General features: G+C 31.0%; 9 protein-coding genes and 1 pseudogene across 15 annotated transcripts in view; 6 read left to right on the plus strand and 4 right to left on the minus strand.

The window, feature by feature from the left end:
• Positions 1–1,436: 1,436 nt before the first annotated feature.
• LOC100814800 (class 2 transcription repressor NC2 alpha 1) lies at positions 1,437–5,313 on the plus strand. The gene is made up of 6 exons (XM_003518426.5): positions 1,437–1,774; positions 3,515–3,587; positions 3,736–3,829; positions 4,113–4,229; positions 4,305–4,362; positions 4,647–5,313. Exons 1-6 carry the CDS (start codon positions 1,742–1,744, stop codon positions 5,109–5,111), a joined length of 840 nt encoding a protein of 279 aa, XP_003518474.1. The 5' UTR covers positions 1,437–1,741; the 3' UTR covers positions 5,112–5,313.
• On the minus strand, positions 4,824–12,091 carry LOC100815325 (uncharacterized). Of its 3 annotated transcripts, XM_006575551.4 has the most exons (9): positions 11,628–12,091; positions 11,129–11,486; positions 9,896–10,142; positions 9,656–9,780; positions 8,874–8,990; positions 8,306–8,554; positions 8,064–8,215; positions 5,767–6,341; positions 4,824–4,962 (listed from the first exon to the last, which is right to left on the minus strand). In XM_006575551.4, exons 2-9 carry the CDS (start codon positions 11,319–11,321, stop codon positions 4,959–4,961), a joined length of 1,662 nt encoding a protein of 553 aa, XP_006575614.1. In that variant the 5' UTR covers positions 11,322–11,486; positions 11,628–12,091; the 3' UTR covers positions 4,824–4,958. The 3 variants fall into 3 exon arrangements, with proteins under 3 accessions (XP_006575614.1, XP_003518475.2, XP_014625759.1); XM_003518427.5 differs by lacking the exon at positions 4,824–4,962 and having other exon boundaries at positions 5,535–6,341; positions 11,129–11,489; positions 11,628–12,089; XM_014770273.2 differs by lacking the exons at positions 4,824–4,962; positions 11,628–12,091 and having other exon boundaries at positions 5,535–6,341; positions 9,896–10,153; positions 11,129–11,244.
• A 4,740-nt stretch (positions 12,092–16,831) lies between these two features.
• On the plus strand, positions 16,832–24,340 carry LOC100799669 (protein DGS1, mitochondrial). 2 transcript variants are annotated; one of them, XM_003519455.5, is made up of 14 exons: positions 16,832–17,152; positions 17,307–17,421; positions 17,760–17,963; positions 18,580–18,717; positions 18,880–19,041; positions 19,943–20,137; positions 20,676–20,776; positions 21,315–21,404; positions 22,550–22,622; positions 22,703–22,731; positions 22,807–22,930; positions 23,742–23,852; positions 23,936–24,036; positions 24,185–24,340. In XM_003519455.5, exons 1-14 carry the CDS (start codon positions 16,944–16,946, stop codon positions 24,300–24,302), a joined length of 1,770 nt encoding a protein of 589 aa, XP_003519503.1. In that variant the 5' UTR covers positions 16,832–16,943; the 3' UTR covers positions 24,303–24,340. The 2 variants fall into 2 exon arrangements, with proteins under 2 accessions (XP_003519503.1, XP_006575615.1); XM_006575552.4 differs by having other exon boundaries at positions 16,839–17,152; positions 23,742–23,848.
• A 3,446-nt stretch (positions 24,341–27,786) lies between these two features.
• LOC100800203 (putative late embryogenesis abundant protein) lies at positions 27,787–30,307 on the minus strand. Of its 3 annotated transcripts, none has more exons than XM_041006254.1 (3): positions 30,163–30,307; positions 28,723–29,680; positions 27,787–28,065 (listed from the first exon to the last, which is right to left on the minus strand). In XM_041006254.1, exons 2-3 carry the CDS (start codon positions 29,676–29,678, stop codon positions 28,062–28,064), a joined length of 960 nt encoding a protein of 319 aa, XP_040862188.1. In that variant the 5' UTR covers positions 29,679–29,680; positions 30,163–30,307; the 3' UTR covers positions 27,787–28,061. The 3 variants fall into 3 exon arrangements, with proteins under 3 accessions (XP_040862188.1, XP_006574437.1, NP_001242703.2); XM_006574374.4 differs by having other exon boundaries at positions 27,787–28,061; positions 28,722–29,680; NM_001255774.3 differs by having other exon boundaries at positions 27,787–28,058; positions 28,722–29,680; positions 30,163–30,284.
• Positions 30,308–31,799: 1,492 nt separating this feature from the next.
• Positions 31,800–37,953, minus strand: LOC100800736 (stomatal closure-related actin-binding protein 1). 2 transcript variants are annotated; one of them, XM_006575553.4, is made up of 13 exons: positions 37,670–37,953; positions 37,073–37,375; positions 36,749–36,877; positions 36,305–36,397; positions 36,004–36,144; positions 35,271–35,339; positions 34,975–35,058; positions 34,074–34,254; positions 33,468–33,584; positions 33,234–33,292; positions 32,872–33,006; positions 32,427–32,576; positions 31,800–32,324 (listed from the first exon to the last, which is right to left on the minus strand). In XM_006575553.4, the coding sequence occupies exons 2-13, from the start codon at positions 37,352–37,354 to the stop codon at positions 32,280–32,282; spliced, it is 1,485 nt and encodes a 494-aa protein (XP_006575616.1). In that variant the 5' UTR covers positions 37,355–37,375; positions 37,670–37,953; the 3' UTR covers positions 31,800–32,279. The 2 variants fall into 2 exon arrangements, with proteins under 2 accessions (XP_006575616.1, XP_003519505.1); XM_003519457.5 differs by lacking the exon at positions 37,670–37,953 and adding an exon at positions 37,505–37,646.
• Positions 37,954–44,709: 6,756 nt separating this feature from the next.
• LOC100816922 (transcription initiation factor TFIID subunit 9) lies at positions 44,710–46,815 on the plus strand. Its single transcript, XM_003518429.5, has 3 exons — positions 44,710–44,817; positions 45,356–45,627; positions 46,267–46,815. The coding sequence occupies exons 2-3, from the start codon at positions 45,364–45,366 to the stop codon at positions 46,543–46,545; spliced, it is 543 nt and encodes a 180-aa protein (XP_003518477.1). The 5' UTR covers positions 44,710–44,817; positions 45,356–45,363; the 3' UTR covers positions 46,546–46,815.
• Positions 46,816–48,023: 1,208 nt separating this feature from the next.
• LOC100801274 (G2/mitotic-specific cyclin S13-7) lies at positions 48,024–50,678 on the minus strand. Its single transcript, XM_003519458.5, has 9 exons — positions 50,389–50,678; positions 50,096–50,225; positions 49,965–50,010; positions 49,578–49,820; positions 49,370–49,486; positions 49,027–49,275; positions 48,770–48,931; positions 48,490–48,671; positions 48,024–48,382 (listed from the first exon to the last, which is right to left on the minus strand). Exons 1-9 carry the CDS (start codon positions 50,435–50,437, stop codon positions 48,238–48,240), a joined length of 1,323 nt encoding a protein of 440 aa, XP_003519506.1. The 5' UTR covers positions 50,438–50,678; the 3' UTR covers positions 48,024–48,237.
• A 9,405-nt stretch (positions 50,679–60,083) lies between these two features.
• On the plus strand, positions 60,084–62,442 carry LOC100499721 (uncharacterized). Its single transcript, NM_001248153.2, is given in 2 exon segments — positions 60,084–60,391; positions 61,949–62,442. Coding segments are annotated over 2 exon segments (705 nt in total). The 5' UTR covers positions 60,084–60,177; the 3' UTR covers positions 62,440–62,442.
• Positions 62,443–65,610: 3,168 nt separating this feature from the next.
• Positions 65,611–66,788, plus strand: LOC102666067 (uncharacterized; annotated as a pseudogene).
• A 1,192-nt stretch (positions 66,789–67,980) lies between these two features.
• LOC100527775 (uncharacterized) overlaps positions 67,981–70,198 on the plus strand; it is a 3,372-nt gene continuing 1,154 nt past the window's right edge. Inside the window, 4 exon segments of the mRNA NM_001250280.2 lie at positions 67,981–68,126; positions 69,677–69,727; positions 69,811–69,880; positions 70,054–70,094. Coding sequence (NP_001237209.1) covers positions 68,061–68,126; positions 69,677–69,727; positions 69,811–69,880; positions 70,054–70,094 — 228 coding nt within the window. The 5' untranslated portion in view covers positions 67,981–68,060.

Genomic DNA, 70,198 nt, shown 5'->3' on the forward strand with positions numbered 1-70,198 from the left:
AAAATATTTTTTTAAAAAAATGTTCTTATTTTTTAAGGAAAAATAAATCTTTTTAAATATTTTATATAAAAAAATTTAAAATTATTTCTTTAAGTTTAAACAAACTCATATTATTTCTTTTATTTTTATTCACTTAAAAAAAGTCAAATCCAAATTTTTTGTATGTTAGTATTTTAGTTTGTAATATATAAGATAATTATAATTATTCAATTTTACATATTTAAGTTTAAAATAAATAAATATTTTTATTCCCATAAATAATCATTTATTTATTCCAAACTTTAATAATATATATATTATTGAAATTTGGAATAAATAAATATTTAAAATATTTAAATTAGATTTTTAAATTGTAATAAATGTATTATTATGAATAATATTATTTTTTTACTATTGAAAAAGTATTTAGAAATAAATTTGAACTTAATTTAAAAAAAATATGAATATAATACATAATATATTAAAAGTACAAAATTTTAAAGAATTAAATATACAAATAAAAACAATGTAGAACTTATTTGAAATAGTGGAGAATTTTTTATTTTTTTTGAATGAGATGTTATATTACATTATATAATTAAATTTGATTTGATATTAAAATAAAAAATATACAATTGTTGTAGCTTGATGTGCATTCTACATAATAAATGTTTAGTTTATACGACTAAAATTTATAATAAATAAATACTTCTAAACATGTAAATTATATTATGATTAAAATACATAATAAATAAATATTTTTGAACATATCAAAATTATATTTTACATTTATGATATATTTTTTAGAGATAATGTATCATCTATTTAGAGATAGATTTTAAATTGATTTTAACTGATTATAATAAAATACTAGTATTTTCATATATAATTAATGATTATATAAATTCTTTCATAAAATTTTACTAGCCATAATAATAATAATAAAAATATTATTATGAAAGACATATTATTTATTGTATATAATAATTTTGAAATATTATTAAACTTGTACACGACAGAAAATTACACCTGATAAAGGAATTGACAATAGTAGATTGCTACCTTTATTCTTTTACTTTTTTTATATCTGATATTGTTTTAAAAATTAAAATTTGTAAATACAAAAAATAAATACATAATAACCAATAAATTAATGCCCAAATTTGAATACATACTCAATAATAACATTATTAAAATCCATTATTCATCCATCTATATTTACTAATAAAAAATAATAAATGTCACTGAGTAGACTAATTAATACAATTTATGAAAAAAAATAACTAAAATAAGAATTCTTCAAAATTTCCTTTTCTATTATACAAAAGATAACTAAGAGGAGAAAAGAAAGATAAATATAAAATACAATAAATAATGTGATAAAGAAATAAAAATATATATTATTATATGACTGTAGATTTGTAGTAGTATGAATGAAATAGTGGAATAACTGATCATCCATATTACGAGGAGGAAGAAAATTGGTTTTGGATTTTGGAGAAGAAAAGAAAGTAGCGGTGATCATGTGAAACGTTTTGAAACACAAAGTGTGCCGTAGGAGCCTCCTAAATTAGCGCTTTCGTGGGAGGGAGGGGAAGACACACACGCACACTTCAAACACACCACAAAACAAAAATAAAAACAAAAACTTTCCCACTTTGCTTCTTCAACGTTAATCTTGTTTTCTTCCCCTTTATAAAAACCAAACTGGGTTTTCACCTTCTTCTCCAGCCGTTTTTGCCTTTTTTTTTTTTTTTACAACATGAGGAAGAAGCTAGATACTCGTTTCCCTGCGGTAACTTCTCTCTTTCCCGTTGCTTTTGTTTTCTTTTTTCATGTAGAAAATTCTGTTCCTTGTTGTTTTGCATTCTATTCATTGTTTGTTGTTTATGTTTGCTATTTTTTTTGTGTCATTGGGCTTCTTGTTTTTTGTTTTCCTTGTGTAAATTGATGTTTCTGGCTAACATGGGAGATGGGTTTCTCTAGATTTTGGAATCCCTGTTGGTTATGTTTTAATGTGTAAACGTGGTTAACGTGCTTTGTATTAACATGTGAGGCTTTGGAATTGTTGTTATGATAATTTTTGCCCATGAATTTGCTGACTTTGGTATTGAATTAGATGTTAATCAATATTATTTGAAGAACTATTCCCATAGGATGTTGTTATTTTGGATGAAATAGGTTTTCTTTCTGAAAGAGAAAGAGGAATGGGGAGAGCTTGATGTTGAATTTTGATGTAGTGCAGCATATTTAATCAGAAAGGAAAAGAATGTTTTGAAGTTGTGATTGGTGCATATCTTAAATCTTTTTTATTATGTGTATGGTCTTAACTGGGATATTTTGTTGGTATAATTTCATTTTTCGTTTTTATGTATACTCATTTGGAAATAGTTGTTGTCCTTTTAAAGCATCCGCATGCTTTGGTTTGGCTGTGGAATATCAATTACCGATTCTGAAATGTAAAACATTATCTGTGGTTTGGCACTGCTTTAGGTCATGCTTTTTGTATTGAAAGCTAGGACAGCATGTTGTGTGTAGTAACTGTGGTATGGTGTGAAGGGTATTATATTCCCCTTCTAGCTTTTTCTGAAATTGGTATTTTGTATATATTTCTTTTTAAAAAATTCCCTGATTTTGGTCTCTCCCAAACAATGGTATTTTTTGAGGTGTAGGTTGGCCACTGCCTGTCCTGTAGCTATATTAGAAACGATACTTTAGATAGATGTAAAGTTAAGCAATTTTCTTTATAAGCCATAGGGTTTGCAAAATTACTTCAAATTTTGGATGTTATTCTTTGACCTTCTGAGAAGGGATTGTTTATTCCTTTGTTAAAACTACTGCTTCCAAGTATTTCCATACCATAATTCTGGAGGATATCATATCACACATGCTCAAACAGAATAATACAACATCAACAAAAACAAAAGCTCTTTTCCCACTAGGTGGGGTGGAATATATCGATAAAAAAATGCCACAATGTCCTTATTATAAATCATGTCAATAGGTTAATCATTAAAATATAAATATAGTTTTTATTGGTCTCTCTCTATCTCTAACTATGGGACTACCCATCATCTGTTGTACTTTCTTTATTCAGATTCTATAGCTTTTCTCCGCACATACCTAAACCTTGTTCATGTGGGAAATAGACACAAGGGTCTTCTGTTGCCCAACTTTTATTCTTACACTTTTGACCCCATTGTGCATATCTTTGATTGCTTGAATATAGGAAATATACCTTTCTGTCTCCACAGCCTTGCGCAATACCCACGTATCTTTTATACTTTTATTTAATTATTTATTTTTTGTTGGACGAGAGTGAGTAGTGGAATTTGATCATAGATTACTTATGGTGGAGTAGGACAGACACTCAGTTTTTTCGTTTCAACTATTAGTTGAAAATTTATTTATTTTTCATTCATTGCAGTGGAATTTCCTTAATTGCACCAAATTCGAATCCTCTTCTATCCAACATGATTTAGTTTTAGTCATTTTAGTAATGATTGTGTAATCCTATTGAATTGATTATTGGCAGGCTAGGATTAAGAAAATTATGCAAGCTGACGAGGATGTAGGGAAGATTGCAATGGCCGTGCCTCTTCTAGTTTGTAAGTAGTCTTTCTCTTTCATGCATATTTATAGGGTGTTTTCTCCTTCTCTTGAAAAATGATTATTTTTTTTTACTTTTTTATTGTGCTTTTGGGAATTTCTAGGAATTAGCTCTGATTTATGATGATTTGTGTTTATGTGTTGCAGCTAAAGCACTAGAGCTATTTCTGCAAGATTTGTGTGATCGAACATATGATATAACTTTGAGGAGAGGGGCAAAGACTATGAATGCTTTTCATTTGTAAGTGAAATTTCTATTATTTTCCTGGTTCAAATTTGTGTCTATGTCAAATCTGTACAAGGTGGTTACAAGGGCCCAGGTTTCTTTCTTTTGGTGGGGGGTTATTACATCTTGTGCCTTCTATTTATCACATGCACAAACATGATTAGACATGCAAGTGACATCTGCAGAAGAAAATGTTGGGAAGGTCTTGCTTTTGGAACATGTGCTGTTTGTTTCTAGTGTTTACCTTCACCTTCTAGTATCTAAAATGTCTGAGTTACTTGCAAACTTGCCTTTGCAGAAAACAGTGTGTGCAGACTTTTAATGTCTTTGATTTTCTGAAAGATATTGTCAGCAAGGTTCCTGATTTAGGTGGTTCTGTTGCAACTGGTGATGACCATGCTGTCACTAAGAGGAGGTTTGTGCTCTGGTTAATACTCTTGTTACTTGGAACAAGTTTTCTGTATGCTAAATTTTGTTTATTTTATATTAGGAAAGTTGCTGGAGATGATGATAATGACAGCGATGAGGAGCTCAAGAGAAATAAGAAGGTAATTTATCAACTGTATTCAATTACTTCATCAGTGGTTAGCTTAAATTTTTCTTGTGTGATTAAACCTTTTAGTGAGTAATTATTTCTTGTCCATGCACACTGTGAACCTTTTGCTGGATACAAAAAAAAAAAAAATACTTGAGTCAATTATCTGGTTTTCTGAAAACTTTTGGTGAAAACCATAGAATCAGCACTAAAGAACCTGGCAGCTGCTTGCTTGATGTTAAATAATAAATATTATCTGAATAATGGATTTTCTTTTTTTCTCCATGATTTGCACAGCCAGAGCCTGGACATAGCAGTGGCAGAGGAAGGGGTAGAGGCAGAGGTAGGGGTCTTGGCGGTGGAATTAGAACTGTAGATCAAGAGATGAGTTCACATGCCAAGTGTGAAGATGATTCTGATGTCTTGAAGCAGAATGACAACCACACTCAGAGTAATGAAAGCATGGAAAATGTGCTGGAACCTGAAGAAGTTAAGCAGAGTTTTCCAGTAAGCGAACTGGCCGAAGTGTCTGTTCGAAATTTTGACTTAAATTTGGACCCAGATGAGAATATGGATTCTTTAGACACACCAACTTCTGTCCCAACTAGTTCATCTGCAAAATCAGTGTCAGAAGAGAAGCATGAGGAATACCCTGGATGGTCCTTGTCTGAGATGGAAAAAATGATCATTGATCCCATTCAACTAGCTAACTTAAATGGAAGGATTGATGAAGATGAAGAGGATTATGATGAAGAAATGTAGATGAACCTGTGTTGGTTTATTCTTGATTTCTCATATAGGCCAGTCATTAGAAAGTTCTTATGGAGAATTAGAGTAGATTTTTTAGGAGCAGTGTTAGACAGATCCTTAGTAGTTTAGGAAGATTAGGAGGGTTAGGGCATTGAATACTCTCATTATAACCATTATTATAGGTTAAAAGTGGAGATATAGATTATTTTTCCAATTAGAAATAGCCATATTGTTATTTGAGAAACTTTAATCTCACGTAGGTATTGCCTATGGTAGGCACTACAATCAGAATTTGGAGTGGCAGGTGTAAATTATATTTAATGGTATTTAATGGCAGATACATCAAAGTTATATTAATACTATGGATAAGTCCTAGAAAACACAGAATAGCAAGTGATCAATCTCAAAGTTTTGGATACCTATAATTTCTTATTATAGTGCTGATCAAGATGCTTATTGTAAAGCTTCAATTCAGTTATCGGAAAATACAATATGGGGCTAGTTTTCGAAAAATACAATATGCAGTATAGTCTCATATTAAAGCGGAAACACTAAGATAGAAAATACAGAATAATCTTAAATTCAAACACAAGCTTTTGACCGGCTGACAAGCAACAATCTAGGCAATAATATCTAGACCACAAGCTGTATCTCTGTAATAACTTACTCAAATTTTTCAAATTTGGACAGACGATAATATCTAGACCACAAGCTGTCGTCGAAAAACCTGAATTGAAACAGAATAAACAGCAGTAATGGAAAAAACCCCATTGAAGCAACTGCGTAAGAAACCCACTTGGAGGTGTGATCAAATATCAAAAAGGAGGCTGCTGTAAAAGCCACAACCATAGCAACAACAGAGATAAAAAGTAACACGGGCCCAAAAGTCAAGCTCGGATGTAGTGATTTGACAAATTCGCGTTGTCCGAATCTCAATGAAGTGAAATTTGACAAGAAAGAGAGTATTGACGCTGAAGAAGCAAATAATGCAACTGCATTTGTGAATATGAAGACAACAAACCACGCATTGGTCTTTTCACCTGGAACGGTGAGAGCAGCGGCAAATGCTACCGTGGCCACAAGTATTGCCACAATCATGCCCGAGTTGGCTATTTCTTTGGAATCATCTTTAATCTTGTCAGATAAATCCTCGTGTTGATCATAAAATACCTCCTCTGGTGTCTTGCCTTTGTCGTTCACCATTGTGTTGTAGCTGAATTCATGAAATTTCTTCTCGATTTCCTATGCACACATATACATCAAATTAAAAATATTTAGAAAATAATATTAATATAATTAATTAAACAAAATAAGTATTTTATCGTCTTTTCTATAAATAATTTTACATAAATAATTAGAATAAAAATAATCTGGATATTAAAATCAAATTACAAAAAAAATTATGTAAATAATTTAAATATTTATGAAATTTAATTATAAATTGGTAGAATAAAAATAAAATATCTAAATTATTCAAAATAAAAACATATAAAATAATATAAAATAAAATTTAAAATATTTATATATTCAATATTTTTTAATTTATAAATTTTGATAATCTAAAAAAAATAACTATTAACTAATAAATTTTTTTTATTTTTCACTTCATAAGTTCCATATCAACTTCAATTTAGTTGTTAACAACCTAAATAAGTTCCTGTCAACTTCAATATGACAAATCAAAGTGTTGACTGACGAAAATATCAAAATTGCTAATTTTAAAAAATAAGAAAACTAAATGTCTTAATTTAAAAATAAGGAATTAAAATTACAATTTAACCATAAAAAAATCATACATTATAAACTCAATACATGTTCAAGGCATGAGGTATTACCTTATTAATTGATAAATTTAATATAATTAACCAAATTAATCACTTTTCTTAAAGAGTGTGAATTATTTGAAAAGATCTTATATATAGGGATGAAAGTATTATTTTCTAAGAAATACAATTTTAACAAGTTTAAATATATTTTTAATCTCTTAAATTTATTTATTTTTTTGTTTTGATCCCTCAATTAAAAATTTATTTATTTTTTGTTCCGAATCGAATTTGCGAAATGTTGTTTTATTGATTCTCCAAAAGTGAAGTTGAGGGACTAAAAATAATATTTAACGACTTTAAGAGGCTAAAAAGAGTATTTTTTTTAAAAAAATAGGGGACCAAAACCAAAAGTATACTTAAGTCATATTAAAATATTCAAAGTAAATAATTGTTAGAGTACAACATATTTAACGTTTCAAATGCCTCTTAATTAAAAAAAAAGTTACAAATGCATTTCTATTATAATTTTTAATGAATAATTTTAGTTAAAATATAAAAATGTTATTTGGACACTCAAAATGTTAGTGACATTTAGTAGGAGAAGGATAAAAGAGATAAAAACATAAGTATGATATATGATGTAATAGGAGAAAAGCAATAAAAATAAGTCTTGAATGTTAATTAAGTGTAAAAAAATATGGTATTAAAAAATCATTGTTCTTTAGATATTTATATAGTTTAACCATTATTCTAAAAACAATTGATAAAAAAATTTTCAAAATATATTACAATAATGAACAAATATTACATATAATATGATGATTTCTATTTTTAATTAAATTTTACTAGTTTTAACCCCTTAAAATCAGTCTTGTTAACAAAACCCTAAAATTTATGTAATTTTTAAACTAAGATTGCTCCATTTTTTAGTCCACAATTTCTTATATTTTAATTTTTATTCCCTCCATTTTTTTTGATAATTTTTAGTTTTTCATTAATTTTTTGTGAACATTTTTAGTCCCTTATTTTTTTTCTCTTTTTAGTCTTTCATTTTGTATTGCTAAAAATGAATTTTTGTTTTGTTAATTTTTAATCCTTTCTTTACTTTATATTTAAAACTAATTTTGAGTAATAAAAATAATGAGAAACTAAAAATAATTAGAAAATAGAGAGACCAAGAGTTTTGAGGAAAATTCACCTTAAACCATGCGAGATCATTTTGCATTTCCACCTTTGCGTTTCTTAATAGATGTGACGAAGATTGCTGCTTCGCAGCAGCTAAGTGTAGAACGTTGTTACCTTTATTGTCGACCCCTCCCAGTACAAGGTTATCTTCTCTGGATGTGAAACCTAAAATAATGTTTTTATTAATAAATGTGAATTTTTGTCAACATATATAATTTTTTTGCTTTATACTGATGATGAGTCTTGTCTTCATACCTTGTATATAGGAAACAATGCTACGTTGGCGACATAAAGCAGCCTTATGCAGTAGGCTCATTCCATCGCTGTCCTTTATGGTCATGAGCACTTCACTATTATTTCCAATAAGGCGTTTTAAAGCGTCAAGGTTTCCTGATTTCACTAAAGAAAACCACACCGTACAATCCTCCATTTTATTAACGCCCCAATATAATCGCTCAAGCAATTTCAGACCCTCTTGCCCCTCTTCTCTCCTCTCTACTTTGTCTAGCCACAAGCATAACATTTAACATGAAAAAACAATAAAATAAAATTTTTAATCTTATACCAAGCATTCCTTTTTGTTTCCATTTCTATATTTTAATTCCAACATGAGAACATAAAAGTGTAAGATCATCAGGGCAACATTAATTTGTCTTTTTAGACTAACTTAATAACATTTAAAACCATTATTACACTGAGACATCGATAAAGATTTTTTTTTTTTAAACAAGAATCAAAATTGAAATGATGTCAAATATAAAGATCAAAATGTTGGCTCAACACACACACACATGCAAAAAAAATTCAACTTGTGAAATCTTACTTAGAATTACTGAAGGCTTTCGTGCCAGCATCTTCAATGCATTTTGGCAATTACGTTGATCATCTCCTGCAAGGCCCAACTGCGTTGGATATTTTTCTAATAATTTCAATGCCGGACCTGTTATTTGCACAAATCTATTATATTAAATAGCGATAGAAGTTTGGTGTATTGCATATGTGTACAATGCAAGGTATAACTCTAAACTAAATTGAAAAAACGCCTAAGAGTGCTGGTGATGGGTTCTAAATAACATGGGGCCAAGGACAAAGTAGCTTGAAATTTATATCTTGATCCGATCAGGGTTTCTATCAATATTTAATATAGATAATTAATTTGAATCTAGTAGTACTTTTTAGTCTCTTTTCATTTTATGCTATATATTAACTTCCCATTTACTGTGCTAGCTAAGTATAATTGTTAAAAATAAACTTAATTATATAATTCACGTTAATTACTTAACAAAAGCTACACTAGAAAAATTAATTTTAAATATGAAAGCAATGGAAAATTTAGGACCTGCTTGGTTTTTTAAAGGATGACATATATCACAATATTTCAAAAACCTGCCCGTCATAATTCAATTATCTAAACTGATAATTAAATTTGTTATTGAGTTAATGGTCAATTAATTAATTAAACCGATCGAATGACGTTGGAATTTGAAACATATAGCTTACACCTGATAAGTTCAATTGATTTAATTCAGTTTGTAAAACATGGTAATACGTAAAAGAGAACTAGCTAGATAAAAAATAAATAAGGCTGTTTAGTTTTACACTTACCAAATGTGTTTTTTTCTATGGTCGTAAAAAACAGTCGTTCAATATGGTTGTAAGCCATCGAATCATCCATCGATTCATATTCATTCGATTCAGATTCATATTCATTTGATTCATCCATCTTAAACCTGTCCCAGTGGATTCAATTATATAAATATAAATAAAATAAAATATAAAAATATAAAATTTTATTTATAAATTTAATAAGTTTTAAAAAATGAGAAGTGTAAGTGTCACACCAACCAAGGTCCGCCAATGTGCGTATCCATAGGACTAATCCTTGGTATTATCAGGTCTTCTGGGCTCATAAGGCTAACCAACCCTTCCACAAAAGTAGTGCTCCTGCCACTCACTGCTACATTGAGAGCTGTGTCGTCTCTATTAGCAGTCAACGGAATGCGTAACATGTTAGGATTGTTTTGGAAAATGGGTTGTGCTTCTAGCCACATGTCGCGGAGTGCATATACGTACACTTTTCTTTTTAAAGAACCTGCAATAATCCTTTCAAACTTCACATTATAACATGTGCTATATAATAAATCTTAACTATTATTTGCAAATAAAACCTTTTTCTCGATTATCATATATAATCTGTAGAAATTCTTTATATCAGGTGTCTTAATTAAGTTGATAAACTCGTGAACTTGGAAAATGGTTCAATCAATTAGTTTTGAAATCCTATTAATTTCATAATTTGTAAGTCACCCTGTTTTCAGGTAAGAATTAACTAGATATCCCTACTGCTGAAATCTGGCTGGGAAGTTGGAGAATTATGGAGTTCAATTCGAATCATCAAACACCTTTAATTAAGTTCGAAAATTAATTTTCAACATGGTCCAGTAAAATATAAGGATTTTTTTATAAAATAATCTAGTAATTATTTTTTTAGAAAAAAAAACAGAATCTAATTTATGTTTATTTACAATCATAAAATCAAATTTTCTAAATGAAGCAGTTGATTTTATGAAAATTTATTCAAAATAATCTTATTTTTACTTGATTTTGAATATTTTATTTGTTTCTGATTACTTTGAAAAGCTGAAACAAAAATCTAAAAAATTAAAAGTGATTATTTTTTAATTAAAAAGAAGTTATTTTTATGTAAAAAAAAAAAACCTATAGCTTACTCAACTCTCAAGTTATTCTTCAGCAAATGATAGAATGCTATATTGTGATTGATTTGTTTATATTGCTTGTTATAAATATGGTTTTGGCTTCGACATGTAAAAATTTAAAATTTAAGAAACTATCACAGTGGGCAATGCAGAAACACAGTGATAGTACATGGTTTAAAGAACATTATTTTCAGAGGAAAATAGGATCAAATAATAACATAATCAAATGCTATTAACCTCAAGTGGTCTGTAAGTAAAAAAAAACTAGAAACAATAAACATGTAAAATAAACAAACTCTCAAGTGATGTGTATAATGCAGCCCCTTGTCAATGTAATATATAGTTTTCAATTATAACTTACTCAGATCTTCTGGAGTGATTTCATTAACCCCTCCATTTCCATCTAATTGCGGTGAGGCAGCAACTGGAGTTTGCTCATGGCTTTGACTAGGAATATGATCTGATTCTGGTGATATAGTAATCTCAATGTTGGAATCTTCTGAATGGTTGGGAACCACCATCACCACGGGATCATCATCACCGTGAACCTCCATTTAATGTGCTGAAATGGCTTTCGCACTAAAGCAGGAAGTGGTGTCGGTAGGTGTGAGATGAAAAGAGTATCAGGTTCGTTATATATTGAACTGAACCAATGGTTCGTTAGTGGTGCTTGTGTTGCTGCATCTAACCGTTTGCTTTACTGTGCTGTGGGGAAGCCACTGCTAGCAACAGGAAAAAAAATGGAGCTTTGAGGAGGAGAAGAACAACCAGATACAGAACAAAACCGAGACCAAGGCAGATCTCAGATCTCAAATCATGAACAATTAAAAACGGGAACACGAAGAAGAAGAAGATCCAACCTGAGGTTTAGAAAATGGGAGCTTTGATGACGATGATGGAGACGGAAAGATCGCTGTTGAATGGCGAAATCGTTAGAGAGAGAACAAAGATGGATAAATGTAGACATAGGTTTTTCGAGGCTCAAACTGAATTTGACCAGAAACAGAGATCTGAAAATGATAAATAAAACAATGACATAACTTTTATATATAAAAAAATATCAAAAGAGAAAAAGGAAAGAAAAGTAAACTCTAGCTAGTAACGGAAGATAATCATCATCATCATCCAAAACAATTACTGATAATTTTGGACCAAGATTTTTTTAAAATTTAATTTAGAGAATAAAACAAATAATTTTGGAGTGATTTCATTAACCCCTCCTTTCCCATTGAGTTTGCTCATGACTTTGATTAGGAATATGATCTGATTCTGGTGGCATTGTAATCTGAATGCTGGAATGCGGCAAATTGTGACAGGGGAGCTCATTTTGCGAATTGAACCTCACAATTCTTGTCCAAAAAACTTCAAAGGTAAAAAAAAGCATCACATCTAATTAATCACTTTTTTCTTTTAAAAATTTCATTATTTTTATGAATTCATTATAACTATAAAATATAAGTTTTGCTAAAATCTCATTATTATTATTATTATTATTTATCTTTTATTTTATAGCTCAAATCTTATTTTAATAATTTTTGCTCACTTATTTTATAATATATAAAAAACTCTCACATCTTCTCACAATGTTCGGACAAATCTAAACCATTGTCCCAATTTGTATATTGACAAAAGACAAAAAATCAACCGAGAATACAATAATAAGACAACAATTGTTTTGAGCACCCAGTATTTTTGTTGGGACACTCATCAACCAAAGTGAAAGGGTTAAAATGTCCTTTCACCTTTTCACTATAAAAATAAGCAGTGACTTGTTCTTCTTCCTCCATTCGTTCACGCTTCTTCTTCTTGGTTCTTCTTCTTCTTCCCGATTCGTGTTCTTCTTCATGGTTTCTGGTTCACACTTGTTCTTCTTCTTCTTCCGGGTAAGTTATTCTATGTTCCCTATTTTGTTTGATTCGTTGTTTTTGTTGTTGGTTGTTTGAATCACTGTATTGCTTCCATTGGTGTTGTTGTTGGTTTGAATCATTGTATTGTTGTTGTTTGAAGCATTGGCGAAGAAAAAAAATGGAATTTTTCTGGAAAAAAACCATACGGATTTGACCCATACGGATTGCTGATTGTTAGTCGCTATTAATGACTAAGTTTTGTATTGAATATTTGCTCAAGAATAGCGCTTTACCTCCAATTTATGGTTCTTTTTGTAGGAATTATACATATTTTCATTTTTATTGTGATTTTATATAGTGGATACTCCCAATTTTGTGAATTGATGTTCAAGCCACTTCAGTCTCAGGCTAAAAGAATAGAATGTTCAAGTAGGTGGTGTCTCGCTAAGCGAGTGACATCCGCTAAGCGAGGCATACAACTCGCTTAGCATGTTGGAAAATCCTAGTAGAGGATCAGCTAGAGATGTACGCGTCCAGCGTGCCGCCAGCTCGCCCAGCTCACTAAGCCAAAATTCACTTACTCTCGCTAAGCGAGCATTCATAAGTTGAAACGTCCAAGTAACCTTTAAAACACTAAAGTTGGCGGAAACTAAAGGGAAAAAGTCAAAAAACAAAGCCAAGGAAAGAGCTGAAACGACAAAAATTGAGCCACAAAAAGAGTTTAGGTTAGAAGGGTGAGATTAGGGTTTTAGAGGTTGAAGGAGACATCCTCAACCCTTCTTAGCCATTTCCTTCCACTTAACCTCTATTCTTCCTTGTATTGAGAGTTCATTTCTTGTAATGGAAGGCTAAATCTCTCGGTTGAAAAATTCTGCTGAATCCTTGATGTAATACTCTTTCACTATCTATTTAATGTTGTTTTTCTACGTTCATTACTTCTATCTATGCTTATTTTTACATGCTTGTGGCTTATCACTCATTTGTATATATAGTTAGGATTTTTAGCATTGAAAAGTGTTTTAAAGCCTTAGAACTTGGTAGAGCAAGCTAGAAAACTATATATCTAGAAATGAAGTGCAGCGATTTAGTCCATATTATATTGTAGATTTAATGCAACTCTTTTAAGCTACTAACGGAAGATAATAATCATCATCATCCAAAACAATTACTGATAATTTTGGACCACGATTTTTTTAAAATTTAATTTAGAGAATAAAACAAATAATTTTAATTATTGATATAAGATAAGTAATCGTTAGAGAGTAATACTAGTATTTATACATTGAATTTTCAATAATGATTGAATCAGATTATGATTTTTATATGTTTGTCTAAATTATTTTTATTGAAAACTAGGGGAAGAGAAGTATTTAGTGTCTCTTTTAAATTTTTTTAATATTTTTTTTTAATTCTAGTAATTTATTTTAAAAAAATAGTTTTTATTATCAATTAATAATATTAATCAATAACATTAACAATAATATCTACACTTTAGTGACTTATCACAAATCGATAATTATGTATAAAAAATATTTTCATAAATTATGTTTTTAAATTCCTAATCAACTAATCTAAAATTAATCAAACTTGAATGATGAAAGAAATGATGAAACTGTTAAAAATAAGTAAAAATGTGTAGAAAAAATATCTTATTATTTTTAACGAAAATATTTTTATTTGTCAAAGAAAAAAGTATTTCTTACACTTTTTAAATATTTTTAAATGGACAAATAAATCATATAAGCTTATTTATAAAAAGGTAGTGCAGACCTAAAAAATAGATTTGTGACAGATAATAGATCTAAACTTGAATCATAGAAATATTAAAATAGAGTAAACCAAATTTAGGTAGGGTTGGGACCAATCCATTTGAATGAACTATAAGTAATTAATCAGCAATGCCACATACTTTGGAATCTCTCTAGTTGTGAACCTGGAAACTGCTGGAAGATGATTCTGATGTATCGAATCAAGTTGAGAAACACACTAAAATTAAGCAATGAAAGCCTAAAAATTGTTAGAACCTAATTAAAGAAGTTAAGCAAAATGTTCCAGGTAGAAAACCGGCATTGATCAATATACTATCCTTAATTTAGGCTAAATGAATTGATATTAAAATGTTGGATTCCAACTTTCTTACTTCAACTTCAGTCAATGATATTGTTGATTATATATATATATATATATATATATATATATATATATATATTGATTAATGAGACACATTTTCATAAATAACAAACTCATTAACAAGTTTTAAGATATCTCATAAGCCTTGTCAACCGGGTTCTTATGGGTATGGTGCACAAGACAACTGAAGGATCAATGAAAGAGGTTGTAGAACAAATGGGACTGACCTTTTTTTTTTTCTTATCAATAATAATAGCATTTGGGAAATTAATGTAACTATTGTTTTTATTTTTGCCAGCTGCAACAACTCACATATGAAGGAAATTTCAAGGAAGAAGTGAAACATAAATTCGAAAGTGTATGTAAGGTAAAAAAAAAAAAAAGTAAAGGTTCAAGAGCAAGGCTCATCAGGTTATATGGGCTGACAGTGCAGGCAGCCTGTAATCCCTCCACTGTGAAGAGCCAGGGGTGATCGCTGCTCTGTGAAGCCAGCCTCACGCAGTATCCCCTTGTCTAGGAAGGAGGAGACCTGTGTCTTCACTCAGTTCTCATAGTTCAACTCTGAACTTGGAGCGGGCAGGCAGCATGGTGCAGCCACCAACCCAACCTGGCTAAGCCAGAGACTTGTCCCAATACCTCGGTGTCCCCACTTGGGTCACAAGCTGATGTTACTCAACTCGACATGCTCTAGTGTCTGTCAGAAGCTTTATAAAGGCTTCGTTGTCGAATATTCTAATCGACGTGGGACTTGTAAAGGCCAAAATGGATAGTCTATGTTGGAATCTGGGATTTGATTAGATTCTCTCCAGCAATTTTCTCCGTGTTGTATTATAACACTAACCCCAAAATGTTGGGGTAGAATGCAATGGTTTCCGCTTACATGTAAATGCTCTTACTCTATTAACTATGCGACAAAGTGACTTGTGCCTATTAGAAAGTGCAGAAAAAACATAAAGTGCATCCTACAAATTCAAATTTGAAATTGCTGATTATGATAATAGTTGAGTTGGATTCATCGGTGAGTTTAGGTATTCCTAAGACTCAATTAACTTAAAAGTAACAAACTATAGTTAATGGATATGAGCAAGTTATTACTAAAATTCATAAGTATTTAATAAATTACAATTCCTTATTCGAGTCACTATTAAACATCAAAATTAAAACTAACAACTATGTCAAAATTAACGTGAGTAGGCATAGGATGATGAGACTTTATTTATCCCGTGATTCGCACATTGCATAACATGAGAAGGAGAAAAGAAATTGCAATACACTATTTAAGCTGAGGTGAATGAAACAACTCTTTAGATGCTTACAAGTTTTAGTCTCTAAATATGCTTTAGAAGTTGCCTTTGACGATCAAACTAATTTCCTTTTTCTACCAATTTTCTTTTGGTGAATTTTTATTTTCCTACAATGATGCTATGATTTAAGTCATGTTCCTTTATGGAATATATGGCTAAGGACCTCTCTATTCTGACTATAGTTGTAAACTTGTGAGAATAGTCTTTAATTTTTAAGAGAGAAGACACTAGGGGTGGGGGAGGAGAGGGAGGGCAAAGGAGTTGGTGAGGTGCTAACTGAAGATGGCGAGTTATGTCACAACAAACAATCCATTATACCATAAGTCTTGAATTAAGAGTAGATAATTAAGTTTTTAAATATGTTGAAAAGAGTTTGATTCTTTATTATATATATGAAACAAAACTTTTGATTAAATATATAATTTTAGTTTTATATATATGGGTTGTGAATTTTTAATTTGATTTTTATACGTAAAAATTAATCAGGTTTAAATATATATATTGTTTTTAGTAATTTATATTTTTAGTTTTTTAAATTCAATAATGCATTAGATGGCTATCATAATGAGAGATCAAACTAAAAATACTTGCACTATAATTAAGGATTGATTTATTAAAAAGAAATTATATATATATATACTATTACATGTTTGTGGGCATTGTAAGTATGATTTTTATTGTTATTATTTTGGTTTCTATATTTTTTTTTCCATTTGCATCTTCACACATTTAAATATTTTTTTATTACATAAAATCTCATGGATAAAGAAGAATTAAAAGAAAACAATTTTAATTTTAAAAAAAAAACTAGAAACTAGAAAGAACACGATCAATCGGCGTTCAAAAAGTTTCTCTGACTCTTGGCAGCGCGAAGCTTGGAGGAGCACCGTTTGTCATGGCGGTTCCACCATCGGAAACTGAATCCGTTGAGAACAGAACATTCCTTTCACAATTTTACTCTCACTATCTCGGAAACCGAATCCACGCTCTCTATCCCTACTTCTCCACAAATTTCTTGTCCACCTTCGTTCTCCGCTTCAGATCAACGCAGCGTCGGGAATGTCTCCCTCTTCCGCTACCTTCCTCTTCACTCGACGCTCCCTTGTAAGTTCATTCTCGCTTTCACTTCCTCAAATTCAATGTTCGTGTTTGAATATCATTTGTGATTTGATTCTCAGCTCTGTTTCTATTGCTACATTGAACGAATGAATGACTATTAGGGTTTTTGAGTGAGGTCTTGTGTTGTGTTCCCTTGCAGGTTCATGACCAAGAGATCTAGAGTGCATGATGTTTTGGAGGATATATTAGAGCGTGTTTTGATAAATTTGCATAGCGTCCAAAAGAATCTGCAGTTTTGGCAGTCCAGAGCTAAGGTTCTGTTTTGTTTTTGTTATCTGTATATATGAGTCTGTTTGGATAACCTTCTCTATAAGCACTTACAGGAGAAGAAAGAAAATAAGAAGAAAAATCGAAATAAGCTTATGCGTTAGTTAAAAATAAGCTTCTTGGAGAAGCTAATAATATGAGAAAGCTTTTATAAAGTAGCTTATGCAGAAGCTAATTTAAGCTCATGGAGAAACTTGTTTCGTTTTTGCTTCTTATTTCTTCTCTTTTAAGTATTTATGAAAAAAAAATAATCCAAACAGGTAGTTCACATTCACACTATGTCTGTTAGGGAAATAGTTATACTGCTTATTTGTTTATCATTCAGAGGTCAGATTCCGAGAAGGCACGTTTCATGATATTTGAGAGGGGTCCAAGAGCTTTTATTGATGAAACAGTTAAATTGTTGCGTGGACTCACTGCTCAGGGTTCGTCCACACAGAATCTGAGCCAATCTGCATCTGATTATATCGACGAGAGAGTAGGCTTTTTGAGTAGCTTAAGATATTCGCTCGCCACATTTTTGGCTCAGGTTTGCTTTGTTCCTTGTGTTTGAATCACAAAACTCTTTCATAATTAGAATGAGTATAATTTGCTTGTCTCTTGTTGTCAAGCTTACTTAATAGTTAATAATACTTTGTTATTGTATGATTCTGTTACATTGATGTTATTAATCTTCATATATGTAGAAGAGAAAATTTGGAATGACCAAATGATTATGAAGGTGGTGTTGTATCTTGCATGTTTTCTTAGAAGCTTCTGCTTTTCACCCAGTTGACCTAGTTTTGCTCTTGGGTACTTCCCCCCCTTTTTTTCATGCTGTGGCACTGTTATTGATGTCTTTAGGGAATTCCTCTAATGGGCCTTCTGAGGGATTATGAGGATAGGTTTAACAGGATAGTTCAGTCAGCATAGAATTTAAGCTAAATTGTTTACATATAGATGTGGGGTTCGAGTTATTCTGGCATATCACATGATTCAGCGTAGACAAATATTCATGGTGAATAGATGTAATGTACACTTATGAACTCACCTGTAGAAATAGAAAATTATAAATATGGAAGAATTTCTATTCAACTTAACTTTATTAAGTGCCAATATGACATCAATTTTCTGATATTATTTCAAATTTGAAACTTCATACTCAGGTTTATATGGAAGTTGATAAAATTGGAGAGGATTTAGTGGAAGATCCAGAGACTAAGCTGCCCTCGTTGTTGGTTACAATTAGTGTTTTGTTTTCAACATTAGAAGCTTCAATTGGACATCTACATGCAATGCGTCAGGTTTATATAAATAAAGTTTTTTGTTTTTGCCTTTTTCGCCTCTGCTTTCACTTATGTATACTCTTACCCCTTATCTCTATGATCCATGATTTGCCAAAGCAAAACAGAAGCATGTTTGCAGATAAATATTGCTTCTAGAATTGACCTTTTCTATTTATTCAGAGTGATTCTTCTGTTGATGGGAGCTATTCAACCCCTCTGCTGTTTGAGAAGGTGCCAGAAATAAATCAGGAGGGATCTCAGTGGACAGACTGTGAAATAAGAGATGCTATCAATTCAGTTTATCAAAATTTAAACAAGTTGGATTCATATATATCTTTTCTTGTAAGAGCTTCTATCTTATGTTATCTCATTAACTTTTGGAGGCTGTGGCTGTCTAAATTTTTACCTATATGCATATGGTCTAAAATTCATAATATCACTTAGTATGGATGTCCATTTAGTATTAAAGACAGGAATAATACATATTGAAACACCATTTCCAGTGACATAAATTACTTCATTTTTATAACTTTCACTCTTGTGGGAAAAAAATAAAAACCAATCTGAATCCAATCTTCATAATTTAATCCTTCAATTTCTGGCAGCTCACTCTATTAGTATTAGCAATTTAGCATTTTGTTTTAATTTTTGGTGAGAAGCAATGTAGCATTTTTTCTGTGCCTTACTGTTCAGCATTCATGAACCCATCACTTTTTTTATTTCTTAAAACTTACTAACAAAAATGTGGCTGGCCAAAATTAATTGCTTACCTAAATTTCTCTTGTTACTTTGTCCTGTGCCCCCCTCCGGCTTTGATTGGTGATCTGAAATTCCCAAAACAGTAGAAACAGAATAGTAGACCCTACAATTAGACAACACTTAGCCTGACTTTATAATACACCTTATTATATGTTAAACACTACTAGATGCCTATGCTAAAAAAAAGTCACTACTAGAAACCTCTTATGTTCTTCTCTATCTCCTGGCAATCTCTGGGACTTTGTCAATGCCTATTAGAAGTGGACAAAATTATCCTGACTGGAATCAATAACTCGGGCTTCTATTTTTTGACCACCTATATTAGATTTAGTCATTTATGGATGGAGGTTCTGAAATTGAACAATTAATCAACTTGTTTTAATAATACAGATTTGTTTCTAGTTGTCCGGTTTATGTTGGTTGGTTTGTTAAGTGACATCGATAACATTTTAAATTTCAATTTTATGGTTGTAATATGTTTCAGGTCATCAAACATAGAAAGCCAAGGAAAATAACTCAATATTGGATCCGCTATACATGTGGTGCAGTTGGTTTGTCAGTATGCTCCATTTGGCTCTTGCGGCATAGTAGATTGGTGGGGAGTTCTGATCTTGATAATTGGGTTCAGGAAGCTAGGAACTCAACATATAGCTTTTTTAGGAATCACGTAGAGGAACCGGTACATTTCTTCTAGATAATTTACCATGGTTTCATTCTTTTTTCTTTTTTTTCCTCCTCAATATAGGAGAAATCAACTTAACATATCCTTATGAGATAGGTGTGGTCAACATTATTCAATTTTCTTAACCTCATTTCCCTTAAATCTCGATCTATTATAATTAAAATTAACTGTGTACTCTACCTAAAAGTCTGTTCTCCATGAGCAATGAACAAATTTTATTTTCTTCTATCTTCTCACTCTTCATTCACATATTTAAATCTGTTAAAAGTGAACCAAACTGAATGAGTTTTACAAATTGATGTAGGATGGAAGCATGAAATAAGGTTTAATATTGTCTAGAAGCTGATCTAAAGCACACTATGTAATATGTATATAAGGTTGAAACCAAATAAAACCCTTTAAAGTAATCTCTATAAAAATTACATAATAATCGTAAAAATCTTATATACTATTGAGATTGGAGTCCTCTTGCATGTCACTTTGTCCCACGTTATGATTCTAATTTTGTATATATTCTGATGCAATCAATTTTCAGATTTTTTCCATTAGGGATGAACTTTTTGACACATTTAAGAAGAGGCATCAAGGTATTATGGACGTTGAAGAGGTGCAGTTAACTTCCAACTCACTACACAGGTTATTGGTTTTTAAATATGTTGTCCGCCTTTTGTTATTTTTAAATACTAAACCTGTATATAACCTTGATGCTCAGAATGTTTAATTTTTTTTATCATTACAAAATGTTTAATTTAACATAACTATTTACAGTTTTGCAACATATGCTGTTAATTAGGCACCTTAATAATTGCTTGTGAAACTTTTGGGACTTGAAAATTTTAATGAGTTGTGTTGACTCTCTTCCATGGCTTGAATTGAAGCTGATTCTATACGTAGAAGATTTAATTTGAAAAGAAACACAAAAAATCAACTAATGGAAGTTGTGCAGTAAATGCAGGATGTTAATTTTTCTAATCCTGTTGATTCAGTGTAGTCTGGCTAGCTATTATGATCTTTTACAATGTTTTCTAGCATATGTTAATATCATAAGTAGAAGTATAATCCTGTTGATAGTTTGACTGGTAATAGTCATCTACTTGAAATTGAAAGGCATGCTAGTTGCATGAATAATTGGATATTGCTTTTATTGTAACTTTTTCTAAAAATTTCTGTACAGAATGTTGTTGGCTTTCAGTGAGCAGACAAAGGGTCAGAAGTTCCCAGTGAATGCTTCGGATCAGGAAATGATGGAGATAGTCATGGATAGGTGAGTTTGGATATTTCACTTTAGAACCACCTCTAGTTATACTTGTCTAACGGTAGTAAGATACTTGTGGAATTGAATTTGAAATAGATACATGGATTTGTCTGTGAGCCATTTTCCATGATATTATACCTATAGGGTTCATTATATGTTGGTAGTAGCTTGGTTGTTTTCTGGATTTAGTACTAAAATAGTTCTCCATGCCAATGACTTTCTAGGGAATGAAGGCACTGCTCTATAGAGTTTCTAGCTATTCTTCTTGCTTTGATGTTTCATTATGAAGATATGTTAATTTTAATAGAAAGCCATTGTTTTGATATTGACATTAAATGATTGTACTGCCATATCTTTTGACTAAGGGGTTTCTGGCTTATGTTGTGGGTTAACTATTCCAGTTTAACTAGCAGTATCTTTTGGGGTTGGAAATATGTGAGCATTTATAGGCAAATAATATTAAGATAATGGGTTCACTTTTTAAGTTGCCCTTCTGATATTGGATGTCCATGTTAGAATAATCTAAATTCCTTACCTGGATATTCATATAAAATATTTTCAATTTACATCGATTGACAATATTCAAAACTTTACAGAATTAAAAATTGGATTTTGATGGAACAAAAGGACAATAACATACAGAAAGTGATTTTTATATATACTAGTTCTCTCTAAATTATCTAATAGGGACTTGGGTATTATGGGGTGCCTATGTCCCACATCGAGTAGTTTGGATGCTTGGTGGAGAAGTGGTTTGGTTCCCACCCCCCGCTTTAAGAGGGTTCTCCTAGTGCTTGGGTGCTTATCAGTTGGTATCAAAGCTGGCTGTCGATGTCTTGAGAAGGGCTACCTATGGGGATTTCGGCTCTCAAGGGCAGTGCTAAGTTAGGGACCTGGGTATAATGTGGTGCCTAAGTCTCACATTGAGTAGTATAGGATGCTTGGTGTAGTACACATGGGGCTTGGCTTTCCATCCTTGATGGCTAGCTTTTAAGGGAGGGTTCCCCAGGTGCTTAGCTGCTTATCATTTTCTAATACCAAGAAATATTGAATTTAGAATCTTTATTAGTAAAATTCATAAGATCATTTCATTTCTTGTAATATTAGTGTTTATCACAAGTGTTAAGATCTAATTTTTTCAAGTATAAATGTAGGTATGAGAAGGAACTCATGCATCCTATCCAAAACCTTCTCAATGGAGAGCTGGTTCGGGCTATACTTATTCAGGTAATGTAATTCACATGTTATATCTTATGTGTAACATCTGGTTTAGTAGTTTTAATGTAACTTTTTATTCACTATTCCAGGTTCAGAAGCTCAAGCTGGACACTGAGACGTGAGTTTTTTTAATCTGAAAATTTAAGTGAATATTTCACATTGTTTTAATTCCTCAACATTATATTTTGGTCAGGGCAATGCTAGAGCTGAACCAGATTCTACGGGCAAATGAAATCAACTTTGCAGTTCTGACTGCTTTACCTGCATTTTTTCTCTCTCTTTTACTCATGATGTTAGTACGTGGATGGTTCAAACAGGTAATTTCCCTTGTTTGGTTTGCACAAAATGATGAGCTTAAAGAATATAGGACTCCAAATATCATACTATAGTCTGAACTCTTAAGAAAAATTATATCAACTGAGTTGGAGTGTGGATCTTGTTTGGAGTGACACTCTACTCCATGAAGTGATTAAGTGAATATTGGTGACAAGATTGATGGGAGGGGGGAAATATGCTTGCAAGTTACAGTATGTATATCACTTGGTATATTGCTAAATCTTAATCTCTTCTACCTTTCACTCTTGGCTAATTTTTTTAGTGAATGTGTACGGATACTGTTAAAATTTGTTTATATGTTATAGTGGACTAAATATTACATTACCTGTTTCTAGTTACTTATGTCTTAACAAGTGCTTGATTAGGTCGAAAAAGATGTTTTTTGATACCAAGTCTGCTCAATTTCATCCTTTATTTCTTTGTCCACTAATGTTATATACTTGACTGCCCTCATTTTTTTGTATAAAATTTTGTTATTTGCCTCATATTGATTGGTGGATGCTACACAGTATCATGAATTTACCTATTTTCTGTTCTCAATGCATGTTGTTTGTGCTATTCTCCAATTAGAATTGGAGTTTTACCTTGGTAAATTGTGTTATCCTTTAGTGCAAACTTTTATTACGCGGATTACCAAGGTGAATATTTTGAGGTAACTATTTCAAGGCTCATTATTTTTGGACCCAAATGGACAAATTTGTCAACTTGTATCAGTACTGCCTTCTTAATCTCTCTTAAAAATTCTGTTATCCACTACTTACATTGATAAAAAAATAAATCTGTGTACATTAGGATACCAAAGCTGAGGGAAGAGGTAGAGTTGCTCGGATTCAGAGGAGGCTACTTGTTATAGAGGTTAAGAAAAGGATTATGCAGTACCAAAATTATGTTGATCAAGGGTTGGTAAGAAGCTTTCCTTTTTGTTGATTTGAATGAGATGGATGGATAGAGCAAGGATGAAATAATGTGTTACATGTCATCTACAGGAGAGAGATGCAGAATATATGTTTGGACTGGCACTCTATAGCCTGGATCGCCTGTATCACTCTGTCAAGTGGCATGCAGAAGCTACCGGAGAGTGGGAACGGTTAGTTGCACTCTTCTCTCTCAATTCTCAGATATAATTGTTGGGTAGTTACTTTCTGTTTAATGGATTTATATTACTGTTTAAGCACATGAAAGAAATGTGATTTTTATGAATGTTGAGATTGCTAAATCAGTGATATTATGAACAGCTTGCGCGAGGATATAATAGATTTGGCTAAGCCTAGACTACAAACTTCACACAAGGAGTCTGTGATATCACACATGGTTACATTTGACTGCTTGCTTCCCAGTCGGAACCGCCTGTAGCATATTTTAGCTTACTATTCTTCTCATAATTTTTTTAATGATGTTTTTCTTGCTACTTTGAAATCCAATTTTGTCGTGAATGTATGCATTTATTCTTCATACAAGGTTACATTTTATCACCAAAGTATGATGATAATTTTTTTTGACAATTTTGTCAATTGAATACAAATGATTATGAAGGGATGATATATCTTCATTTGCTCGTGAAAGTAAGTACACTAGATAATATTCTCATTTCCGTTTTTGGCTACAAGTGCAAGTCTCAGTGGTCATTTATTATTGGGGTTCAATCCTTTTCCGTCACAAGTAACCTCATTATATTATTTAACGTATTTTTTGTGCCGGTGTTGGAGCTATAAGTGAATGCAATAAAATGTGTTTAATGTTGGACAACAATTGAGTGCATGTTTGGATTCTCGTCCAATTTGCGACGGTGCACGCCTTTGATCTGTTTGCAAAATGCATTTTGGAGGCCAGCCGCTGATACTCAAACATACCCTGAATATGGAAATTAAATTAGAGGACCAAAACACTAATTTAATCATAATTAAATTATTAACTATTTTTTCATAGTGTTTGTTTAGCCATTGGAAGGTTCAAGGAGAGCAAGAGGAGTATGGAAATGGTAATGTTTATTAAGGAATATTGACCCTGAGCGAATACTTTTTTTTTAATATACCCCTAAGCGAATACTTAAAAGTTAAAACACAACTTTCAACTTAGAAAAATAATAGCTGTTCCCTTATAAACCAAGGGTCAAAAGCATCTAACAAGATGTTTAACATGTTCATCAAGTATACATCTTGCACCTAAAGATTGTAATTCAACTATTTTATTTCAAAATGTTTTTTATTTATGTGCACTACATCGGTGGATGATACATCGGAACATTTTGGTTCAACTATTTTTTTTCTTCATTTTTTTAAAAGTTAAGCTCATTGTACATATTCAATCTAACATCTTTCCAAGAGCGTTGTGAACAAAACTTTTACATATTAAAAGGGGGTTAAAAGGGGTGTTGCTCACCCTCTCCCAGTTAATACAACCTAGTAATAATAGCATTCACCACAAAATTTTGGTTCAGAACTACTTCCAACATTCTCTTTGGGTTTGGGGACTTCAACTTTGCTAACTTCACCACTAGCTTTGCTATCAGAAAGTCGTCGTGACCAGAGAGATACATATACATCCACTTTTATCAGAAAGTTAATTATTGTTCTTTTCACACAAAAGATTTGAATGTTGTAGTTCAATTTTGTAATTATCAGGAAAAGAAAATTTCCATACAACACATTCATAAATTTCTTCTGATCATAGTGCATTGTTTCATAAAACACTCTCTGATAGTGATTGATTGGTTTTAATGAGTTGATATTAACCGTAATCATTATTGTGAATTATTCACCCATTTTTATTGACTATTAATTTTGGTTGAAGAATTTAATTGATTATTTTTAATGAATTTTTCTTCTAAATTAATTTTTTTCAGGTCAAGGCTTGTAGTCGATACATTACTTAAGAGGTTTGAGTCTCAAACCAATGACATGTAGGATTTTTTTTTTTTTTAAAAAGAAAACTATAATAAATTAAATTTAAAAAACTAAGTATGAGAGTTCATATTCAATTAAAATATAATTAAGATGGTGTGATAATTAAAAATAGAGTAATGATTTTTGTGCACCTCATTTTTTCATATACTTCATTAAGAATCATTTTTAACGGATTCTAAATGACCTCTTTACTAAATATTATGAATATTTTAATTTTTAAAAATTATTATTTAAAAATATAAATTGTTTTATTATATTTAAAATGTTAACTATTAGTACATTATATAAATTCCTAACATGATATTTATAATTAATTAATTTTAGAATATACATCTATAATAATTAACCCATGGAATTAGAAATAAAATTGGAATATTAATTCTAAATTAAATTTCTAAAATGCCTTTGTATATACTTGTTGAGATGTATACAAGAGGGATAGGTCCCTTTTAAATTGAAATTGTTCAATTTAATCTTCCAAATTTCAATTGAGCAAATTAGGTTATTTTTAATTGAAATTCAATTAATGACGACTAATCAAATCAATTGTAATAGAAGTTTTATTTTTAAATTGAACTAATTAATGACAATGCAAGTTATCCTTTCTAGTAGTAATTGAATTAACTATGATACAAATATGTGGCATAATTAATTCAGTTGCTATTAAAAAGGTAGTTTTTATAATAATTAATATGATACAAATATGCAAGTTATTCTACTTTATTCAATTTCAATTAAAATTAATAATCTATATGATACTTAATTTGGCTACTATAAAAAAATGATAAATTGTATTGTAATTAATTTATTTTCAATTAGAAAAAGATAGTTTATATTACCATTAATTTGGTTAGATTTTTAAAAAAAATAACTTACACTAAAACACATTTTTATTTTGTTTGTCAAAATATAGAATGGAAATGCATTTTTGTTTTTTTTTTCTGAGTCGATAAAAAAAAATAGAACGTGTTTTCATTTTATATTAGTTCTTAACAGAAAACGGAAATACATTAGCACGCATACCCCCAATACAAAATAGAAAAATGGTTTTCTTTTATTTCAAAATCGATGGAAATGCATTTCCATGAAGGATATTTTCATTAAAAAAAATAAACTAAAGCAGGTGGGTATTAGCAAAGAAAGGGGTATTTAGATTACAATTTCTGCAAGTTTCATATGTTAATATTTTGACCAACTTTCTCCTTTATATAATATTGTCTAAAATAATAAATTTTAATTCTTTAAATAACTTAAAAAAATTATCTATTATCTTTAAAAAAAAATTACAAGTTTTATAAGCAATTTTGGAAAAACCTCTGTCAATAATATATACCATCTTATAAACTCAAGTCGAAGATCTCTCATAGACTCTTATTTCTTCTGCTTAAATACCAACCCCCTCTCTAACTTGAAGTGTCTCTGTTTTCATAGACTTATATTTTATAGTGAATGACTACTAAACAGCTTAGATAGTAGTACAAACTAATTACTACTTTTTACATTTCCAAGGCCATCGAAAATAAAATTTTAAAAGTTAAATGTGAATCAAATATAAATTCCAAAAACACCAATTTATAATGCATGGTAAACAATTTTGAAATCATCATTAATTTCAGATATACTCATCATTGAATCAAGAATTACTGGTATTTTGGCACAATAGATGTGAGTCTAGGAGAGAACCTTCTCTTTATGGTCGTACTCTGAATTGCCGATTATAACAGTTACTAGGAAGATGCATTTTTTTGTCTTAATACTTAGACCAGCACAGGCACAAAACTTTGTAGTGTTTTCATGTTGTTTGGTACGAGCACACTTTCAAACTTTTCAATAGAACTGTTTGATTTATACCTGTTAGATAACATAAACAGAAACCACACACATGACACAACCCTCAACTCAAAACAAGCCATAAACAATTCTCAATTCCAGAATGACAAAGCAAACCCCACCTCTTAGATAAAATAAATAAAACCGGCCACACACAAAGTTTCAAGGCAAATGATCTTTTATCTCACATTAAAACAGCACTAGATTGTCATGATCATCAATAAAGTACAACTAGAAATTTTCAAGATTCTTATCCTAGCACATAATTTGAATGTCAACTTGATCTCTCAAGATACATAAAAATTCGCCATCAGAACTCAGAAAGTAATGCCCGCTTTATTTATAGCTAGTAATAACCTGCTACAATTCTTCATTCCTGCTAAGAAAAATATAATAGACAAAAGTTATGACACAAGAAAATACAACTTATACAACAAGATAAAGAAAAAATATTGAGCTGCTTAGTCACATTACCAAGAGTTAGTTTAGGGGAAGCGCAGCACGACTTCAGATAAAAACTTTCTTGTATATATATTGAAAATGTAAGACAAAAAATTGTTCACTATATCTATTCTCAGCTTTCCAGCTAAGTGGAGGTAAAGTTTTAGAATACTTGATTCTGGAGCGTTTCTATTATATTGAAGATATGCAAGGGATTGACAATGGCCATATATGTTAACTCAAAGCAAGCTCCCCAAAGCAACATAACAATACTCTTATGTCTACTAGGGAATGATTGTGTTGGTATCTCAAGTTCCACTCAGACTGTGAAGCCTGAGATAGAGGAAGATATTGCCACCAGCGGTTAAAAGAAACTTCCATGTAGTTCACCTTATAAACATATATATGCATGCATGCATAACAACAAATAAAAAAGATGACATTTTGTTATTTATGATTAATGATTGAACATGCAAATGTATTCAATTCATTAACCTGCATTTATATGCTGATATGCATAGTTGCATACCAATACCTTGTAATTTTCTAGAGAAAGTGGAAAACGAAGAAAGGAAACAGGATATATAGATTAACGTACCTCATCATCGTCATCATCATCATAATCACGATCTTCCTTCTTTTTCTTAAGACGGGTAGTACCACCTTCTTTGCTGATGGGCAACTTCATTGCTCCAAAGGGAGTGTCAACATCAATATGTCCTTTTATGGTGTAAGCAGTTCCTCTTCCTCTAATCATGTCCCATAGTGCAGAGCCAAAATCCTTAGGCCTGAAGGTAATTGGAATATCAATATAACTAATTCCACTTTTTTCAATTTTAGCAGACTTGGTGAGTTCTGCACCACCAATGCTAACATCACCAAGCCAGACCTCATAATCGAGCGCGTTGAGGCCGAGGTCAAAATCATTCTTGTTTTCCAACTTCAAGTGAAGAGTTGCAATTGTCTCTTCAAAAGAGAACCTTTCAAAATGAATCTTCTCAAGATCAATATCAGGCTTGTATGGTATGGGAATTTCTCCAGTTTTCTCCAAAGGTAGAGTTAGCCTTCCCAAGATGGGAACATCAAAAATGAGACTAACCTTCACCCTATAAGGAATGATGCTTCCAGGTTTAATATCAGCATATGTTTGCTTGATGTCATCATAAATCAAAGTGACAGGAATTTTGACAGTTTGCTCTCCATGTGCATGGATGGTACCCGCATCAGGTATCAATCCGGAAACTAGCTTCCTTCCATCACTGTCAACCAAGTAATCTATGTCAATCAGAGGGATCGGCACCGGATTCGGGTTCTTGATGAGCACATCAACAACAAGATCTGCCTTGTGAAGATTAATTGATGGAATGTGTATCGCAGTAACATCGGCACTCGGCTTCCCAAACCCAATAGCTTCCTCAATCTTCTCACCAATGTCATGAATGAAATCCTTCACCTTCTCAATGAATCCACCCTTCCCCTCCTCTTGATCATCTTCCTTGTGCTTTTCATCCTTGCTACCCCTTTCCACCTCTTCTGGCTTATCAGATGTCGACATATCTAAATCGCAGATAGTAAATGCATATAACAGTTAGCTTGATTGAGCAAGATCCAATCAGATCACACAACAAATCAAAGTCAACCAAAGAGTCACAATTTAACTATCTGATCAATTATTTGCAAAAGAAAACACTGCAACATGCTGGATCACTAGCATTAGCACTAGATACAAACATGTCATTCAAAATACAAACTTTAGATCTCCATGCTCCAAAAAATGCAGCAAAACTCATCATTCCTTACAAGGGTAATACTAGAAAAAAAATATTTTATTTGTATTTTTATTATGTAATTACATTTTGTCACTGGATTTCCCTATAACCAAAATGGAGATAAACAGAATCATAAGGGCAATGCTTGATCAATTGAGTAGAATATAAGATACCAACTCCAGAAAAATCCAAAAAATGAAGCATGGTCTAATTGGCCTAAAGGTGGATCATACATATAGTGTAAATAAAGTAGAGAGAGTAGAGAAGTACCTGAAAATTGAGATGAGATCAGTGATCAAAGTGAGAGAGAGAGAGTATAACTGTGATTGTCTGAATGAGATTAACAAAACACAACAGCAGAGAGATCAAGATTTCGTAGGAGGGAAATAATTAAATAAATTTAAAAAATACAAAATTGTATATATATATATATATATATATATATATATATCATGAGAGTTTTGGATTACATCAAGGATCAGATATTTGCCACTGACACATGAAGAAATGGTAGCCGTTGATTGAAAGTCTGGGTTGTTTTGACCATAAAACCGACCATTTCCACTCTGTAAAGCATGGTCCACACGGAATGTACATGCGCCTCCTGCCCACATTGTGTTATTGTTTATTGTTTAAGGAGGGAAAAGTCACCAACCACTCACTTTCTCAAATTTCAACTTTATTAAGGTTACAAATTGAAATTACTACAAAGTTGAGAAAAAGTCTGAATATGATTAAAAACTTATTAATTATTGAGTTAAAATTATTAAATATTTTTATTAAATTTATTATTGATAATTAAATGTACTTAATCATAGAATAGTCAAGTTTTAAATATACTGCTATTTTAGTAAAGTTTTAGAAAAAAAACCTAATTAATAAAAATAATATCACTCAATCAAATTTAAAATTATTATAATGTAAAATAAAAAGATAACATTCATGAGTCAAAAGAGACAGACACGTCGAGTCATTTTTTAATTCAATTTTTAATCAAACAATCCTCACTATTCAATGTTTTTTCTTAATTATTATTTCAATTAAAATGACAAAAAAAATGAAGGGCTAGAAGAAGAGATAGATAGAACAGGAATGTTCTGTTTATTGCTAACTACAAAAAGAATCTTTAATTCAATCATTTAAAATCATATGAATTATTAGTATATTGGTATTTTAAAAATTGAGTTTAATTTTTAGGACTAATTTTATAAGAAATTTTTATGACAAATAGTGACAAAAAAGAGATTATTTTAGAAAAATAATTTAGTAATCAAAATTTTTAAAAACTAAGTGATGCATATAACTTTTAAGGACCAAAGTAAATCACTTTGAATGACTAAATTAAATCATTGAAGGATTAATTCGGTAAAAAAATGTTTTTTTTAATTGAGTACTGACAAAAAAAGAGTTTTTAAAATTTTAATTTAGTAATCAAAATCTAAAACATTAAATAATGAAGTGATGCGTATAACTTTGAAGGACCAAATTAAAAGTTTTCTCTAAATACAAAGAATATATTTTTATACTTATTTTAGAATTGCAATAGATGAATATATTAATTTTTGTCAAAAAGATGTAGAGTGTATTTAACAAGTCACTTAAGTAGTTTATAAGTTGGTTTGATTAACTTACAAGTTTATTTTCTCTTTTTCCTTTAGAGAAGAAATGTAGAATCTAACTGTTCATGGATGAGAAACTCTAGAGCTAATAGCTGTTAGCTTCCAATTAACATTGCACAGTTACACGCATTACACCAAAAACAAATAGCTCAAAGGCTAATAACAATATATTAAGCAGACAATAAGATTTTACTCTTCTGCAATTTTTTTTTTCAATTTTGGTTATTGCTGAGAATTCCTAATTTATGGATAAACCTCCTATTCATATACAGTTGCAATGGTAGGCAGTAGACAAAAACATTTTTATTTTATAGTATCTTGGACACTACATTGGATTCTTTTGAGATAAATCTAGCAATATACATTGGAGTCTTCTATATTATATTACATAATGAGGGTAGATTCACATATTGTCCTGTTCACGAGGCCAGTGTCCATAGACAAAATGCAATTGGAGTTCTCAGTAATTGTCTGAATGTCTGTCCATCAAATACAACCAATTAGCATCTCAAACACTTTGAGACGGCAGCCATGGAATCTATAATAATTATAATGTAAGCTAAAACTTGCGTCTCACAGAGGCAAATAAAAAAATGCCTTGGACTGATGAAACAAAATTATATAAATGATTCATACCACAAGGTGTGAATCATTACTAACTTACCAATATAACAAGGCAGATTTTACTGGTGAAATAACACTTATAATACAAGGTAGAAAAACTCATAATTACAAAAGGGGAAGAAAATCAGATGTTAAGGAGGACCATCATGTCCCTAGAGGAGCTCTGTCATCTGGTCCAGCAAGCATGATCTGGCATTATTTGCATTTGCAATTTAGAAATGGTGACCAAAAAATAAAAAAAGAGAAAAGTTGAATTCTGAAATTCTAAATGTAAGTTTCAGAAAGACATACATTACAGTCAAATGCAAATCTCCTTGCAAGCATGATGGCTGCATTCCTTTCCCTCTCTGATTCAAAGGCTAATACAAAAGAATGACCTTGCATTGGCTGCCAAAATAGTGCCTGCGCTGCAGCATTTCCGCCTCCGCGAACTCCACAAAGCTGAAGAAAACAAAATCAAAATCGCAATGGATGACCAAATTCCAGATTATCATAAATGACAAGAGAGGGAGGAGGGAGGAATACATTATAAAGAGAAAGAAAACAAATGCATTTTCAAACACAGAAATATGGCTTCAAATAATTCTTCAATGCATAAGGTATATATTCACACCACACATAATGATTAACAGCCAGTAGAGAACTGAGTGCAAGAAAGGGGTTAGAACATTGCATTGCTTTTCACAATCAAAATATGTCAATAAAAAATATAGATATCATCAACAATTTGAAATACCTGCATTGAACTTGAATAGTATTCTTTGGCAATTGTTGTCTTTCCTTTACAAAGTTTAATCCTCATCTTACCAACATGAAGCACATGAATAGATTCAGTTGGATGATGTGAACCATTCATCTGCGTTACAACCACCTGCAAAGTAGTAAATGCAACCCAACTTTATAAATTGTAATGTGGAGAACACAGTACAAGACAACAGCAGTTCGTCAAAACTAAACACTGCTTTTAAAAATTTGATTAAAAGACTAAAGCAAGTCAGCAACAACCCATGGAACCATACACATTTGGGTCAAAAAACAGCTCAGTTTAACAAGGCTTTCATATAATTATATAAAAGTTAAAAGGATAGAACAACATACATTGAATTCAGTGTCATGTTTGCGCATTAGTGCCTCTACATACGTTCCCAAACCAGCAGCTGCATAAGAGTAGAAAAGAAATTAAAGCTCAACAAGATTGCACAACAAACATGTTTCAATCTCTTAAAACTGATAAGAAAACAACTTTATGTTTGAAATAGAAACAAATATATAGAAGCAATGTCTGTAAATGACAACTAATGCAAATGAGGATAACTCAAATTAAAACCAGACCTGGATCTATTGGACCAGCAGTTGAAAGTGTGATGTGCTCGTTTTCTGAAATAATATCAACTTGTAATATGCGTCCAACATCAAAAGGTTCAGGGGCATAAACTGATTTGGTTGCTCCTGAGAAAGTTGTATTATATGATGAGCAAAGATAAAAACGAGGAACTAATTGGATGACATATTTAATAACAATCAGCCTTCCAGTATCTAGAACAGAACATCTTACATAATAACCCCCATTGACAGTTAAGATTCTGATTGATTAACATTAATGTATAATGATAACCATAAAAAGCAAGTCAGACATATGAATAAAAAAAGTCATTAGTATATACACAAAACAAGCAGTCAGTTTGAACATACATCTATGATGAAAAAGGTTAACAACCAGTTTATCAGTAGGTGAGGGTTTGAGTGCTGCCAGTATGACATTTATAATTTTCTATAAATACTAAGGATTGAGTTGTCGTCACCAACACTGTTATTCAAATTCTGCCTCTGGGAAGTGACATAATAAAAAATGCTATACCAGAAGTAGAAAAATGCATAAACCAAGAGTCTATTGACTTGCATACTCGACATAAAAAGAAAACCGCACAGAAACAATACCTGAGATAAGTTCTTTTTTGGCACCATCAGACGACACACAATACCACTGAATTGCACATCTTGAAACTTCAGGGGCATTATCAGAGCAAGGTTGAATTTGCAAATAAGAACCTAATGTTTCATTCCCTTCAAGTTCATATAAATGTGGAACATTTTCCCCACCTTTCTTCGTCCTTGTTAACTGAACAGTAGCATCAAGGATAATCAGTAAAAGAAGCTTACAATGGTCAATGGAAGACAATCACAAAATTCCTTCATTTAAGCAAAGAAACTTAACATTCACTTAGACAACAATATAGTTTAACATCAAATCCCAAATTCTAATTCTTATTCTTATAATTAAAAATCATCATGGAATTTTCCATCACAATGTGCAAGACATTAGAACATTCCCCCAAGTCTATCTAAAGATCGTACACAGCAGAAAAAAGAATATGGAAATTTGCATGTTTGATGTTTTTCATATTGTATTTAGTTTCTTTTCTTTTTTATATCACTAATAGAAAAATAAAAAGAAATATGAAAGAATTATAGGACCAGATTTTCAGTATTGCCAGAAAATTTAACAGTATGAAGGTATTTGCTGCATGACCTGAAGCATAGATGACATAAAACGCCCCCTGTTAGTTGTGATACACACACAACAATTGACAAAGCATGTTATCCCCATAATCCGTGCATGATGTCAAACCATGGAATGAACACGTATTCTCAATCGCCAAACCAAAAACCAAACTATAAAACCAAATTGAAGTTACCAAAAGTGATTCATCATAACATGCTACTTAAAAAACAAGCAGCCTAAAGTATTCCACATAATGCTGAGAAAATATCAAAGAATTGACAATGGATGCATTTCATATAACAATCTTTTCAACATGACATAAGATGACAGGCATACCTCCTTCTGAAGTCTAAGATACTGTCTAGTCTTCTCTGCGAGTTGAGCCCTCAATGCTCGAAGCTCATGTTCCATATCCATGACCTACATATCAATCAACAATCAATGTATTCATCACTTTGAAATAACTTGATAAAATGTTAACAATAAAGCAAAATGAAGTCTAAGAAAATAAAGGGAAGAAAGCCAATTCTTCACAGGAGAACACACAAGAGAAATGGAACCTAGAAAAAGAGAATGCATTTGAAATAGCAGTTAGATGAGAGACAGAATAGGAAGATGTGTTCAATATATACCTTGCTTGGCTGATGCAGCATTTTAATTCTTCGAGCCTCTTGAACCTCCTTCATTAATTGCTCCATGTCCTAACCATAGTGCCAAATGTTATTCAAATGATTATTACTAACAATGCATAGAAAGGGGAAGCAGTAGCTCAAGGGTATCACATGATAACTATTGGGAAAAACCCAAGTCTCACTTTGGCTAAAGATAAGGCCAATATAGAGTATATAAGTGGGGAGCAACCCTCATTAGCTTTTAGGATTGAGTTAGGCTCAAACCGACATTTTAAGATGGTATCAAAGTCTATTCTAGATCCATTAAATGGACCGCCCACCATGTAATCCACACACCAAGTCCAAAAGTGTTGGGCATGAAGGGGTATATTGGGAAAAACCCAAGTCCCACTTTGGTTAGAGATAAGGCCAATATAGAATATATAAGTGGGGGACAATCCTCACCCTATGAACTAGCTTTTGAGGTTGAGTTAAGCCCAAATCCACATTCTAAGAATAATAATAGCCAAAAGTGTAATATGTTTAGTTGAGGGCTCTAGGCTTTCAAGGAGAATGGAAAACAATAACCTTGAAGAATAATTTTTAAAAAATAAATAAAATCTTAAACATAATTTTAAAAAAAAAAATCTCGAGCAAATGATATATGAGTCTGATGCACTTGTCATTATGGCATCATGAATTACCAAATTCCCCTATAATAAAACATGACAAATGACAAGTAAATAGCACAAACCTGTTTCCCGGAAGCTTGAGACATTCTCTCATGTTCTTGAAGTGCCTCTTCCACTCGTTGAACTGCTGCTCTGGCATCCTCTATTTCAGCACGAGCAAAAGCTCTTTCCTCATCAACAAGTTTCTTAGCATCTTCAGAAGCCTATAAATTAATCTAAACTCTCAGCATTGGTAAAGGAAATTTCTTTATGCGGGCATGTAAAGAAGATATAAACTAACAACATATTTCTTTGCTCCTTTCTTTTTTTTTTTTTTCCTATTTCTAATTAAATTCTTCCATCACATAAAAGAAGTTAACTCACCTGCTTAAGAAAATTTGCAAGCTTCTTCACCTCTGCCTTCTCTTGTATTAGTTCCCCTTCCCTCTGAGTCAATTGAACTGCTAGAGCTTCAACCTGAAGAATCCCCACAATAAGTTACAGTTGCAACTGAACATTCTATTAAAAAATTAAAATATTAAAAAACTTAAATTCTTTTTCTGTGATTGGAGCAATGAAAGTATTATCTAGATAAGAAAATTTTCTACCACAAGCTTATGCAAAATTTAAGTATTCCCAAGTTTATTCTCAAAGCCTTTCCATTTCACCACATACACACTCCCGATTTGACTTTTATAGAGAACAAACAAGACTTTATATTTATATTGTCAGCTTCATACGGAATAAACATGAACATATGTTTACTAGATAGAAATAAAGGTGAAGTATGTATCTTCTTTTTAAAAAAAATAAAATAAAAATACTAACCATAGCAATAGCTTCTTCCACATCATCCTTGTTTCTGCCTGCCACACGCCCTTTTAAGGATTCAAGTGCATCTCTAAGCTTTTTCAAAAGAACATGTTTTTCCAATGATGCTGCCTCTCTAAGTCTAGCCTGAACTTCACCAGCATACAAAAAGCTTAGTTAAAAAAGGGCAATCAGTTTCTTAGGAAACTACGAATATGATAAGTGACCATTTCAATTGCAAACATTTCACAATAAGAATCTCAGGTTGCAAAACCCTCCAAAAGGAAGAACTATATTCCTATGGAAAATAAAAATTGAGTTTCAACCAGAAGGAAGGGTAACCTCTTCAGACAACTTAGCCGCCGCCGCCAAACCCTTCTCGAATTTACTAGCAAGGTCGCGAACCGAGAGACGATTATGCTGTTCCAACAGCTGTGCAGTCTCACGTGCAACAACCTCCTTCATTGATAGCACTTTTGGGTCATCCTTTGTCTCCATTATCTGATTATTTGCTCCAATTTTGTAATTAGGAAACCGAGCAGAAGCAAACACCACATCAGAAGAAACCGCTGGCACAGCCTCTCTTTGCATCGTATCACCAAAATCACGAGTCACCCTCGTCATTTTTCACAACCAAAAACACCTCTGCCAATCACAAAAAACACGCCCTTTAGCAAAGGTAATTCAACAAATTATACATGAAGAGAACAAAAACGAAAAAATACTAAACAAAACAAAACATAACAAAAATAAGAAACTAAAAAAAAGAGATACCATAACACCACAACCCATTAGGCCTATTGAAGTCAAAAGCATATTTTGAGAGTTCTCCACAAGGAAACTAAAGCCCCCAATTCCTTTTTTTTTTTTTTTTTTGAGTTGAAGCAGTGAGGAAAAGGGTATCAAGAAAAAGACAAAAAGAAGAAAGCTTTAACTTACAAGATCATGAGAAGGTAGAAAATGGGTAGCTAGGCTTGTGATTCTAGGATCAGATACAAAAAGGTGTTGCTCCAATTTGGTTATAGTACACAAGCAGCGGTCAGATCAATGGTTATATAGAGAGAGAGAGAATAAGCATATACATAGCATAAGCATATGGATAGAGAGAAAGATGAAAGCTTTGCTTTTTGAAAAGAGGAAGCGAAGGGAAAAAAGAATAGGTTGTGTTGTGCCGCCCGTGTGTGAAGTGAACGTTTTGTGTCTTTGTGTGCACGTTTGCCACAACCACAACAAAACAGCTTTGAATGGATTTAGGCTTTGTTGGTTTTGTGGAGGAAATTATAAAAAAGAGAGAAGAGAATAGAGACAATAGGTGTGAGGAAAAAATAAAATTATTGTATTCTAATTCAAATTTTTCTCAGCTTTGAATAGAATTGTTCTATTCTAATTCAAATAGAATTATTCTAACAAAAGATAAACTAATTAGATAACAAGATATTAGCAAAACAAGAATATTAAAACTAACTTGCTCCTTAAAGATAGGAACCACTGATTGACTAGGTTAATCCATTAAAACTGACTTACACTTAAAATATAGGAAACTAACTTATTTACTAAATCTTATTTTAAAAACTGAAAAATAAAATATTATGCAGTTACAAAAGTATATTTTCAACACTCCTCCTTGCTTTTGGAACTGCAAACTCCAATTTTTTGCCTTAAGAGTTCAAGTTTGTTGATAGGTAGTGACTTTGTGAACATGTCAGCTAGTTGATCTTTAGACTTGCAGTAAATTAAGTTCACTTCTCCACTTTGTTGCATCTTTATCAAATAATAAACCTTGATGTTGAAATGTTTAGTCTTCTCATGACACACGAGATTGTTTGCAATAGCAATGACTACTTGATTGTCAACAAAAATTTCAGTTTTGTTCTTTTGAGAAAATAGAATGTTTGACCTTGTTGTAGTAAGATACATAGAACATCCAATCAAACTCCCATAATATCTTTCATCAATGTTATCAACACCTTCTTCCTTGCTAAACTTCTCCTTTTGATTCATTGGTGTGCTAACAGATTTGCAATCCTCCATTTGAAACTTCTTCAAATTTTCTTTTGCATATTTCCTTTTTTTCATGTTTAGCATTCTTTCAAGATGGCAATGATCAAGTCTCTTGTGCCAGAGTTCCGTGGGTGTGACTTGAGTGAAATAGGTTGTATGCTCTTCTTCTGCTGGATCAAATGAAAAGTTTTTACCTTTCATTTTAACCCTTAGAACTTCCCGGCCAACAATGTCATAGATAAAGCAATGTTGATGTTCAAAGGACACTTTAAATCCCTTTTTAATCAACTGACCTACACTTAGCAAGTTTTGGTCAATGTTAGGTACATAAAGAACATATGATATTAATTTGATACCTAAACACGTTGAAATTGCAACAGTTCATTTTCCTTTTACTGGAATATAGCCACCATTCCCAATTCTGACCTTTGAGACATTAGTTGGCTTCAAATCCTTGAATAGAGTCTTATCATATGTCATGTGGTTCGTACAACCATTATCAATCAACCAACATTTAGAACTACTCCTCATCGAATAACATGTTGTAGCAAAAATATAATCTTCTTCCTCCTGCTCAACAACTTGGGCATCGGCTTCTTGCTGCTGAAATTTGCTTTTACAAATTATAGCTTCGTGTCCAAGCTTATTGCACTTGTTGCACTTTGCGTCTAGCCGTTTCCAACATTTGTATGGTGGGTGACCCAATTTTCCTCAATGTTGACAAGGTGGATAATTTTTATTTTTATCCTTACCTTTGTTTTGGTTGTTTGCACTATTTTCGCTGCTTGCTGGTTGATTCTTCTTGAAAAAATCCTTTTTGCTTTCATCAACTTCATGATGTTTGACAGGCAAAGCACCTTCGACAACACAATCTTGCCTCATCAACCTTCGCTGCTCTTGAGCTTGCAGGGCATGTAGCACTTCTGCCAATGTGATTTTCGACAGATCCTTTGTGTTCTCCAATGAAGCTATAGATGCTTCATACCTCTCTGGCACCGTTACCAAAATTTTCTCTACAATTCTCGAATCAGCAAAATCACTTCCCAACAACTTTATCTTGTTGGCAATACCCAACCATTTGTTTGAGTATTCTTTTATTGTCTTTGACTCTTGCATCCTTTGAAGCTCAAATTCCCTCCTTAAATTCAGCACTTGCATGCTTCGTATTCTATCATCTCCAGCGTATTCCTCTTTCAGATAATCCCAAATTGCTTTGGGTGATTTAAGAGTCATAATTCTTATGAATATCATTTGTGAAACACCAATGAACAAACATGACCTCGCCTTTGCCTTCTTCATCTTTCTTTCCTTGTGATTTTTAATTTGGGTCATGGTGGGATTTTCAGGCAGCGGATATATTTCATAATCTTCTTCCACAGCATCCCACAAATCCAAAGACTCCATGTAGGATTGCATTTTCACTTCCCAAAGATCATAATTCTCTCCATCAAAGATTGGAAGAGTTATGTGGAAAAAACTTGTTTCACCTTCCATGGTAGAGGTCTCGTAAAAATAAGGCTCACGATACCAATTGTTGGTTTTGTGGAGGAAATTATAAAAAACAAAGGAGAGAAGAGAGACAATACATATGCGGAGGAAATAAAATTATTCTATTCTAATTTAAATTGTTCTCAGCGACGATACAATAAATAGCAAAAGATAAACTAATTAGATAATAAGATATTAGCAAAACAGAATATTAAAACTAACTTACTCCTTAAAGATAAAAACCACTTATTGACTAGACTAATTCATTAAATTTTTTTAAAATATATGAAACCAACTTATTTACTAAATCCTATTTAAAAAACTGAAAAATAAAATATTATACAATTATAAAAGTATATCTTCATCAGACTTACTTGGGTCTGTGTCTTAAAAGACGTTAATTACAATTTGTTTTTTAATCCGAAAGAAACGAATACGTCCTAAAGAATTTACAATCTATCAAGTGAGATTGTTTTGTTTGTTGTTATTAGTACTGCTACCATTACCTTTCATCATGCATATGCTTTAAACTTCAATCTCTTCCATTTCAGGGTCCCATTCCATGGCCTTGCTAGCTGTTCAACGTTTACTTCACTCACACTTCCATTTTCTTTTTGCGTTAAAAAATTTAAGAGTGCCAACCTCTCTCTCTTATTTTTCTTCTTTTTCTAATGTTTCATCTGCAATTATATTATTCACGTTCAATGCATTGGAGGTAGCTTTCCGTGTTAGTTATTTCACTTATTTGACTGGGATTTGATGGTGGTGTCAGTGAAGTCAAGGAAAACTTTTCATAATCATTAGTTTTAAAAAATAAATAAATAGTATATACATCCATAATGTAGACTTATGTTGTTATTATATAATAAATCCTCTGTTTTTTTGTTTGAATAAGTGTGTTTCCTAATTTACTTGTTTAGAAATTAATTTTGTTTGTGGTGGATGATTACATTAGATAAAAAAAATTACAAAAAATTTAATATAAATTTTTCTTGTTCTTTATATGTGAGCACAACATGTTTTTATGTTTTTATGTTTTTATCGTTGCATCAATTATATGAATTAAATTGTCTTATTTGTTGATGTTAATTTTTTTTCATGATTATTTTAGGAATTACAGTCACATGGTTTCTTTTCGGTCGACAGTGAAAAAATTATAATAATAATGCCTAGAAATTAATTTCTTTACTATAAATAGAAAGAATCTGATATGCTAATAATAGCTTAGTAAGTCTCAAAAGATGTTAAGGTGAAAAATTATTTTATTTAACCCTCAAAGCTTGAGGTTTTTATAATAACAGAATCCATGCAAAGCACAGGTAAAACCTGTTGAACGGGATTTATGTGTTGGTAAGATTAATTTTGAGAAAAGAAATCGCGTAATCGGTAATACTCTAATAGTGTGACGGTTGGCAATCACTAATCACTATCAACAAGCTGTAAAAAAAAATCACTATCAGCTCCTTCATTTTTTTACTATCAACAAGCTGTATAAAAATCACTGACAAGATGTAAAAGAAAAAATTAAAAAATAAATGCATATGAAACGGGAAGTCAATCCATAAGAAAATTTGTACATTATTCGACTTTTTTTACAATGATAGTAAGTATTTTATACAAATTATCCAAATCCTTTACTATTAGTTTAATGATTTAATTGATATATGATTAGTGTAAAAAAATTATACTATTAATTAATTAAACATTACTTTAAATATGACTTTTATAATAATTAAAAAAAAACAAGTTTTGATTGAAGCGGGAAGTCTACTCATAAGAAAATGAACATTATTGGAAAATTATGAGTATAAAATTTTATTGGAAATCATGAATAGTATAAATTTTTTCAAAATTAAATATGTTTAGACTTAATTAAGACTAAACTTTTCAATTTTTTCTTCAAAATTTCAAAACCAAAATCATACTTTCTATTTAATATTTTTTTAATTTTTACAGAGCATAAAGAATATTAAATAAAATAGATGTTGAAAATATAAAAAAAGTGATTAAATAATAGAACCTGAAAATGAAGAGCATTACATGTCAATATTATGTACTGCAACAATTTGAGGTTAGTTATCTTCCTTGGCAGTTCATGTCAAAAGAACATAAAGAAAAAGAAAAAAATTACTTTGAGAAAAATATTTTTTTCATTGAATCTATACAAGAAATACATCACCAACAACTGCAAGAAGAAAAAACTAACTTTTACCTATGCAGCTTACAAATAAGCATAATAAATCTCCTAATTTATAGTTTCATATTTTACAGGGAACAAAATCCCTTAAATTAAGAAGAAGAAAAAATTTCAACACAATATAACGTGAAGAAAAAATATTGACCTTTTAATAATAATAATAATAATAACTGCTACCCCGTAATATTGGAAATCATTGCTCCAATGATGCATGAGCATATTCCCCTTCCACAATGTGTGCACATATGATTTTTTTTTTTTAAGGTATGTGCACAAATGAATTATTGTGGCATGCATTGGACACTGGACAGTGTTGGACATATTGCAATCAAAAAAATTTATTTCCTAATAAACCTGATTCAGAATCAATCACAATTAATTGCTTATTACCATTAGGTAAATGGAATAACTGCGCTGCTAATTTTTGTTAGCTACAATAACTGCGTTGCTAATTTGCCAATGGCTATATTGTTACATTTTTCTCACACCTATTGGGCCTCTATACATTTAATTACTTATGAAGTTTGGGTATCTATATTAATAACAAAATTTTCAATGAATAATGGGTATATGAATGTAGGGGCTAATTATTAAGGGTTTATCATAACTATATTTTCACATTAATTAGTCTATGAGATGAAAGATACAATTGGGTAATTATCCTTCCAACTTAATTAGATGCACTTGCTTTTAAATGACATTATACTCTAATGAACTCTACATTACATGAGACCCTGAGGATCTCACATTATGATCATACAATTTGTATCACACTCACAGGTTCCAAAATATTCATTTGATGTAACCACAAACCATGCTGTTAGGGAAAATCTACTATTCTTTCTTTTATTGTGTCTTACTCAAACTAAAACTTTTCACATTTTTTCCTTTATTGGGAAAAATTCGTTGACTTGTTGTTGGAATATCTTTAGAGATGCCCCTAGTGCATCCAATTATTTGCCTTGGGCCTTCACCTCAATTTAAGCACAACAAATTACTTTTCAACCTTAATTTATTTTTTTTAATCTAATAAAATCTAAGATTTTGCCAAAGTTATTGATACATGCGGGGCTTCTTTTTCTATGCTATGAAAATATCTTGATAGTGATTTATTATTCGAATTTATCTTAAATTAAAAAAATTACAAAATTTAAATAATAAATATGGCTAAAAGAACAAAAATCTCCGTTGAGTAGGACATGAACACATGGCAAGGGGCTGCTAGTTCCTCATCTCAATCATGTTCTTGTCTTTTTGTTATCAATTTTCATTTAAAAAAAAACAAATGCAAATTCAATCAGCGTCATTGTTTTCATTCATCACAAGGCAAGGTGTGATGGTTGATTAAGAACTCCTTCTTAACTTAAGATTGTGTTCGTTTGGTAGAAAAGAAAAATGGAGAAAGTTATAACAACAATGAAAAGAAAAGAAATGCATATTTTTTTATCGTTTGGTTGAGCTGAAAGTCATTGTAAAATGTGTACGAAAATGATAGGGTCTATGGGGTGTATTTTTTTTTTTTCTTCACAAAGTAAGATGAAAGACGAAGAAATAATACATTAAAAATGTGAACTTGAAAGTTTCCAAATTTAACTCTGTTAACTCATAGGATATGCACAGGTAAAAAAATATAATTAATTATGATTGGTAAAATTGAACATAATAGAGACATATTTGAATATTTGTTTTTTTTTATAACAAATAGATTGAATATGTCTTTGTTTCACTAACAAAATTGATTTTACAACTTATTTTTTTATAAGTTATAATGCATGGACAATCAGAAGTTAAAAATGATATTAAAGCAAAAAAAAAAAAATACAAACATAGGATAAAATTGGAATTATATAAAAAAAATTGAATCACATCTCACCGTATATATTGATAAATTTGTTAACTTTTATAATATATCTTCAAAGTCATTAATCTTTTATTGTGTATCATCATTAATCTCTTAAAATTTATATTAAATAAATATTTTTAAATACATGAATTATATTATAATTATTTTTTTTAACATTTAGGTTATATTTTGAATTTACTATAAATAATTTATATTATGATTCGAGATTTTTTAATTATTAACAATTTCTTTAAATATATATTGAAATTCAATTTCGAAATGAGGATGAGACGGATAGACTAAAAGAGATAAACAGTTAAACAAAATTAATAAAATAATACTGTATTTATTGTTAATAATATAAAAAAATACATTTGATTCTCTTTAAATAATATTTATTTTTCATTATCAATTATTAGATTTAGATCCAAACCCTATTCATACATAGTTCAGAAATAAATATCTAACTCGAGTTTTCACTATTCAGCAGAGAAGCCTCTCCGATTCCGGCACGGTGGTCGGCATTGCATTTTTTCGGCGGCTCATCTCCGCACCGACGTGAGTTTACGTAGGAATCGTAAAACCAACGGGAAAGCCTTATTCGTTATCCCTTTCCCTTCTCTGCTGAGAGAGTGTTGAGAATTTTAATTATGAGTGGTGCATGTTTCGATTTATATTTGTGAATATCTTTATCAATGCAATCTATGAATTTTTTTTTGTTCGTAATTCTAGCTGTCTAAATGCTTCTTGTTCTGTTCTTGTCTATATACACATATGTTATGTCTCCTAATGGATAATACATGAGAACTTTTTATAGTGATTGATTGTTCTTTGTTCACCTTCAGACTTATTAGAAAACTTTCTGTGACACGCATTCAAGTTTTTCATATTCAAATACTCGATTATACGTCAAGTAGAGATTAGTTGAAACCATGATGATCTTGTAATGCCTAATTATTTCACCACTATTGCAAATTATTTGTCTTTCTCTTTCTACAAAACCTTACCAATTTTCAACAACATTGAAATTTATAAACATAAAATACAATTATCCATTTGTTTCAAATCATCAATAAATTGCTGTTTTGGGGTGCAGTGACAGGTATGGCAGATAAAGATGAAGAGCTGGCTATGCCAAGGGATGCAAAGATTGTGAAGTCTTTGATGAAATCAATGGGCGTGGAGGACTATGAACCTCGTGTTGTACACAAGTTTCTTGATTTATGGTATCGCTATATTGTTGACGTGTTAACGGATGCTCAAGTGTATTCAGAGCATGCAGACAAGTCTGAAATCGACTGTGATGATATTAAGCTTGCTATTCAATCCAAGCTTAACTTCAGTTTCTCGCAACCACCCCCTCGTGAGGTAATAATTAGTAATTTGCCACTTTTCAATATTTTTATCCAATGGTTAGATTTTCTTTCAAATCCAAAAAAGAAGGAAAGTTGATTACATATTTTTATTTCTTACTGTTGAATTTAGGTTGGTTGTGATTTTTCTGATAGAAAATGCATAGTTTAAAAATAGTTCAGCCTTATTTATAGTTTAAAAACCAAACACGTATTGCAAGTGCCAAGCTAATATGAGAGAGGTTGGCTTGTTTGTTTGAAGTCTAGACGTCTATACTACAACTTAAGTAAAATCTATTAGAAGAAAATATAGTTCAGTTCTGTTACTTTCTGACAATCATGGTAATAGGATCTGTGCTACATAATTATAAACAATTAAGTTGTTTTTTTAAATAACCATATTGGATTACAAAAGAAATTGCAGGTAAATTATTTTTGTCTTCTTTTCTCTTCTGTGAGCTCTAGCTTTCTATGCCCCCACCTTTTGGTATTGCAGTTTCATCACTAGCTTGCAGAAATTAATCTTGTGTTGAAGTTTTAATTGTCAGTTGTTTGGGAATTATGGCTGAGACTGAGATTGCCTTTCGGTGGGACAGATCACTGAAATTCAAAATTATCTAGAAAGATAACATGCTTAAATGTAATCACTTGGCAGGTGCTTCTGGAGTTGGCTCATAACCGCAACAAGATACCATTGCCAAAGACTATAGCTGGACCTGTTATCCCGCTTCCACCTGATCAGGACACATTAATCAGTCCCAATTACATGTTTGCAATTCCAAACCAAAGGCCTGCTGAACCTCCTATAGAAGAAACAGAGGATGAAGAAGATACTAATACTATTCCCAACCCCTCCCAGGAAGAGCAGATAGTCATGCAACAGAATTCACCTCAAAGAGTATCATTTCCCCTGCCCAAACGCCAAAACGATTAATTTCAAGTCCTGTCTGCCATTAATGCTTAATTTAGTCTAAGCTCGCACGTAATTGTTTTACTATGGTGGTAGTAACAAAAATCTATAAATTTTGTAGCTTGTTCGATTTATTTATTCTTTGTAAAGTTCACTGGGTTCTGACATTGAAATAAAATGGTTTCCAAACGGCTCCTTGTGGTTAGAAGTCCTAGTGAACACAAATGTTCACCACAGCTCTCTCTATAGTTGGTTTGGAGCCGTGCTAATTCTGAAATTAAATTCAATTGAGTATTTCTGTAGACATGAATTTTTTTCATTGTATTCTGTTCACTTTTCTTAAATAAGATCCTTTTTAACTTTGAGCGGCCACTGACCAGTCTACATTCTTGTGATATTGATCGAAAGCTTGCTGAATACTGCGTGCCATAACTTTTACTTGCCTGAACAAAGTCAACTGTAAATGCCACACTACAACAATTCCATGTTTTTAAATGTTTTTCGTCTTGTTTGGCATAAAACTCGCATAATTTGGTTCTAAATTACGCTAACCTTATTCGGATTTAACAACGCTCTTATTGAGGGCACTGGTTAAGGAATTAAGAGAAAAAAAATTTCATTAAAAATTATAAGTATTTAAAAATCATGAGAGCATATTTTTTGTACAGTGTTCTTATTTATTTTCTTAATCTCCTAAGAGTATTGGTTAGCATTTGCCTTTAACAATAATAAATATTGATTTTCTTTATCTTAAAGTATGATCAAACAATTCTGTTTCAGTATTGCTACAAAACAAATTGATTTTTATAATTGTTATATATCTAGATCATTGTAAAGATTTCTATTCTTATCATCTCTTCTAACACCATATTATTGGCATACGGCAGATTATATATGTACTAAAGGGTAAGTTTTAGTAAATGCAAATGTTGAAAGATTACCGAAAGTTGATGAATAATCCATCTTACACATCATATGAAGTAGCAGTCTATGAGATTCAAACTTTTCGAATTCTTCTCTTGTTGCGCTGCTTGTTTACTTTCAGCGAGTAAAACTTGTTCGCATTTGTATTTACTTATTTAACTTTTAAAGATTGACAACATCAGCAAAGATAATTTGTTTCAATCGTTACTTACTGAAAAGATTACTGTGAAGTTAAGCATGATATAGTTTTGTTCTGGCTGCATTATGCTGTACTTGAGTGTTTATTCAAAATATTGATGGCAATGATGCGAGGTGAAATCATATCCAGCATTTATTCAGAATATTGGCAATGATGCGAGGTGAAATCATATCCAGCATATGCTTAAGCTAGCTTTCATAGTTATTATTATAACACAGCTACCCAGAATAAACACACTTCATCAAATACTTTTTTTTGGGGGGAATCAATGAGAATGAGAAACATCCACACAACTTTGCAGGGACATAAGCATGAAAGCATTGTGACAAAAATACTCAATTAGAAGAGAAGAAAATGAGAGTTAATTGACAAAGCTCGCTCAATAATAATCAATATTCATTATAAGAATATTTCCCAGCAATGTTTCATCAAATTCTGCTTTACACAAAAAAAAAAAAAAATCACCAAACTTTGCTTGAGGCTTCAAGCAATCCCCCTAACAAATTCCAAACACAAACTTTTGTGTATCACTCTGAAAAATATAAACGAATACTATATAGATCATAACAGTCATGATCTCTCCCTAAAAAAACCTAAGCTTGTTCAAGACAGTTCTCCTTTGCTGGAGAAAGAAGAGCAACAGCAGAAAGATCCGAGTTACAGAATTTCTTGTAAACTGCCCTAAGCTTACTTCCTGGAGCGGCAGCATGAAGGTTGACCATGATTTTGGCGCAATCCCTGGCAGCAAAAATAAAACGAGAGTCACTTCATGAAAGTTGACAAAACAACACTCAAACTACTTTCATGTTTAAAACATCAATTTGCTGATCCAAGAAAATATTAACCTCAGTTGCTCCTCAGAGTAGCCTGTGTAGTGCTTCAAAGTGCTTGTCCAGAAAGGGCTCCTTCCAAGGGTACATCGAGCCGCAAACACGGCAGCAGCAGCGATCAGAGAAGGGCGATACAGGATTGCAGTAGGATAATGCATCAATCCAAGTTCAGCAAGAAAAAACACCATGTTCTCCATCTACAATGATGAAAAAATTAGGCACAATCATCAGTGCATTCAACTCTGGAATCTTCTAAAAAAAACAAAAACTTAACAACCCAAGTACAAAAATATACCTCTTTGTCCGATGGAGTGGAAGCTTTGATATACCTAACCAAGAAGTGATAGGGTGTTGGAACTGTTAAGTACCATTCAAGCTTCCTAAGGATTGTTTTCTCCATCATCAACACTTGTTGACTAACATAAGCATTGTCTGATATGCACTCAAAGTCATTAACCTGCATATATACATTGGAAAACCCACATCATAAGTAAAAGCAAAATTATTCTCTCAAAACATGATACATAGATCATAGAAGAGAAGGAATTTTACCTCCGGTGCCCATATCTCTTCATATTTCGAGGCTATCAGCATTGAGCTGATGCCAACCAGCTGAAGCTCCCTCCTAGGCACAGCCTTCACAGATAGGAATCGATCGACAATGTTCAAGGTCAAATATAGAGTTTCTGGCATGAGCTCAAACTTCCTATGCACTTCTATCAACCAGTCCACAAGGATTGATCTCATCTTGGCATTAATATCTGGCTGCGAACCCATGTAGTCATGCACACAACCCTCTTCCTGTTTCATCAAAATCAAATACATCTACATATAAGAAATGCATAGGAAAGAGGGAACATAGAGACAAACAAAGAAAAAAAGCATAGAGCATTACTTCAGTCTCTTTGTAAAATTTGTAGATATCATCGATGTACTCGGCTGCCGCCAATTCATTGTCCATGTCAGTTGCATCAATGCTCACCAACAAATCCCTTGGAAGTCCACAAGCAGCCTGAGGTTAACAAGTTGTTAGACCAGAAAAAGAGCACCTCAACCCCAAGTCCCAAACCACATTCCAAAAAATGAAGAAAAAAAGGAACAACCTTGCTTCTAGCAGAGAGGACTGAACTGAAGGCTTTGGCATTCTTCCTAGCAGATTTTTCCCTTTCCTTTTTTCCCTTCGCAGCTGGCTTTTCTTCTGATTCATCATCAGAGCTAATGACAATCACTTCAGGTTCTTCTTTTGTCTTCTTAGCTGCTTCTACCTTTCTAGCAGGAACAAAATTCCCAACACCATCCCCATCAGTTGCTACCACTGCTCCATTGTTCGCTTCAGTGCTTGATTTCTGGATAACAACCATTCTCACATATTTAGAGACACATCCGTTACCAAAAAGAAAACAAATTTCTTCACTGGTTTCTTTGAAAATCAGATAGTTCAAAAGTAAAAAGTAAAATAAAAAGAAAATCAGGGGAAAGAGAATAACAACCTTGTTCTTCTCTTGTGCATTGGCCAATAATTGAGCACGAAAGTTCCTATTAAAAAAGAAAAGAGCAGAATTAGGCAAAAGAAAGCAGATGAAAATTATCTAAAAGGATAAAACATTTCAAAAGAAAAAACCTTGTGACAGGCTTAGACAAGTTAATTCCATTTCCATGGCCTTGTTTACCCACGAGATTCCCAATATCCTGAAGCACCCTTCTGTTGTTTCTGCCTTCACCACCCATGTTCTTCTGCTTAACCTCACCAACTAAACCACAAAAAGGGGAATTTCAGAAACGAAAACATAAAAACCCAAACTTTATCATCCAAACAAATCTTAAAACCCCAAAACCCAAAGAAACATTGAAACATTTATTATCGACATCGGCAGCAAGAAAACAACAAAAAGATACAAAAAAAAGAACAAAAACCATTGATGGGTTGTTGTTGTTGTTGCTGTTGTTCCAATCTGGCGGCCATGACAACGGTTTGATGCGGTTCTTGAAACGTTGACCCAAAAACACCGCCGAGAGTGGAGAACAGCGACGACAGAAAACCCTGAAGACCACCGTTCCGCGTCTCTCCTCCGCCGCTTACGTCGGTTGTCGCCACCGCACTCTGTTTGTTGGTAGCAACCTTTTCCTTCTCTCTCTCTCTCTTTCTTTGGTTCTACGCCGAATTAACGAAACGAAAGTATGGAACAGTGTGTTTGTTTCTTTGTTCCTTTGAGTGTTTTTTATAACAACACCTCTGGCCTCCAACGGTCGATTCTATATTCAATCTTGACCGTTGGATTTTTCTCTCGCATCAACGGCTAGTATTCGTTTATTCACTTTCCTTGCGTTATTTTATAGCCGTTACTCTCACACACTTCTCATTCCCTGCTTATGCTATTGCATCTTCTTTCTCTTATTCTTTTTTAGTTCTTACTCTTCACTTTTGTACTTTAGCAAAAAAAAATCTAATATGTAATAATATAGTTATCATCTTATCTTACCTTAGTTACAAGTGTCCTTTGATTTATTTTTAAATCAAACTAAATCTATCATTCCACCGCGTTTGCCACTTCCTTTCATTTTTTTTAATAGCACATTCTGTTCACTCTTTTTATTTTCTTTATTTTATATATTCAATCATTTTATTTCTTCCTTGTTTAATTTGTTTAAGGAATAATAATAATAATAATAGTTCACAGGACTGAAACTTTTACAAGATATGCCCTCTCACTTTTTTATAATATATTTTTTCTGATTTTTATAGTACATTAATTTTTTTTTCTCCATTCTCACAATTAACGTCGCGGTTTAGTTTTTTTTTTTTTTTTTTTAAATTCTTTTGGTTTGATTTTTATAAATCTATTCACAATAGAAGTCTATCAAAAATCATGTTAGAGATGAATTTTTAAAGTAATTATTATAAAAATTAGTAAAATTAATTCAGGATGTAAAAAAAATTATACTGATAATATATATTATTTAGTATTTACTTTATATTGAATATATAATTTTGTTTTAAAATCCATTAGTAACAGCATTGGCGATAGATTTTGGTAATTTTAATGAGTTCATAGATTCAAATATTATTATCATTAGAACGAAAAAATGATTTTTTTTTTCAAATAGCATTTAGTCATAAAACTTGCAAGTATTCCACTAATTAATATCTTAAAGGTAAAAAAATTAATAATTTTTCTAAATTGTTTTTGAAAGTATTAAATATTTCTAATTACATTTATTAATTTGAATTCTTTAAATAATATGTTTAAATTTGAAGCATTAATTAACACTTACTTATTTTAAAAAAGATTTGAGCATAAAATAATACTAGTATGTTATTGATGAAGGGGTTGACAAGATTATCAAAACCTATGCTTTGAGAATTAAACCAAAACGGCTAGTTGGATCGAAAACACTGGTACACAAAATTAGTCCCGAGAAAAATTAGTTAAAATTTTTAAAAATAGTCAATAATCAATAAAATAGGCAAAACATAGTATTGGTAAAATAAAAAAGACAAAACATGGTAGAAAACTGGTTTATAATTGGACAGTAAAAGAATGTTTAAACAACATTAATTTATTTTATTTTTCTTGAAAAATATGAAAATCAATTTAAAAATAAAAAAAATAATTGTTATACTAGCTTTTTTATTTTATATTTTCAACAAAACAGTAGGTTGTAAAAGCTGGCGTAAAAGTCCCAAGTAGCAACTAAACCAATATAAATGTTATGTTAGGCAAAACATACTTTAGTTAACTAGTTTTTTTTTTAATTGAAAATTTGTTTAATTATTCGATAAATAAGCTTTTTTTAATAGTTTTTAGTAGTTTATAACATTTTTTTAAATACTACTTAAAATAATGTTTTTTAAAATACTATCTTTTAACTTCTAACTTTTAATATTTTCATTCATTTTCTTTTTCAATATATTTGTTCATTATTTTATCTTTTAAAATAAATCATAATTTTATTATATTTTTATCATTTTGTACTTTTCAATTAGTTCAACAATTAATTTTACTAAATACATTGTTATCTTTTCAGCTATGAGCTGATTTTTTAACTTTCATCTAAATTTTAGCTAATTTTATTAAACATAACCAAAATCCTTATAGTGCAGTTTTTACTCTAATAATGACTTGTGGTCTTTATATATAAAAAATAAAAATACTAGAAACACACTCTTTTGAACACATATTTATTGATTGGTTGAAATTTATTAAAATAATAAAAAGAAATTATGAATATCATATCATATTTAATATATCTCTTAATTTTATATTTTTCAATAAATTTTAACCAATGTGTATTTGAAATAATGTGTTCCCAGCCCCCCCTCCCCCCCTTTTTTTTTCCTAATACTCCTTAATGCCTTAAAGGTTTTACTAAAGTAGTCCGTCATGAAATTTGTAAGGTTTTACTAATTAATGCCTTTAAGGTAAAAATTAAACATTTTAAATTATTTTTGAAAAAGCAAGTATTAAATAATTTTATACATTTAATACTTTCTGATGAAAACTTTTACTTTAATGTCTTTAAATAATATTTTTACAGCATTCATTAATATTTACTAATTTTAAGGAAAATATAAACATAAAATAATTAATATTTACCATTATTAATAAATATATAAAGGAGATGTATCTAATCATAAATTTATTTTTACGAAAAAAGTGACAAGAATAAATTTGAACTATAAAATTATAAGTGAATGATTTTACATATTTTTCAGTTTATATTAAGAGTATCTCTTCAACCGAATGTAAGAGATCAATCCATCTTAAATTCAAGAGATCAATATAGGAATTAGTACGTGTGTATGGTCTCTTCAAATGAAGTCTTTTAATTTTCGTAATGCTATAGTACGTACTTCGGTTTTTATTGGTTAATTAAATGCGTTTTTATACTTGTCCCTAATTAAACCGGTCAATTATATGTCCGTGGTAATTAAACACTAAGCAAACCACACTCTTCAAGGATTGAGGCCGGAAACACACATTCTGGCATCAAATTTGGCAAACATAGGGCATATGGAACCTAGCTTGAACGAAAAAGCTCATGTTTCTGAACAAAACATTTAGTGTTATCCGTGGTAGAAAAAGTCATAGGAATTGAAAATTTACGTGGCCCAAATAATTAACCGAATTTGATAATATCGAAGATTGAAGACAAATCATATGACAAAAAAAAAAAAAAAAGACAAATTATATGCAGCTGAACGCCTGAACCTTCTGTACATGGTGGAACTGATTTTGTTCAATTTTTTTATTGGGGGGGCAAATATTTTGAAACATCAAATTATAGTGGTCACTGGTTATTACAATTTACAACTGCTAAAGTTGTCCCCAAGAAGGTCATTACATCTATATATGCCGAAAAAAAGAAATTATAAAAGAAAATGGGGATATCCAAGGCATCCAACAATTAAGTTCATATTTGATCAAATCAAAAATCGGAAATGATGACAAACTTAATTACTGATCAAAGATTCAAAATTACTAACTATTGTTATAATTAAGTGGCTATATATAAATTGTTCGCATAAAAAATTAAAAAGCCATATTTTATGAAAACTATTATATCTTATTGATAAACCTTTTAAAAAAATTAATCAGTAATTAATTTTTAGACTTTTTGATTAAAAAAAAAAGGCTAATGATTAATGAATGTGTAGCTTTGTGAGGAAAGGAAGCCGCGTACGTGCATGCATGTGAGAATTTAGCTGGATAAGTGCTTTTCTAAGACAGACATGTGACGAATGCCGTTTAAGCCACGAGGCGCCTATGTACGTGTCATGATTTTTACCATCCCTTCGATTAAACTCTGTTTAGCCAATTATTTAGTAGACAAAAAACTTAGACACTTTGTATATCCCAAAAATATATATTTTCGTTGTAGTCGATTTCGACTGGAGATGAAATATCGAATTTAATAGAGAATATAACATTGTCAATATTTATAATAATGTATCTAATCGTTATCTTCATTTATTATATAACCAATATTTTATGTATAATTTTCTCTTTTTTTTTATCATTGTGATATTAGTTTGAGATATTTATCAATTTTATTAATAATAATTAATTTTCATGACAAAATCTAATTAATATTTTTAATAATATTTTTTCCATAATGTTCAAACTCGATGTCTACTTAAATGAATTTAAATTTAGTATCACTTAAACTAACATGTTAGAATTAATCCCTTTAGAACTAGCAGCTATTGTATATGCTATATACAAGTTTGCACGCTCATCAAAACACCTGAGAAAACACAAACTAGAGTCAGCATTTATACATTACGAAAATTAGTTTCCATAATGAGTACATACATTATAGAAACTAGTTCACGTATCAATCAGTAAAATTAAATCATGCATTTATATATTAAACTACATTATGAAATTAAGCTTGTTTGTTTGCATGCAAAGATAAATCTAGAATGCTGAAACGAAAAAAAAAAAAAAAAAGCAGAGCTAGCCAACCCTCGAAGACCAACAAATTAATGCACACCTAGCTAAAACGTAATTAGTTTAACCACATACTGCTACCAATCGTGTCACTTCCTTATGCCACCACCACCCAGACCCTTTTTCCTCTTCTTTCTTATATAAGAAACCACCAAGGCTAGCTTCAAACATCACTAGCTAGTCTTCATAGAGTTAAAACTATATCATATTCATATATCTACCTTCATATTCATCCCTTCTCTTGTGAGGATTAACCATACGAAAAAATCCAAGCATATATCAGTGAGCAAATTTAATAACAATAATTAATAATATTATTGGGATGTATTATAAAATCTTTAGTAACATTAATTGTATACATAGTGTTGGTTGTTTCACGGTTAATTTTAATTTTTTTTTTTCTTGTAGATTCGATTTGTACTGAAACAATTGAGAAATGGGGGTTGGCGACAATCTATTCCGGGTGCTGAACCTACATGATGAAAAGTCGAAGGTTGTAGCGGGTGTGAGTGTGGGGTTGTGCTTTATGTTAAGGGGGAAGTTGGGGTGTTGGACACCGGACAAGTTCATTCTGAGGTGGTTGCTTGAATCATGGGAGGATTCATCCATGATATCTCCTTTTAATTCCATGTGTTGGTGCATTTTTAAGCCAAACTAAAATAAAATAATGGCACTTTTATGTTAAATCAACTTTAGCTGGGTTACCAACGTTATGTTGTTCGATTAAAATCCCGTTTGATTTTTTACAGAAAATCTTAATATCAAAGTTTGAACTAGTTGAATTTATTATAGGATTAAATTATAAAAAATTGTTATATTTATTTTAATTATGATATAGATATAATCATCGTCAGGAACGACAAATCGTTACATTAGAAACTTGACTAGTAGAGAAGGATGCATAATAATATGATGATGATTTAAGTTTATGGATGTAGTTATGCGAGATTCACAGTAAAAACACACTAAAAGTCGAAAAAGAAGAAAAAAAATCTAGAAGGAATCATTGATGAATAAGAAAAGTTCAAACGTAATATATATATAATAAAAAAAATCATAGTATGACATCTATAATAATGAAAGGGATACGATCAATCTTAGAATTGTATCGAATCAACATATGGAGTAAGATTATGCAAATATTAATACTAACTCTAAGAAACCTACTCATAGGCTCACTCGTAAACAACCAAGACACTTCTATCTCATTAAGTTAAACAAAACAAATATAGTACGAGACCAAATCGAACCCTAATGTAGGACATTATATGCATGCATGCTACTAGATATATTAAACACAGACACATATTAAAAGGAAATATGAACCCCATACACATTTGGATAACACAAGTATAGGCAAAAATAGGTCAGATTAAATCAAATTTTATAGGCTTGAATTTAACTTGGTTTATAATTATCAATGATAAAATGACATATTTAATAGTTTTTTAATCATCTAGTCGTTGGACATATATTATTTTGACAATTATCTAAAAACAAATTTCTTTGTATGTAATTTAATTGTAAAAATTTAACTATATTTTTAAATACCATATTACACACACATATTAAAATAAGATATTAAGATGGAATGTTAATTAATTTTTAAATTGCATGAAATCTTGTAAACTTAATGTAATTCAAAAACACAAATGTCGGATCAATAAAATTTAACTTCCATAAAAATATTATTGCAGTTGTAATTTTATCAAGTCTAACATTAAGTATCAGTGAATCTTGTCTCTTAATTAAAGAAAATAACAATATAGCAAATAGCAATATACAAATAAGAGTGGTGGTAAAAATTCTCATTCATTAATTTTAATTCATTTTTACACTTGCTTACAGACGACAACTCACTCTTATAAGAAGAAAATCCTATTTCAAAACGTATACATCTCGTACGACTTCAACTACAAGACCAGAACAAAATTAAACAGGATGGGATAGGTATACGGTATTTATACGGATACCGTGTGACATTTTAAAAACGTTTTAAAGTTTAAATTAAACCAATGTCCTGTTCTGAGATTTTAATACGTCCTGTATTTGTAAACTATTTAATTATTTAATTACTAGCTAAGCTCTTAGTAATTAAAGTACTTTGATTTTGTACATTTTCAAGATTGGCCGCCTTTTGCTTGGTATATATACTTATACTTCTGAGTCGTAAACTTTCATTTGTATTAGCTTCTATATTATGCGTGTGTTATAGTTTCACTTTATGATATACAATTTTCAAAATGCATGCTTGATTATTAATTTCATATGGGTGACATTCCTAATTTGGCGTAAGAGTAAGAGTTATTTCAATTTTAAGGGAGAGAGTGAATTAAATGGATTTGCCCTAAATATTCATTTTCAAAAATTAGTTTAAACATAGAGAATTATGCAAGCTTTATAAGAATTATTTTAGTCTTATCACTACCTGAAATGAAAAACATTTTAACATACGTACCCTTCTCATATTCAAGACTAAACAATTAGAACATAAAATTTGTAAGATCAGACCATTACACTCGGGTCAAAATTTAAATAGAATAGAATATATATATATATATATATATATATATATATATATATATATATATATATATATATATATATATATAATACCATTCTAGAAATAGTAGTTTAACTTTTTTTTTCTTTTTTAAAAGCTAGAAGTATATCAACTTTAATAAACTCAACTTCAAAAGCTAATTTAATAAGAGAAGATTGTTCAAGTCTTAGAAAAATTATTTTGATCATATTTCTAATTAATGGGAGATATGTGTCAACAAAGATTAAAGAAATGCAAGCACAAAGTTTTTAATAATTAAGAAAGGGAAAACTACATAATTTGTTTTTTTTAATATAAAAAATACTTCTTTTTCCAATAATATTTGTTATTTTTATCTCCTTAACTTTAACCCTTAAAGTTGGAGTTGACAAATTCAAAAGTTAATAGGTCTTGCTATATTGGTTAAAATCTATATTAATTAAACACACCATATTAGTGTATGCTGTCCTTTTTATTAATTTTTTCTCGGTTGTGTGTATTTGTCTAAAACAATTTAATTTTCTTTTATCTAAATTATAGCTGAAAAGCATAACATCACATTAGGGTTTGGACATCACTTTCAGGACCAACTAATCTGTCTACTTGCTAAATGCAAAGTCAAACCCAAGTAGTTGCATCGTTTTATTGCTATATTGAAATAATTGTGTGTGCACACTGCACTAAAGAACAAAGGTACAACCAATGCTGTGTTGTTAAAGGGGTGCCATTTCATATCAAAGGATATGAATTCATGTCATTTTCAATGTAACAAATACATCTATTTCCCCAGATATTTTGATTGTTAAAATATTTATATGAAGAGTGGCAAACCTTGAGTTTGTGGTACTTAAAATCGTGATAACTCAAGTTCCCTTGTTTAGTTTCCGAGGAGTCCACAATGATTGTCCCGATTTAATTAGTTTAAACTCGTACAAATCTTGACAAGTAAGGAAAACTTCAATAATGTTCAGTCGCTATTACTATAAAGACAAAAATTAAGGCAAGTTTAGAGTATTGAATTGGCTTATGGACCGGCTCAATTCTAAATAAAAGTAAGTCATCATGAATAAGAATAATTAAGTCGTTTACAAAACAATCGAATAATATTATATGTTAGTTTGTTTGGAATGTTTTTAAATTTTAAGAAAATTAAACAGTACAGTAAATATAAATGCTCTAGTTTTGTCAATATAGTGTTTGCTTCCCCCAATTATTTAAAAATTAAAATACTAGAATTGTCCTACGAAGAAGATAAGATATCAACGATGAAGAGTTTTCCCTTTATTCCTTCATATTCTAAAAGCATCACTTATTATATCCAAAGTTTATAATAATGAGTGAGACATCTAACCAAGATATGTCACCGACCCACCGTTTTGGCTCATTCCACGTGTCTACTATCACATGGTTATTTTTATTGGGATTCTCTTACAACTGAGTGATGATGAAACCCATGATGAGATTTGCCCCTGGGAATCTCTTGTGCATTTTCAGAAAAATAATAGAAACAAGTTCACTATCAATTGATTAAAAATCATTTCTTTCTATCATTTTTAATGTGATTATTATATAAATCAATAAGTTTATTATATATATATATATATATATATATATATATATATATATATATAATTACTTGACTGCTAACTCAAAAGATTATTTTTTTTAATAATCATGTCATTAATTTAAAACATTCATAAGATTTGTTATGATTAATTTTTGCTCAAAATTTTCAGTCATTTTTTTGAACTTCTTTCAAATTATGTTTTTTGTCTTTATAATTTTACTATTTTTATTTTTTAAGTTCTTATAATTTGAAAGTGATTTTTTTAGTCTATATAGTTTACATTTTAATTCTTTTTAGTCTCTATAATTTAAAAATATTTTTTTAGTCCTTATAGTTTGTATTTTAATTCTCTTTTAGTCCCTATAATTTAAAAGCAATCTTTTTAGTTCCTATAATTTATATTTTAATTACTTTTTAGTCTTTACTAAAAAAAATATATAAAAATAATTAACTACAAATTAATTATAAATTATCAACTATTTTTTATTATAAATTATCTTGCGATAAATTAGTTACAAATTATTTATTAATATTTTTGTAGTTAATTCTAATTGATAATATTACTTATATTTTGATGGTAAAGACTAAAAAAAAATTAAAATATAAAATATAGAGATTAAAAAAATCACTTTCAAATTATAGAGATTAAAAGTAAACTAAAATGCAAATTTTAAAGACTAAAAAACCACTTTCAAACTAATTAAAAAAAATTAAAATATAAACTATAAGACTAAAACGATAAAAATTTTGAAACTATATAGACCAAATAGATAATTTAACATTTTTAAAATTTACAAAACTTGAATTGACATCTTCTCAAAAAATTTGAGTCCACTTTCAAATAAACCATCACTAATGTGGCCTCTCAATTAGAAAATATCATGTTGAAAAGAAAAATAAATAAATAAAATATATCTAAAAAAAGATATAAAGAAAACAACTATACTTGTCTCACACAAATTATTTAGAGCAACATGGAGCAGTGACTATTTTAGTAATTCAGCAGAAAGTCAGGGCTTCATAAACACTCCATAGTTGGCAGCCTGGCAGCACAAGAATCCCATATTCTCATTCTCTTAAGCCAGTGATTAGAAGCCAGTTTTTCTGTGCTTCATACTACACCTTCACAAACCCCAAGAAGAATGGAACGGGGAAGAAGAAGCAGCTCTTTTGGCCCTATGTCCTCAACTGTCCCTTGTTTTCTCCTCCTTTTGTTCTGTCTCTCAGGATCTGCTGAGGCCTACAAGAATTATACAGTTGGAGACTCTTTAGGATGGTTTGACAATACTGAGAAGTCCAATGTCAATTACCAGAAGTGGGCTGACAGTAAAGAATTCAGCTTGGGAGATTTCCTCAGTAAGTTTCTTCATCATGTTTTTCTGCTTGCAATCCTTGTTTGTGTTTTTTGTTGTTGTCTTTAAAAATAGTGGTTGAATGTTTTTTGACAATTTCTTTATGGCTTGATTGTTCTAGTTTCAATTCTTTGATCTGATCTCCAATTTGCATTGATCTGGTTTTATTTGACTAAAATTCAACACTACTATGATATCTAATCAGATTTAGAGAAATACTGGATTGGAAAGACAGATAATATTACATCACTCATCCTATAATTTTTCTCTGTTTTTTTTATCCTTTCTTTGAAAGCAAACAAAGTATCTATTTTCTCTAAAGTATGATAGAAGAAGCAAAGCTGTACTATTTACTTGTATTTTTAATTTGGAATATGTTGTACCATTAACATACTTCTAGAGTGACACAAAATATAGATTGGCTTCAATCATAGTACTATCGTGTGTTGTTTCCCTCTGCAGCATATATGCTGTTTTTTTGGGTACGTTGTGCCATATATTAATGTTAGTCGATTTAGAAAAAAAGTTAGGCTTAAATTGGAAGCACTAAGAGAAAGGCATCACTACTCTTGTTGGTATTTTTCTGGAGTCTGTCACACGATCCACAACCGTTAGTTTCGACTCAATTATTCACTCTTCCATTTGACACAATAGCTAACAAAGAATATTACTGTTAGTTACCATTTGTCCCTTTTTGGCTAAAAGGGAAAAAGGAAATTCTGATACCCAAAATGACTTGTTGACAACTACTAGTAGTACTTTTTGTTATTCTTTTCTTTTGGTACAAATATTCTGTTTTGATACTCTGATTGAGTGGCCACTCATTTCTACTACTTGTTTAATTTCTCTTTTATGTAAAAATTGTAATAATAATATTCTGAGACGAAGAAAAAGTGAGGAAAGGGACTTGCTTTAAAGCTAATAGTCAAATTGAAGCTAACCATAAACCATTACACTTATAATTGGCGATGATTAAGCTATCATTTAAAAAAGCCATACGTTTCATGAAGAATAAATTAAGAAAAAGAAACATTGACTTGAACCAAACACTTAGAATACGCCATTTCCACGTAGCAGGGGGAGCATTCAGTTGGGCAGAAAAGTAGGTAATTCTTTGAACAACAGACCATGCCAATGTTTTAGTTTTACAGTTGCCGTCAATTAAATTTTCTATCATAATCCTATTGAATTCTTTGAACATGGAGGTGTTGTTGGCGGTTTGGTATCAATATTTATGATATTCTATTTTCACCTCTCAATAACATGCTTTGAAATTAGGTTGAACTTTTTACAAACATCTTGTATTACAATTTGAGTTTTATTTTTATATATTTTTAATGTAACAAATTTTATACTATTAACCAATAAAAAAATTATCTTATATGATTTTTAAGATATATTATTATAAGAGTCGACAAAATTATATATTTGGTTAACAATATAAAAATACTTTACTATATGATTGTATATATTACTCGTACAATTTTCTCTACCATGCTCTATTATGACATCAAATAATCTTACCTAACAACTTTTTGATTTTTGGGTATTGTTGTTTCAGTTTTCAACTCGGACACTAACCACTCAGTGGTTCAGACATACAATTTCACCACATACAAAGAATGTGACTATGATGATGCACAAGACAAGGACACAACCCAATGGTCAGCTTCTGATCCATCCAACACCCAAACACATCCTGTGACAGTGGCTGTTCCTTTGGTGAAGGAAGGCATGACATACTTCTTCTCAGGTGATTATGATGGTGACCAATGCAAGAGTGGACAACACTTCAAAATAAATGTGACCTATGGACAAGGGTTGCCAAAGAGTCTTAAATCCCCAGAAGATGCTCCATCTCCTGCTAGTCCTGTTGCTGGAGATGATGATTCAGCACCAGACACTATTGTTCCTTCCAATTTCAGTCACCCCAAAGAAGAAAATGATGACGACAAAGCTAGTGACGACCAGAAATCTAGTAGTTCTGTTTCAATTTTAATGCATGCACAACTTCACATTGTCTTATTAGGGATACTACTTTTCTTGTTTTAAAGAGTCAAGATTTATTTTATATATAAAACTACGTACCCCATTGCCCAGAGGTTCTTCGCTATGCGAAGGTATGGGGGAGGGATGTTGTACGCAGCCTTACCCTTGCATATACAAAGAGGCTGTTTCCGGATTCGAACCCATATATTTTAAATATATGCTACTATTATTTTATCTATTTTTTTTTATCTAGTGTGAGTGAGACAGTGGGGTTTTGAGAGATTCAACTGTGAGCTAGGATATACCATATATTATTATTGTTGTAAACTAAAATAATGTAACAATTACAATCCTTTATTGTTATATATGAGTTTCAATTTAGATCATATAACATTGCTTGTCCTTTTAATCTAATCTCGAGTCGAGTCCCCTCCTCCCCCTCCTTTTTCTATTGTTGCTGGCAACTTCAAGAGTGGTCGAGTTTAGTAAAGATAAATGCATATGGTGCCTAAAGAAAGGATAATTGTTGACATAATTAAACGTAAATAACTGATTGTGTTACTTTATTATATTTGGTTTATTAGCGCTACTAAAATAAAATTAAACTACTAAATCGTAACTAATAACTTCACAAAAAAAAAAAACCCATAACTAATAATGTCGGTACCTACCTGTATCATGCCATGGCATATATGTTACTTTCATACAAATTCACGTGATTATAGTTTATGTCAGGGTATGTGAAAGCACGTGTAGCAGCAGAAACTTATGCTCTCGATTTTTCTTGATTTCTTTTAGGATTTTGGAGTTTTAAATAAGATTTTACACTATTATATAAGATTTTATTTTTAATGTCTTAATGACGGGTGCTGGTTGAATTAGTTTCTTTAGAGCACTAATGCATAAACAACTTTTTACGACAGTGGAAAGGAGATTTTTACTAAGGTTGCCAACCGACTTAAAAAATGGCAGCATTTGGTGTGATGACGTTCTTAATCATCCCGTTCATCCCTCAAAGTTTGTTAATTTCAAAGTGTAACACTTGACAGATGAACATGTCAATGTTTAGTTTGTGGTATCCTTTATTTATGACAATTATTTATGGATAAAGGGACCATTTATTATTTGCACAGAATTTGATTCTTTGTATAATTACAAACTACTATATGAATGCAACTTGACACGCAAATATCAATTGCATCAAATGGTATACGCCAATAATGCCTAAAGAAAAGGAAAACAATACAAATGAACCATTAACAATACCTGATGATGAATAAGGTTTTGAGGATTCGTCATGCTGTCCAGAAGATCCATGAAAAGAGTACCTCAAATTTGAATTTTTTGTAGCATAAGAAAGTCCTCAATGGTTCTAAGTTTAAGTTCACCATTTTGATTGTGTCCCCAACTTCAATTGTGGGTGAAAAATGATACACCAATAGTTTAAAGAAAAAATTACAAAATAATATTAGAACTAAACATTGAGATTTTTTTTAATAGTCAGACTAGTAATGCAGGACATGACAAATAAAGGACTAAAGAACAAAAGTTCTTTGCCATGTAGAGAAGACATATATACAATGCAATATGTGACACAGGAAATTAGAATAAAAGGACATTTTTTGAACTGCTGAAACAAAAGACCCGTAACCAAAACCTACATCTAAGATTATGTTGCAAAGGACTAATATATAACTGCCTTTTTGCCATCTAGAAGAAATAAAAGATTTTAATATTGCTATATCTAGGAATAGCTATTAGGCTATTAGTGCATGAAAAAAAAGTCGAAATAGACTAAAAGACAGATAACACAAACCTCAGCTCGAGGCTGTCCATGGTAACTGCCAAACAATGACACTCCCCATAACAACCTTGTTCTTCTCTTGTGCATTGGCCAATAATTGAGCACGAAAGTTCCTATTAAAAAAGAAAAGAGCAGAATTAGTTAAAAGAAAGCAGATGAAAATTATCTAAAAGGATAAAACATTTCAAAAGAAAAAACCTTGTGACAGGCTTAGACAGGTTAATTCCATTTCCATGGCCTTGTAAACCCACGAGATTCCCAATATCCTGAAACACCCTTCTGTTTCTTCCTTCATCACCCATGTTCTTCTGCTTAACCTCACCAACTAAACCACAAAAAGGGGAATTTCAGAAACGAAAACATAAAAACCCAAACTTTATCATCCAAACAAATCTTAAAACCCCAAAACCAACATTTATTATTGACATCGGCAACAAGAAAACAACAAAAAGATTAAAAAAAAAGAACAAAAACCATTGATGGGCTGTTGTTGCTGTTGTTCCAATCTGGCGGCCATGACAACGATTTGATGCGGTTCTTGAAACGTAAATATACCATACTCCAATCATTCTTCAACCCCATGCTTACTATGTTCCACACCCAATACATGACATAATGGTCACACTTATACCCTCCGCTTTGAACATGACTCTACGTTCAATATGTAAAATGATTGAATTAGACAATTACGACAAGTTACAAAACATGATCATTCAGACTTATATGACTAACCTTTAATTCAATCCACTAAGTTGCAACTTTATCAATTTGACCATCAAAACTAATCTTTAATGTCTTCATTGCACTGCTTAGTAAAAAATATCAACGTATAAACGAGGACAAAAATATTTATGTATCAACGTTTACAATAGATTAAATGAATTATAATATAATACTTAACTTGTTAATTACAACTTTGATATAAATATCAGGCTTCTTATGCAACGAATAGAACTAAATGACAACATCCTTTGTAGGATACAAAATAACCGGCTGCCAATGGTCCCTGAATTAAAAAATAATTAGGTATGTAAAATACAAACATTCTTTACAGGCATTTAATAAATTTGACTTACTAATTCAAGTAAACTCCTAAGTAGACTTTTCGTTAAAATTCTTTAACCCATGTTTCAATGTAACGTTGACATTCAGCATGTCTATCCTTTGCATTGTGTATAGACTAAAACTAAAGGAATTCATACACTGAACCATGACCCAAGGTTGAACTTCACTCATCCATAAACCTATTTTAAACAATTGAAATGAAAAATTGATAATCATGTATGTCATAACGAATATTAATTATTAGTTAATCATATGAAATGTACTTACATCATTGACAACTATAAATATAACTATGTTCAAATATTTGTCGCATGATATTATTTCATTTATATCTTACAATAGTTTTTGTTCTCATATGAGATTGTATGGCCACCAACGAAACATTTAATGTAGTTATTGATGTAAGTTTCACATGCTAGGGTGGTTGTAAGTTTTTTGTTTTTAAATTTAATTTTCAAAACAAAATATATCCGACAAAAATGAAACTAAAATGATTTTTAACTCAATTTTAAACTTTCTAATTCGTTTTCAAAACTAACAAAAATCGATTTAACTCAATTTGGTCTCTAGTTTTAAAAAAGTACATTTTCCTTACATTTAACAATGTGACCCTTCCCCTACCACCACCCCCACAATAATAGCCATCACCACCGACACTACGACAACCATCACTGCTACCACCACCCCACCATTACAATTTGAGATATACTTTTTTTTTTGGAGAGTTGGACTGTGTTGAAGAGATTTCTGTTCCACATAACAAAATAGTTGACTGTTTAACCTCTTGTATCCATGTAGCACATATAAATGATATTCTTGAAAAGCAAAAGGGCTTAATGCACATATATACAGCGTTCTTATTACCAGAACATAAATGGAGTGGTATTCTTTATGCCTCATTTTTTCATTTTTCGAATTCCCTTCCATTTTTTTTATTAAATTTTAATTAAGAAAGCAATCTTTATGCAGTCAAAACTACAGCCTTTTTATCCATAAAAAAACTTTGCTCAAAGGCTCCACAATGTTGTGAAGGACTCCCAAGGGAAGTCACAAACTTGCTGGAGCAACTTCCTTTGTTCAGGAGGTAATGGAGGCTGGCTTACTTTCTTTAGATGTTTCATTCTCTGTCACCAAAAATACTACATTGCATAAGCACAATAAAAATTGCCCAGGTACATCACTGTCGTCTTGTTTGGTTGAACATTATTCATCAGTTAGATTTGTATACTTTTTCTTTAACAAGTGGTGATTCTGTAAGTAATCTAATTGGTTGCTGATAATTTTATTTCATATTCTGCATTTGTTGTGCCCAAAATTAGGTTCATGTTTCAGCTTCAGAATGTGTTCTGGAAGTCATGAACCTTGCCATGGACGTCCCTTCAGTTGGCACCATCAATGAAGGATTCAAGAACGAGCTGCTTCATCAGTACGAGATAGAGAAGAACAAAGGTGCAAAGTCAATATTAAGAAAGTGTGCCAACATTCTTCAAGACTGGAAATAATAAATTGTACGAGTTATAGCCTGTAACCCTCATTTATGAAGTTTTGGGTAGATGAAACATTTACTATGTATAGCTCGTGCTTGGTGTAGTAGGTCCATATGATAGTGATGACAAGAAAACTAGTATCCTTAGGTAAATCCCTTACTGAATGAATTTTTAACACGATCAGGGTCTGGATAACAAGGTATCTATTCTATATTTATGAATATTCATAATTTGAAATTACTTAAATGTCTTTAATTATATTTTAAAATTATCTAGTTTTTACCTGACTCATTAAACAGGTAATATGGACAATTGTAATGATATACTTAGATGGCAGATGCTTATTTTTATGCTGTCTTTCAAGGAAATGTGTATTTTTATTAAGAAAATTACTGGTTAAATTACCATGACATGATTTTTTCTATTAAAATATTCCTATTGAAAGAGTTGAAATATAGTTGTGAATTAAGTATTTAGAGAACATATTAATAAGGTTATTAGTAGGTGACCCAAAAAAAATTAGATTATTAGTAAAAACTATATTTTAAAGTGACATGTTTTCGTATAAACTAAAACTTTTAAAGGAAAATATAATGTGAGATGAAATGAGTATTGTATTCTTAAAAAAAAAACAGAGTATTGCATTAAAACATTTTCCTACTAAAACAACTAGCTGGAAAAGTAAGTATTTTCTTTGTTGTATTTATTATTTTCTCTAGTTAATAATTAATATTTTCGGAAAGGTTGATTAGGAAGATTTAAAATTATTTTTTTGTTTGCGTGTCTCTTTAGTTCTCATAAAATAAGATTTTTTTATAACTAATAAGATTAATAAAGAATTTCATTTTAAAAATATAGAAATCTAATTGAACACTTTTAAAATAATTAGAGGAATAAATTGAGTACTAAGCGCAAAGAAAATTTCACTTTTAAAATTATATATTTTAATTTGTAATACAAAACATATATTGAAATTTATTTATTATTATAATTTTTTATTATAATCTGATGTATATATTAAAATGTAAATCTTTATTATTAATTTTAATTACATAAAAATATACATTTGATTTAGTAAAATTCATTCAGACCGTAAGATACTGATTATTTGATTAAGTACAAAAAATAAGATAAAGTCAGATTAAAAATATTCTTTTCTTTACCCCCATCAAATCAAATCAAATTATAATATTAAAAAACTGAATTTATTAGTAAAAATTAAAAACAATAGTCACAGCGAGTGTGGTTGCGTTTCTCCGTTCTGAGAAGGTTTTGGTCGGCGAAGTGAAGTCTTCTCCTTCAACAACAACAAGGGGTTGCCGTGAAGCATGGATGAAGCTGAATTTCAACGCCTTCTCCAACTTTTCCCCGTTGTTCGTTCTCGCGATTACACCGTACTTCTCTTTTCCTCTCTCTGTGTTTAGGGTTTAAAATTTCATGCCTTCTCTTTAATTGTTGCTCTCTATTACTCTGCATCAGCAATCTGGCTTCTCTTCCAGTTAAATTTCGATTTTTCAGAGACCCATGTTGTAATTTTCGTAATTCACATATTGCTTCTCTCTAATACAATTATACCTTTTGGCTTTTACGTTGGTTTAAGATGGTAGTGTTAGATTAAGGTATTGTAGTGTCTGAATTCATGTGGAAATTTAAGGTGGCTGTAGCAGAAAGGGTTAGGGTACCATAATATATGAGGAGGGTTTGGTATGAGATGTTAACCAGGTTCTGGCATGAATGAATTTTATTAGTGAGGATGTGGTTTTAGTTCCAGTTGTGAAATTGAGTAATTCAACTGTACACTAATTGAGTTAAATTAAAAGAAATAATGAAATGTTGTAGTCGGTTTCACCTAGGAATTAAGTCAGAGGCTTTGGTGGGAGGTGGGAGGTGGGAGCAGTGAGCATAAGACTTTGTGGAGTGTTTGCAGATCTATGGTTTATTTGATTGAAATGGATTGATTTTGTGTTTGAGGACATTCATCTCTATGGAGCGGTCATGGGACAAGGTTGTATTCAATTCATGGATACTACCTGGGTCCCTTCTCATGGTTTTGTTAAAGGAAATTTCTCTTCTAAACGTTTAGCTGGATTGGAAAGCTCTCCTGTTCTGCAATTTTAAGTTTCTTCTTTTGTTGTATTATTTTTATTTATTTATTTGTTATTAGTTTTAGTCTTTTAGGAAGATAGCTATCCTCCTTCCTTTGTGTGTTCTTTCTCTTTTCCATGTTATGATATCTTATTTAATAGAAATTACAAATGTAATGGTATTTTGTACCAACTTTTGAACTTTATTGAAACAATTTGAACATACTGAAATCCAAAAGCCATCTCTGCTTGTTATGCTTTGATGGTCAGTATGCTGAATTAACTTTTTTTGTTCTATGCATGGTTTGCTGATTGGGAAATGCTAGGATGATGTTAAAGCACTTGCTACTTGACCTATATTAGACTTTAGAGGCAAAACCTTGACCTTTCTTTTGTCTGTCTCTGCCTCCTGTAAGCTCAGTTTGGATTATGGAGATTTCCTTACAGTTGCTGGGATTTGCCAAGGAAATTGTCTGAACCAATTAATGTTATCTCATCTTGTTTTGATTTTTATTTGATACAAAGAAGATTGGATCATTGGAATAATTTTCCATGTTTAGTTCATTAACATATGTAGTTAGCACAACATTAGCGTTTTATATGAATCAATTGGTTTTCTCTAAACTGAGATACTGATTCCCACAGCATACTATGATGCAAAATCCCTATGCACAACATTGACGTTTGAAGGACTGGCATTAGGAATATATATTAATATTATTTTCTGAACTTGAGATACTGATTACCATAGCATATTATGATGCAAAATCCAAATTTTTTATTTCTTCACTTAAATAATTTACAAATTCTATAATTTGTGAGTGCATTGAAGTACCAAATTGACAACTGTTAAATTTCAGGCAGAAGCAACATCATCCAGACAAATTGCATCTGGGTCAGCACAGAATGAGGTGGTAATGCTGAACCTGAATCTGTTGTATGCATTGATGTCTGCTTATATATTTGATGTTAGCCGACAAAATTTTCTCTGCAGCTAAAGGAATGGCAAGATGCATGGGACGAAAGGGATAAGGATTTTGAGAAGCAAGGAATTAATCAACAAGGTACCACTATCTTTGGGACTTTTTTTTTTTATCAACTTCAGTTTTCTAGAAAGCACATCAAAGTTCATGAGTTACATGGCAATGTAGTTAATTATGTTGGTTATAACTTACAGAAAACAGAATTATGATTTTGAAATTAATGGTATGCTTGTGTGATTTCTTCAAATCTACAGATTCATTTTGGAGCAAGCTAAAGTCAGAGGCTGCTAGGAAGGTATTCTGAAATTTACCTGTTACTATATGCATACTGATTTTGTTTTAGAATTAACATTGTAGCACATTATTGAGGAAATTTGCTTACACCCTTGTTTATTTCTA

The sequence above is a fragment of the Glycine max genome, chromosome 2, assembly GCF_000004515.6.
Source record: "Glycine max cultivar Williams 82 chromosome 2, Glycine_max_v4.0, whole genome shotgun sequence".
Classification (NCBI taxonomy): domain Eukaryota; kingdom Viridiplantae; phylum Streptophyta; class Magnoliopsida; order Fabales; family Fabaceae; genus Glycine; species Glycine max.

What these genes read in the sequence shown, in the direction of transcription:
- LOC100814800 (XM_003518426.5), top strand. Translation starts at nt 1,742, where the DNA reads ATGAGGAAGAAGCTAGATACTCGTTTCCCTGCG. An exon ending in TAGATACTCGTTTCCCTGCG is followed by an intron (nt 1,775 to 3,514) that starts GTAACTTCTCTC and finishes GATTATTGGCAG; the next exon opens with GCTAGGATTAAGAAAATTAT. An exon ending in GGCCGTGCCTCTTCTAGTTT is followed by an intron (nt 3,588 to 3,735) that starts GTAAGTAGTCTT and finishes TATGTGTTGCAG; the next exon opens with CTAAAGCACTAGAGCTATTT.
- LOC100815325 (XM_006575551.4), bottom strand. Translation starts at nt 11,321, where the DNA reads ATGGAGGTTCACGGTGATGATGATCCCGTGGTGATGGTGGTTCCCAAC. An exon ending in AATCACTCCAGAAGATCTGA is followed by an intron (nt 10,143 to 11,128) that starts GTAAGTTATAAT and finishes GGATTATTGCAG; the next exon opens with GTTCTTTAAAAAGAAAAGTG. An exon ending in AAAGCCTTCAGTAATTCTAA is followed by an intron (nt 8,555 to 8,873) that starts GTAAGATTTCAC and finishes GCTTGTGGCTAG; the next exon opens with ACAAAGTAGAGAGGAGAGAA.
- LOC100799669 (XM_003519455.5), top strand. Translation starts at nt 16,944, where the DNA reads ATGGCGGTTCCACCATCGGAAACTGAATCCGTTGAGAACAGAACATTC. An exon ending in ACTTCCAACTCACTACACAG is followed by an intron (nt 20,777 to 21,314) that starts GTTATTGGTTTT and finishes ATTTCTGTACAG; the next exon opens with AATGTTGTTGGCTTTCAGTG. An exon ending in TACGTGGATGGTTCAAACAG is followed by an intron (nt 22,931 to 23,741) that starts GTAATTTCCCTT and finishes TGTGTACATTAG; the next exon opens with GATACCAAAGCTGAGGGAAG.
- LOC100800203 (XM_006574374.4), bottom strand. Translation starts at nt 29,678, where the DNA reads ATGTCGACATCTGATAAGCCAGAAGAGGTGGAAAGGGGTAGCAAGGAT.
- LOC100800736 (XM_006575553.4), bottom strand. Translation starts at nt 37,354, where the DNA reads ATGACGAGGGTGACTCGTGATTTTGGTGATACGATGCAAAGAGAGGCT. An exon ending in AACATGACACTGAATTCAAT is followed by an intron (nt 33,007 to 33,233) that starts GTATGTTGTTCT and finishes ACTACTTTGCAG; the next exon opens with GTGGTTGTAACGCAGATGAA. An exon ending in GATTTGCATTTGACTGTAAT is followed by an intron (nt 32,325 to 32,426) that starts GTATGTCTTTCT and finishes AAATAATGCCAG; the next exon opens with ATCATGCTTGCTGGACCAGA.
- LOC100816922 (XM_003518429.5), top strand. Translation starts at nt 45,364, where the DNA reads ATGGCAGATAAAGATGAAGAGCTGGCTATGCCAAGGGATGCAAAGATT. An exon ending in CGCAACCACCCCCTCGTGAG is followed by an intron (nt 45,628 to 46,266) that starts GTAATAATTAGT and finishes ATCACTTGGCAG; the next exon opens with GTGCTTCTGGAGTTGGCTCA.
- LOC100801274 (XM_003519458.5), bottom strand. Translation starts at nt 50,437, where the DNA reads ATGGCCGCCAGATTGGAACAACAGCAACAACAACAACAACCCATCAAT. An exon ending in ACAACAACAACCCATCAATG is followed by an intron (nt 50,226 to 50,388) that starts GTTTTTGTTCTT and finishes TTTGTGGTTTAG; the next exon opens with TTGGTGAGGTTAAGCAGAAG. An exon ending in TACTCTGAGGAGCAACTGAG is followed by an intron (nt 48,383 to 48,489) that starts GTTAATATTTTC and finishes TTTTGCTGCCAG; the next exon opens with GGATTGCGCCAAAATCATGG.